The sequence below is a fragment of the Phyllobates terribilis genome, unplaced genomic scaffold (assembly GCF_046119375.1).
Source record: "Phyllobates terribilis strain yellow unplaced genomic scaffold, ASM4611937v1 Scaffold_2__4_contigs__length_985480577, whole genome shotgun sequence".
In the NCBI taxonomy this organism is placed as follows: domain Eukaryota; kingdom Metazoa; phylum Chordata; class Amphibia; order Anura; family Dendrobatidae; genus Phyllobates; species Phyllobates terribilis.
Window position 1 is genome coordinate 759850994 of NW_027362762.1, and position 72089 is coordinate 759923082.

At 44.0% G+C, this 72089-nt stretch overlaps 1 protein-coding gene across 2 annotated transcripts; it reads right to left on the bottom strand.

The window, feature by feature from the left end:
* Nucleotides 1–9504: 9504 nt before the first annotated feature.
* On the bottom strand, nt 9505–51513 carry CLDN34 (claudin 34). 2 transcript variants are annotated; one of them, XM_073670725.1, is made up of 4 exons: nt 51192–51513; nt 30915–30971; nt 11140–11313; nt 9505–11065 (listed from the first exon to the last, which is right to left on the bottom strand). In XM_073670725.1, the coding sequence occupies exon 4, from the start codon at nt 10997–10999 to the stop codon at nt 10193–10195; it is 807 nt and encodes a 268-aa protein (XP_073526826.1). In that variant the 5' UTR covers nt 11000–11065; nt 11140–11313; nt 30915–30971; nt 51192–51513; the 3' UTR covers nt 9505–10192. The 2 variants fall into 2 exon arrangements, with proteins under 2 accessions (XP_073526826.1, XP_073526827.1); XM_073670726.1 differs by lacking the exons at nt 11140–11313; nt 30915–30971; nt 51192–51513 and adding an exon at nt 30994–31065.
* Between the last annotated feature and the right edge of the window lie 20576 nt (nt 51514–72089).

Below are 72089 nucleotides of genomic sequence, written 5' to 3' on the forward strand. Positions count from 1 at the left end.
CAGATATATTTGTGTCTGAAAAATCAGGGAGACACTATTATTATTTTTATACAGCAAAAAATGCCAAAAACAGGATAATAGAGATGTTTTACCGTGGAACATCAAAACCACAGTAATAATTTACTGGTGTATACCAGGCTTTTTAAAATATATATATATTTGCGGCTGAACAGTGAGCGACACACTCAAACTGTTTTTTTTACATACAAATGGCCCAAAAGTGGATAATACAGAGGTTTGTACCGTGGAACTACAAAACCACACTTGTATTTCTCGGGCCTACACCAGACTATTTTCAACAGATATATTTGTGTCTGAAAAATCAGGGAGACACTATTTTTTTTTTTTTACAGCAAAAAATGCAAAAAGCAGGATAATAGAGATTTTTTACCGTGGAACAGCAAAAGCACACTTCTGTCTCTCTGGCCTACACCAGACTATTTTCAACAGATATATTTGTGTCTGAAAAATCAGGGAGACACTATTTTTTTATTTTTTTTACAGCAAAAAATGCAAAAAGCAGGATAATAGAGATTTTTTACCGTGGAACAGCAAAAGCACACTTCTGTCTCTCTGGCCTACACCAGACTATTTTCAACAGATATATTTGTGTCTGAAAAATCAGGGAGACACTATTATTATTTTTATACAGCAAAAAATGCCAAAAACAGGATAACAGAGATGTTTTACCGTGGAACATCAAAACCACAGTAATAATTTACTGGTGTATACCAGGCTTTTTAAAATATATATATATTTGCGGCTGAACAGTGAGCGACACACTCAAACTGTTTTTTTTACATACAAATGGCCCAAAAGTGGATAATACAGAGGTTTGTACCGTGGAACTGCAAAACCACACTTGTATTTCTCGGGCCTACACCAGACTATTTTCAACAGATATATTTGTGTCTGAAAAATCAGGGAGACACTATTTTTTTTTTTTACAGCAAAAAATGCAAAAAGCAGGATAATAGAGATTTTTTACCGTGAAACAGCAAAAGCACACTTCTGTCTCTCTGGCCTACACCAGACTATTTTCAACAGATATATTTGTGTCTGAAAAATCAGGGAGACACTATTATTATTTTTATACAGCAAAAAATGCCAAAAACAGGATAATAGAGATGTTTTACCGTGGAACATCAAAACCACAGTAATAATTTACTGGTGTATACCAGGCTTTTTAAAATATATATATATTTGCGGCTGAACAGTGAGTGACACACTCAAACTGTTTTTTTAGATACAAATGGCCCAAAAGTGGATAATACAGAGGTTTGTACCGTGGAACTGCAAAACCACACTTGTATTTCTCGGGCCTACACCAGACTATTTTCAACAGATATATTTGTGTCTGAAAAATCAGGGAGACACTATATATATTTTTTTTTTTACAGCAAAAAATGCAAAAAGCAGGATAATAGAGATTTTTTACCATGGAACAGCAAAAGCACACTTCTGTCTCTCTGGCCTACACCAGACTATTTTCAACAGATATATTTGTGTCTGAAAAATCAGGGAGACACTATTATTATTTTTATACAGCAAAAAATGCCAAAAGCAGGATAATAGAGATGTTTTACCGTGGAACATCAAAACCACAGTAATAATTTACTGGTGTATACCAGGCTTTTTAAAATATATATATATTTGCGGCTGAACAGTGAGCGACACACTCAAACTGTTTTTTTTACATACAAATGGCCCAAAAGTGGATAATACAGAGGTTTGTACCGTGGAACTGCAAAACCACACTTGTATTTCTCGGGCCTACACCAGACTATTTTCAACAGATATATTTGTGTCTGAAAAATCAGGGAGACACTATATATTTTTTTTTTTACAGCAAAAAATGCAAAAAGCAGGATAATAGAGATTTTTTACCATGGAACAGCAAAAGCACACTTCTGTCTCTCTGGCCTACACCAGACTATTTTCAACAGATATATTTGTGTCTGAAAAATCAGGGAGACACTATTATTATTTTTATACAGCAAAAAATGCCAAAAGCAGGATAATAGAGATGTTTTACCGTGGAACATCAAAACCACAGTAATAATTTACTGGTGTATACCAGGCTTTTTAAAATATATATATATTTGCGGCTGAACAGTGAGCGACACACTCAAACTGTTTTTTTTACATACAAATGGCCCAAAAGTGGATAATACAGAGGTTTGTACCGTGGAACTGCAAAACCACACTTGTATTTCTCGGGCCTACACCAGACTATTTTCAACAGATATATTTGTGTCTGAAAAATCAGAGGCACACTTTTTTTTTTGGGGGGGGGGGGGGGGCACCAAAAGGTTAATAAGATGGGTATTTGTACATTGTGAAGGAGAAAAAAAAAAAGAGGATTTAGATAAAAAAAAAAGGATTTTTCGTGGCCCCCGGGACCTGGAGCTAAGTCCAGCAATTTCAGCAACAGGAGCAGCACACAGGACTGTAATGCAGCGTTTGCTGGTATAACCACTGCGTCTCCTATACAGCCTGCCTGCCTGCCTGCCTGATATACCTGGGATGGATATTAGTCCTGAGAAGGACTGTTTGTTTGATCTGGCAGCCTTTACAGACCCTACACAAACTATTTTGCAGGATATATCTCTCCCTAAATCAGCAGCGCTGTCCCTACACTGTCTGATCCGGAGCGACTGTGTCCAAGATGGCGGCGCCCGGTTTTAAATACTCGAGGTGACGCTGTGCGGCCAGCCAATCACTGTAATGCCCACAAACAACATGGCTGCGGCATTACAGTGACTGGCTGGCAATCCCTGCATGTTCATTGGCTCTGTAAAGAGCGCCAAACATGCAGGGCGGAGACCCGAGCTCCTGCCCAAGTAACCCGGAAATGCTCGGTGCTCGCCGAACATCCCGAGTAGCGTGATGCTCGGGCGAGTACCGAGCAGTGTCGAGCATGTTCGCTCAACACTAATCCTTACCCCAAGATGAAGCACCAGACCGTGGAAGAATGACAGTCATCTTTTGTTTCTTCCATTTTCTAAGGTCTAAGGGGTAACCCTTCTCCTTGTGGAGAGTGACATACCAGCTCTGGCATGTCAAGGTATGCAGGCTTATTCGCCGTGCAATGCTCCTCTCGGACATTTAATATGCAAATTTCCTCTTCAGAGAAAAAGAGGACTTGAACTCTATAATGCCACCTATTGGAAGCAGCAATCCTACAAGTCACAATCAACTCTTTAACGAGTCGTGCAATATGACTTAGGATAAAAGCCAAATCAAAATGTCAATTTGCAGACACGGTGTTTCGGGCTGTTGGCCCTCATCAGTGCAAAGTATGAGAACTGATTTGGCTAGAAACACCATGTCTGGAAATTGAGATTTTGGATTGGCTTTTATCCTAAGTCATATTGCACGACTCCTTAAAGAGTTGATTGTGACTTGTAGAATTGCTGCTTCCAATAAGTGGCTGTAGCATCGGCGTCTCTGCCCCCTACCAGGCAGAGACGCCGTCCTTCTCACCTCCCCACGTGGCGTCCTCCTGTGCTCCTCTTCCTGCTGCTGCTGGTGCGCGCAGCTTCCGGGGCACCGTGCTTAGGGCGCGCGCGTGCTCCCTCTCTCTTAAAGGGGCCGCGCGCGCCGTCCTAAGGAGTCCCCGGCCAATGGCCAAGGGTCCTACCATATATAAGGCACCTCCTCCAAAATGGAGGTGCCCAAGCAAAATTTGTTGCACAGTATACTTACCTCTGCTTCAGCCCTCAGGTCCAGTTGCCAGCCTGACTACTGTTCCAGTCCGCCAGTCTGACTACTCTCCAGCCCGGCAGTCTGCCTTCTGTTCTACCTGCCAGTCTGTCTACGGGCAAGTCCGCCTGCTTACCAGGAAGCACCTGCCAGTTACCTGCCAGCTACCTGCCGTGCCTGCTAGCCCACTCACCTGGGAGCACTCGCCTGTTACCTGCCTGTTCCTGCCCATTACCTGCCTGCTACCTGCCGTGCCTGCTAGCCCGCTCACCTGGGAGCACTCGCCTGTTACCTGCCTGTTACCTGATAGCCTACCTGGAGGCTCCTGCTTTCACTTGCCGTGACCACCCGCCTGCTAACCTAGAGACTTCGGCCTGCTTGGCCGTCGCTTGCTGTAGCCTACCAGGAGGCTCCTGCCGTCACGTGCCGTGATCACCCGTCAACTATCCAGAGACTTCTGCCTGCCTGTCGTGTCCATCCGCTATACCGGTCAGTCCCAGTCTGCTGACCCGTGGGAGCCACCTGCTCTCTTACAAGGTCGTCCCCAGAGTAGCACCTGGTCCCTCTGCTCGGTCCCTCCCTGGTCACGGAGTCGTTAGCCGCCGTACGACCAGGGTCGGTCTGAGTTGATACTTAGTCACGCCCCTCTGGGTCCCTCCTTGCACCGTGGCACAGAGGTTCCACCACCCGGATCCGTAACAGTGGCACTATAGAGTTCAAGTCCTCTTTTTTTCTGAAGAGGCAATTTGCATATTACATTTCCCAGAGGAGCATTGCACAGGTAAAGGGGTTAATGGCTAGTGTGAACATTCTCCTATATTTTGCATGCATAGCAACTTATACTCAGCTATTTTTTTGGGCTAAGTTTCAGGTTTCTGTATTCAGTGCAGGTAAGGGTGTGCCCTACCTTTTTTTGAGCTGGACATTACGTTTATATAGCTTCCCATTGCTGGATATTCATTTTCTGGACCCGTTTCTGCTCAGCCCTTATTCACATTGTAGTCACTTTGACACATGGTAAGGTTTTAATACTAGAAGTTAGGACCATCCCGATTCTTGTACACCTTGACTCTGGTGGAATGGATTTTACGCTTTTTTTTATCAAATATGGTGTTTACTAAGTATTGTATGTTATTTATATGCACTATTGCCTTTACTTTTCTACTTGCAATGTATGTTTCTTTTGTTTCTCTCTTAGGTTTTGTCTGTTTAATGGCTTGTGTGAACATGCTTCTATATTTTGCATGCATACCAACTTATACTCCAGTTCATTTTTTTCGGTTAAGTTTCATGTTTCTGCACTCAGTGCAGGTAAGGGTGTGACCTCCCTTTCTTTGAGTTGGACATTACGTTTATATAACTTTCCATTGCTGGGTATCCATATTTAGGACCTGGTCCTGCTCGGCTCGGTTTTTATACTAGCGGTTAGGACCATCCTGATTTGGGTACACCTTGACGCTGGTGGAATGTCTTTTGTGCTTTTGTTTTAAATCAAAAGCGGTGTTTACTAAGTAACCTATATTATTTATATGCACTATTGCTTTTACTTATTTACTTACAGCAGGGTATATGTTCATTTTGTTTCTGTCTTAGGTTTGTCTGTTTAATGGCCAGTGTGAACATGCTCCTATGTTTTGCATGCATACCAACTTATACTCCAGTTAATTTTTTTCTGTGAAATATCTTTCAAATATATCACTTATATACATGTTTTTTATGCAGATCTCAAACTAGATATTACAACAGTGTAATATCATGGCCAAATACATGAAAATGCAGTCAAATATTTCAAACTGTAATGTGTGAACATGGCCTATCACATATCCACCCATCATGTTCTTGTGGTTTTAGGTGTCAAATCCCATGATATGGTAAGGCATTCTTATTCTTCTAAGTAGTACAAAACACAAGACTCGGGAACAAACTGTCAGTAAAAGATGAATGCCATCACAGATTACGGTATTTACTGATGTTTCCAGGATACAAAGACCTCCTGCAAGAACAATACTAAAATAATTAAGATTAAAACATCCCTTGTAAACATATCTGCCTTCAGTATTTTGTGCAATCTTTAGGGTACACAGTCCACGTTAAGTACTTGGTGCAGTAATTTCTGCACCATTTCTGTATCTCTTGCCATGAAAAATGCAGCTTAAAATACACTAATTTTTTACTCGTCTTTACATGCATTTTTAGCGCATATTTTTCCCCACTCATTAGTATGAGTAAAAGCTACAGGAAAAAACACTGAAAGAATGGACATGCTGCAGGTTGAAATCTGCTCCAAATTTACAAGTCAAAAATAAGCAACGTGTGCATGACACGTCAGGATTCTCATTCACTTTGCTGGCATCAGGCAACCATTCAGGTTTTGTGACAAAACTGCGCAGAAAAAAAAAAAGAAGAGAGATAGAGAGATAGAGAGAGAGAGAGAGATATGGGATACATAGATAGATAATCTAAGAAAATGGAGGCCGCACACCATTTCAAAAAGTGAAAAAAATATCTTTTAATGGCTCATTAGATAGATAGACAGATGGACAGATAGATAGATAGATAGATAGATAGATAGATAGATAGATAGATAGATAGATAGATAGATAGATAAACAGATACTGTAGATAGATATGGGGTACATAAATGGATGGATGGATAAATAGATGATATAGATTTATGCTCAAACTGATGACTATTCAGATGAATAGGGGATGATCTGCAGTAACGGGAGCAGCCATTAAACAGTATGATGGTGCGCTGGTGTTCTGCTCCATACAGTTTTTCCATTCAGCCACTCCTGGAGCTGTTGACAGTTGATCGCTGGAAGTGGGGGACCCCCACCATTCTGATATGTATGATCTATCCTACTGATGAGTCCTCAAAATCATTGTGCTTGTAAATTCCTTCCATTTTGGTAATAACCCAAATGGACCACAAAAGTAGATTTATCCAGTAAAATATGACTAAAAAGTGAATAGATATAAGTGTAATGGAAATCTGAACGTAAAAGAGGACATGCCACCTCTCTTCACATGTCTTTTTAGTACATTCTTGTTTTTTCTTTGAAACAACAATGCTATTCTTGATAACACTGCGGTGTGCCCTTCCTCTGTTATTTCCCTGCTGAAATGTAGGAATAAATTGACAGCTGGATGTTACCATTCTTCTAACACAAGCTGCACTGTCAGCACTGAAGGAACAATGTCATAGTGTGTACAGACCCACCATCTACTAGTCACACAATGTTAATTTCTTAGAAAAAAAATCCACCAGATAGAAAAATAGACCTGTCAGGAGAGCAACCAGGATCTTTTTAACTTCAATGATAATGTCCATCTTTTAACATTGTGTCAGTGCTTAGTCCAACATTCCTTGAGACAGTGTATAATTACAGTAGAGCGTGTTAGGGGGAATCTATCACCAGGTTATTGTTTCCTAATTTGAAGGCAGAATAATGTATATATGTATGATACTCTGATTCCAGCAATCTGTAGTCTTTATAAAGTAGTCCAACCCCTCCCCCACCACTGATTGGCAGCTTTCTGTGTATACTGTGCATAGGCAGAAAACTGCCAGTCAGTGGTGTGGGCGGGTTTAAACACAGCTCAGCATTCAGAGAACTGGTAGATCTACAGCAGAGAAAACAGTTTTTAATCAGAATTCCAGCAAACAGACCATAAAAGTAAGAGATACATTTCTGGAATCAGGGTCTCTGCCCCTACATCATGCTGCTCTCAGATGGTGCAGCAAAAACCTAGTGACAGATTCCATTTATTAAAATGGGCCAAATTTGTGGCTGATGCTCCTTTGATAAATTTTACGCATTTTTAGTCACTCAAGTCTAAGTTTATACTACTGTACTAATTAGTTGGATTATTCTGTGCCAAAAAATTGTGCAAAAAGTTTTCCACCTAATGTCATATCTAGCTGCTCCTACTTTCCTAGAAAGCCATGCCCTTTTTCCACTAAGCCACACTCCTCTTGTTGAATAAGAAAAAATGTCGAAAACACATAATAGAGGTGGTGCAAGGTATACAGGACAGTGTTGTGCTAATTATTTTGGAATATTACATGTAGCAAATGTAGCCCCAATGATCGCACAGTATGCACTAAGTTCCTAAGCATCACTTACAGGTGGTAAAATTGTAACATTTTATTCCAAGGTCTTGCTAGAGGTTCCAGCTCTATATGGAAAATCAGAGCTCCTTGTACTGTAAAGATAAAAAAAAATCAAAATGGTTGTCAAATACCGTTATAAATATTTACTGTATATTCTCCCTTTTTCTGTCATTTTTTTTCTTTACTTTCTGTGACGTTTTGTTTGACGGAAGTCTCAAATGTAACGTCACAGGAGGATGGCCCTGCAATCATTTTCCTGCTGCTTCTATCACCCCGTGCCTATAACTTGAAATAAGACATCATCAAGGTGAGTCGCTGGGGTCACTTACCTGATGACGTCATGTTTCAGGGAGGAGGTCAAGGAGTAGTGGCGGAAAGTTCAGTGGCTACCACTTGCATCTTCAGTGGCGGCTGCCACTTTTCTGTCCCCGCATATTAAATAGTCAGCACCACGGTCCCCGCTTCTAATGTTAGATGTCATCAGGGGAAGCGATAGAGGTAGAGGGAGTGATAGGAGCACCGCCCCACAGCTTCTAGCACCTTCTATCCATCAAATGAATCGTCATCAGGGTGCGGTGCTTTCATCACTCAACTTTTCCGGGAAAAACATTTGAGGGCAGTCACAGAAGCTGTGGGGCCTCGCTACTGTCATTCACCCTGTTTTGTTCACCATACCCTGATGACGTCTCATTCCAGGTAAATAGATGGCAGTAACAGAAAAAGGAACTATGGCCATGGTGACCAAAGATACGTGGGACCGAAGAAGTGTGGAGGCAGCTTGTGAAGCTGCTGTTACTTCTCCATTACCCCACCCTGAAAGAGAACATCATCATGGAACAGCTGGGACAAAGCTGTGATAAGTGACCACAGCGTCACCCAATGGTGACCACCTGTTCTAGGTGGGTGTTAGAAGCAGGCAGGAAGTGACTACAAGGCCATCCTCCTGTGATGTCCCATCTGAGACTGACCTCAAACGAAACATCATAGGAAGAAAAGAAAAAAAGCACATAAAAAGATGAGCAGGATAGGGAGAATGGTAGGGAATTTTATAATGAAGCAAATTATAAAATTGGTTAGGGGTTAAAGACAGATAATTATAAAGGGCATTATATGTATGGGACAACCCTTAAATTATTCATCTGATTCACCAAATAATAAAAGTAGCCGAGATACTTCAAGGACTTAGGATGAGTAGACTGGAATAATCGTCAAAAATCTGGAGGTATCCATATGGGATAATTGATCACCCAGGTACAGTATGTCTGTAATAATGTAATCAGGAAAAACATGTCATGGATTATATTTACAGCCCATAGGTCTATATCTGTTTGTACATAATATAAAATATCGACATAAAAATAGTAAAATAGTCACGTGTCCAGGATTTGGTTACTTTATCAGTACATTCTCTTTGAAATGATGCAATGAAATTCACAGCTATTATTGTTAAAATAGTGGGATTTAGCCATGCATTTAACCTTATACAGTGTTATATTGAAAAAGTACCCAGCATTGAAAAAAATATACACATATATATAATTTATTGTATATATTATATTAATTCATATTATATAATATATAAAACATTTTTCAAATTATAGGAACACTTTAAGATTAAAAAGAGATTTGGAGGAAAAAAATGAATGCCAAGAGGGAGCGGAGGAGTTCACCAATCTTTCATTTTTCTGATCTCTTATAGAATAAAACTATTGATCTCATTGGTTAGTATTTGTAACTTGTCCACATTTTCTTAGCACTAGGTTTGGTTAGATTTTCCCTGAGTCATGTATAAATACTTATACAAATGAAAAATATCAGTGGTGTTCATAACAATCAATTGGATTCCAAATTTCCTTTTTCTAAGGAAAAAGTAACATCAATTGCCTGATTGATTCCTATAGGTAACTATTCCATTCATTACCTGAAAACTACTATTATACAGTGTCAGACTGTGGTGCCAAGAGCTCACTGGTAACATTGACTCTGGGGGTCTACTGTTCAGCTACATTTACATATTACCTTACTCTCATTCACAAATTTACCTCTCTTCTTTATACTATTTAACCTGGTAGTTTTTAAACAAGCGATCTTTGTCTTTACATAGTGAATCAAGTGTATTGTGCCAACTACTCCTCATAAAGGAGGTGGACTGCATGCTCTTGCACAGGGGCCCACTGGAGGATTCTCCAGTTGCCCAGTTGGCCAATCCGAAGCTGCTCTTGAAACAGTCTTACATGTAGAAAAAATAGTGGAAATAAAAACATCAATATTTCCCATAGCAATAAGACTGCACTGGGAAAATAACATTAGTCAATTTATTTGGTTGCTATTTTTTTATGCTACAGTAATCTACCATCATATGTATGTACATTCATAGCTTGTCATCTAACTCCCAGACAAAGGTCTCATTCCTAATTCCATCACAGTGTATTGTTCCATTTGAATAATGTTTAGATGAAATAAAGCTTCTGGATTTTCCAGTTAGTCCTGAGCCTATGCTTGCTCTGTCAGAGAATATAGAATCCTCGTCACTTATAGGACATACTCTATTACCAAATTCTCTTGGTAACCTATAACATAGGAAAAAGATCCCGCTTGTAAAAAGTAAAATAGCGGAGACAACTCCCACCGAAATTGCAGCTCCTACTTCCTGCTTCTCAGGGCTGGATGGCATCCCAAATGTACTTGGAAAGGGTATGCTGAAATTATTGACAACTGAGTGCATGTTCCAAGCCACAGAAATAATAATGGAAATGCTGGACAATAGGATTAAGATCCCGCCTGTTGTAAACCAATGAGGAATCCTTGGTACATGACTTACACCTTGAAGAACATTTTTTAGTCCGAAGACACATACAGCTTTCCCAGCTGCCCCAAGAATGATAGCCACTAACATAAGTCCTTGTGCCAGAAATATTTCCCGTGGTATGAAGGAGTCCTTCACACTAAAATGCTGACAGTACATCGTTTCCAGGTTAGGTGATACTAAAACATGACTGAAGAAGCAAGTCCTCCATATTCCTATCCAAGCAATTCCAGAGGTTATGAGGGTGGTGTTAGCTACGTGCCATACTCTCCACTGCACAAGTCCTGTAGAAATGGAACCCAAAATCCAGCCCACAGTCGAAATAGCAAATCCGGCAATTTGAAGATTAGCTGTGTGGGCCAGGTAGGGCATGACCTGAAGATCTGTAGCAGCTTCTCCGTTCCACAGTCACTTATCACAGTCATGCATATCCAGTCACTGAGGAAAAAATATAAAAAGGTTAGGTTTTAGTAACTATGGTCTAGGGATTTAACATGAATGAGCCATGATACCTGGAAAGGTGAAAAACCTATTCATATTGGCCTTGGCTTGATTTCCTCCTCACCGCAATACTTCTGTCCTCAGACTTGTCTTCGCATAAAATAGTCACGACTGTTAGGACGGCTAATAACGAAGGTTGCCAGGGAACAGGAAACAAGTCTATAGAATACGGTCAGCTTTACACCCTAAAGTGTTTAGATACAGGATTAGCAATGTCGTCAACAGCACGGCAACTGTTCTTGTTACATCTCATTTGTCACATTATGTGGTTTCCCCAGTTTAGATGTCAGCCTAGTGATATCTCTGAATCTGAGATCTGAGTTAGTTTTGGCATACTAACATATATTGTCATTTTATTAAATATGCTAAAATTGTTTTTGGATTGGTGTTAATGTTATTATGTAGAGATAATAGCTCATGTATCCAGTTACTGACTTTACTTATTATGTTCATATATTTATATGTTGCAGTTCATAAAACATAAAGTTTGAGCAATCAATTCCATTCTGCATGCATATAAGGGCGAATGAACTTGAAGTGCTTTAGATCTGTGGGGTCTTGACCCTAAAACCCCCACCAATCATTTATAAAACATAGCTTCTGCATGAGCCGTGTGCACTGCTGAGTATGGACTCAAAATTATTTTATTTTGAGCCCGGACTCAACTGTGTGCTTGATTATGGCCATGTTCACATGTTCAGTATTTGGTCAGTATTTTACATCAGTATTTCTAAGCCAAAACCAGGAGTGGAACAAATCAGAGGGAAAGTATAATAGAAACACGTCACCACTTCTGTATTTATCACCCACTCCTGATTTTAGCTTATAAATACTGATGTAAAAACTGACCAAATACTGAACTTGTGAACGTGGCCTAATGGAGAAGCTGAGCACCTCCGCATGGAGTTTTGAGCAACTGGTGGGTACTCAGGACCCAGACCCCCATTGATCTAAAGCACTTTTGAAATAAAAAAAATATGATAGATACTCTGTAAATCAGCTGTTCAGACCATTATTTGTACTAGTGAGTCTAAAAAAATTAATACACAGCTACTAATTCTCCATTGTTAATTTCTGTAGCTACCAGTGACCATCACCTGTCTCCTTGCTTCGCTTGTGGCAGGGAATGGTGCTTGACTGCTGTAGTCAATCAGTGGCATAGTAAGAAATGGGTTTGAGCCTCCATAGCAATACTACAATGGAATTAATTAAGATTCAGTGAGGCCTGTCTGCCATCTGTAGAATCCATTTTATGTTGGGCAGCACGGTGGCTCAGGGGTTAGCACTGTTGCTTTGCAACTTTGGGGTCCTGGGTTCAAATCCCACTTAGAAAAACATCTGCAAGGCGTTTGTATGTTCTCCCTGTGTTTGCGTGGGTTTCCTCTGGTTTCCCCAAAGACATACTGATAGAGAATCTAGATTGTGAGCCCCAATGGGGACAGCAACAGTAATGAATGTAAAGCATTGCAGAATATGATGATTCTATAATAGCAAAGCATAATAAATAATACTTGGATCCACCAGAAGCCACAGTGTAGATGATAACATAACCTATCAGTGTGATTTCATATAAACTTTTTCTATGTAATGTTGCCCACTATGCAGTCATGTTATAATGATCATAGACTCGGGCTTCATTCTGTCTGCACATGTAATAATTTTGTTCATAGAGCTCATGCAAGTGGAGACACAAACTTAGAGCTCAAAGAATCATATTACCATTCAATGAGTTACCCCATATGGATGAGGCTAACCAGCAACCACACTGTTTCTCCTGTATGTGGTTGCAATTAATATTCAGCATGACCTAAATCAGTAATTGTATTGCATTATAACAGCTGACCCCTTTAAAATGATTCTCCGAGAATAGAAAAAGAGAAATAACTGGAGGAATGTAATTTTAATTAGATTCCTAAATACTTTTAATTAGCAATTGGTTTGTGTAGGGAGGTAATCACTGTAATACATTAAATGGCTGCCACTTTGTTACATTAACAGAAACATGTCTTAAAACAGGTGGCTGTAAGCATGTGCAGTACGAAGCTCCATTGCTGTGGTATGGAAATAACTACAGTGACAACCAAAAGTTGCATTTTTTTAAAAGTGTGATTACTTCTGTCCGGTCATTTAATTAAAGAAAACTGACTGCCAAAAGTTTTGCATATACTATTTATTGACTACAACATAGAGAGTAATTCATTGTTTACAATTTCATAACTTAGTATTTTGTAGCATAACCTCTTGTTTTAATCATTGCACTACACTACACTACATTACTACCACTAGGGTATTCAAGACATCTTGAGGGATCTTGCTCCATTCCATTTGCAAATCTGCAAACAATTAATCTTATTGCTATGGGTACAGGCCCCAAATCGTCGCTCTAACTCATCCCAAAGGTGCTCTATAGCAGGGTTCCCCAACTCCAGTCCTCAAGGCCCACCAACAGGTCATGTTTTCAGGATTTCCTTAGTATTGCACAGGTGATAATTCCATCATCAGCACAGGCAATAGTTACATCACCTGTGCAATACTAAGGAAATCCTGAAAACATGACCTGTTGGTGGGCCTTGAGGACTGGAGTTGGGGAACCCTGCTCTATAGGATGTAAATCAGGTGATTGGCTTGGCCATTGCAACAGGCGAACATTTTTCTTTGCTAACCAATTATTTTACTTAATTAGATGTGTGGTTAGGATCATTGTCTTGCTGGAATTTCCATCCCCTGCCTACTTTGGTTTTACCATGTAGCAGCATGACAGTATATCCTTGTACATGGTAGCATTAATATTTCCATCAATTCTATGTAGAGGGCCAAAGGCAGATGCAGAAAAGCAGCCCAAGACCATGACATTGCCAACATCATGCTTCACTGTAGGTGTTTGGTACCTTACATCATTACGTTTTCCAATTGGGTGGTGCATATAGTGCTTGCCATTACTACCAAACAAATTGAACTTGGATTCATCCGACCACAACAGCTTAGACCAATCTCTTTCCATTGGCCGTGTTCTTTAGCAAACTCAAGTTAGACCTTCCGATTCTTTGCAGAGATAAAAGACTTCTTGACTGGAACTCGGGCATTCAATCATCCTGCTCTTAGCCATCGCACCACAGTTTGGCGACTCCCTTTGACCCCATATTCATCATTCTTTTCGTGCGAAATCTGTACAGCACTTTTATGGACATCAGATACTGACTTTTTCTTATTAATATGATCAACTCTGGAGGAAGTTTTCCGTGGTCATCCACTTCTAGGTTTGTCAGCTCCTCCTAACCTCCTTTTTCTTTCTTTAATGTACAGTGCTTACAAGTAGTATTCAACCCCCTGCAGATTTAGCTGGTTTGATAAGATGCAAATAAGTTAGAGCCTTCAAACTGCAAACGAGAGTAGGTTTTATGAACAGAAGCATAAATCTTACAAACCAAAAAGTTATGTTGCTCAGTTGAATTTTATTAAATTTTAAACATAAAAGTGTGGGTCAATTATTATACAACCCCTATGTTTAATATTTTGTGGAATAACCCTTGTTTGCAATTACAGCTAATAATCGTCTTTTATAAAACCTGATCAGGCCGGCACAGGTCTGTGGAGTTATCTTGGCCCACTCCTCTATGCAGATCTTCTCCAAGTTATCTAGGTTCTTTGGGTGTCTCATGTGGACTTTATTCTTGAGCTCCTTCCGCAAGTTTTCAATTGGGTTAAGGTCAGGAGACTGACTAGGCCACTCCAACACCTTGACTTTTTCCCTCTTGAACCAGGCCTTGGTTTTCTTGGCTGTGTGCTTTGGGTCGTTGTCTTGTTGGAAGATAAAATTACGACCCATCTTAAGATCCTTGATGGAGGAGCGGAGATTCTTGGCCAAAATCTCCAGGTAGGCCGTGCTATCCATCTTCCCATGGATGCGGACCAGATGGCCAGGCCCCTTGGCTGAGAAACAGCCCCACAGCATGATGCTGCCACCACCATGCTTGACTGTAGGGATGGCATTCTTGGGGTCGTATGCAGTGCCATCCAGTCTCCAAACGTCACGTGTGTGGTTGGCACCAAAGATCTCGATCTTGGTCTCATCAGACCATAGAAACTTGAACCAGTCTGTCTCAGAGTCCTCCAAGTGATCATGAGCAAACTGTAGATGAGCCTTGACATGACGCTTTGAAAGTAAAGGTACCATACAGGCTCGTCTGGAATGGAGACCATTGCGGTGGAGTACGTTACTTATGGTATTGACTGAAACCAATGTCCCCACTGCCATGAGATCTTCCCGGAGCTCCTTCCTTGTTGTCCTTGGGTTAGCCTTGACTCTTCGGACAAGCCTGGCCTCGGCACGGGAGGACACTTTCAAAGGCTGTCCAGGCCGTGGAAGGCTAACAGTAGTTCCATAAGCCTTCCACTTACGGATGATGCTCCCAACAGTGGAGACAGGTAGGCCCAACTCCTTGGAAAGGGTTTTGTACCCCTTGCCAGCCTTGTGACCCTCCACGATCTTGTCTCTGATGGCCTTGGAATGCTCCTTTGTCTTTCCCATGTTGACCATGTCTGAGTGCTGTTCACAAGTTTGGGGAGGGTCTTAAATAGTCAGAAAAGGCTGGCAAAAGAGATCTTTAATCCACACATGTGAAGCTCATTATTCTTGGTGCCTGAACTACTTCTTAATACTTTAGGGGGACCAAACAGAATTCTTGTGGTTTGAGGGGTTGAATAATAAATGACACTCTGAATTAACTTTTAACGTTTTTTAAAAAAAAAAAAAGAAAAAAATTGCTGCAGTGCATTTCCCACTTCCAGGCTGATCTACAGTACAAATGTCACAATGCCAAGTTAATTCCGCATGTGTCAACCAGCTAAATCTGCAGGGGGTTGAATACTACTTGTAGGCACTGTACGTGACACTTGACTCTGAGAACAGTTGAATTCCATAGCTACCTCTTTTTGGCATTTGCCTGACGTTACTCTCAGAATAATAAGCTTCCTGACATCTTGTGATTAATTTGGCTTTGTCTTTGCCATGTTTTAACCTAAAAACACACACATAAAAAAAAAATTTTAGCCAAAATTCGACTACCCATGATAAAATATGCAAAACATTTGGCCCAGCAAATGTTGAAAACTAACACACAAAGGGATAAAACAATGTCAAACACAATTTTTGCCTTATAGCTGACAACCATTTGCTTCCAGTTTACTAAAATCACCAGGAAAATGGCATCATAACAACCAGACAGAAGTAATCACAATTTTAAAAAATATGCAAAACTTTTGGTCACCACTGTATATTATGTGTTGTCATTCAGGAAGACAGGATGGACAGCAGTGTGAGCAGCCTCTTCTCTTCTTACCTCAGCACCCCTGGAATCTCCAGTATTAAATCAGGAAGACAGGGTGCATGGCAGTGTGAGTGGCTTCTTTTCACCCTAGTATCACCAGTATTAGATCAGAAAGACAGGGTGGACAGCAGTGTGAGCAGCCTTTTTTTTACTTCAGCACCAATGGTATCTCCAGTATTAGATCAGTAAGACAGGGAGTGAGCAGCCTCACCTTTCCTCAGCACCATTGGTATCTCCTGTATTAGATCAGTAAGACAGGGTAAACAGCAGTGTGAGCTGTCTTTGTTTGCCTCAGCATTCACTCCTGGAATCTTCAGTAATAGATCAGATAGATATGGTGTACAGAACTGTGAACAGTCTCTTCTTATCTCACTTCTCTGGTATCTCCAGTATTAGATCAGTAAGACAGGGTGGACAGCAGTATGAGTGGCTTTTTGCTTACCTCAGCAGTCACCCTGATATCTCCAGTATTGGATCAGTAAGACAGGGTGGACAGCAGTGTGAGCAGCCTCTTCTTACCTCAGCTTCCTAGTATTACATTCCAAACTGCAATCACATTTTGCAAAAACATGAAGAAAGGGTTGTAGCTTCTACTGCACATGCTCGCTGACATCTGTCCTATAAACATTTTAGTACATTTTTCTCTCAGTGTAACTAGTTATCAGTCATTTTAAAACTATAGTGATTGCCTTCCAAGACAAAGTGATTGAGATCTTCTATTTGAAAGTATTTAGGAATTTATTTCTAAAGACATTTCCTTTTGTTATTTTTCGAACCCTGGAAATCACCTTTATGTGATTAAAAAGTGGAGGACAGACAGGAGAAACAGTATGGTTGTAATATTTGTATTCACTTAAGTTCAAATGGCTCTAAAATGTGCAGAAGAGCAATTAAAATATTTATCTGTCATAAAAAACACAATAAAAATCATAAAAAAGAAATGAATAAACCTTATACCATTAAATAAACTTATACCAAAGTCGGAAAATAGTATCTATCGATTAAGGTCATCAAATATTAAGGGGTTAATCTGAGTACACACTGATATATTGTTATTTATGGCTTATTCTTGGCAGCGAGACAATCTTGAAATGTATTTACTTATCAAAGAAAATTAAGATTAGAGAGTGAAACAGCAACCTTACTCTAGACTGGATGTCTGAACTTGACCATGGATTTGATGGTATCTGGGTACTGACAAGAATTGATAATTAAGCCCTACATATATGTCATGTTCGGTTAGGGGTTCCTGACTGATGCCGTATAGGTATGTCATGACTATATTGTGCAGCACAGGAGCTGTGCTAGCATGATTGCCACGGGAGCTCGGCTTAAGTAATAGTCAAACCCCGACTCTTACAGTTAGGAGTGGTGCCCGTACCGCCCCCGGCTGTTTCACCCCCTAAATGCCGTGATTGATATCGATTGCAACACTTAGGATGCTAGGAGAGGGAGGGTGCTCCCTCTCCCTTTTGATGGGCGCCCTGCTACATCAGTGTAATACTGAAATGCTGGTGCATTGCAATGCATTATACCAGATATCAGAGTTGTGAGCATTAAAGTCCCATAGAGGGACTAAGGAAAAAAAAGAGAAAAAAAAGCAAATATTTAAAAAAATATGAGAAAATAATAGATAATTGAAAAAAATATTATACCCATGAATACGTATACTTATGTAAAACAAATAAAAAAGTATACATCTTTGATATCACTGCGTCCTACATGACCTGATCTATAGAACCGTCCCACTAGTTTGTACTTTCAACTTTTTCATCATATTGCTAAACAAAAAGTGGAATCAAATGAGATCAAAAAGTCAAATGTAAATAAAAATGGTGTAGCTGATAACACCATCTTGTCCTGCAAAAAATAAGCCGCCATACAGCTCCAGCAGCGGAGAATACAGCAATGCAAAATCAATTATTTTTTCTATAAAATAGTTTTTATCGTGTAAAAGAAGCAAAACATTAAAAATTATATCAATCTGATATTGCTGTAATTATACTGACCTGAAGAGCAGGGCCGGCGTCAGCACCCGGCGCACCCGGGCAAATGCCGGGGCCCTGAGCAGGCAGAGGGGCCCACTGGCGGTCGCGCACCCCGCTGGGCTATGGGCGGAGGAGAGCGGTGTCAGCGCCCGCCCTTCTCCGCCGCTTGCTCAGGGCCCCGGCAGCCCGATACTTACCTCTCCCCGTGCCTCCGCAGATCAGCTGTCTTCCTGCTCTGCGCTCCCTGTGACGTCTCAGGTCAGAGGGCGCGGTGACGTCTTTACACCGCGCCCTCCCCTGAGCCATCACAGGGAGCTCTGAGCGGGAAGACGCCGACAACGCTGGAGTTCGGAGCCGAGCGGCGGGCAGCAGGCAGCGGGCAGCAGGTAGCAGGTGAGGAGAAGGGAGGTGAGTATTTGATTTTTTTTTTTTTTTAATGTATGGAGGCATGGGGCATTATAAAGAGGGGAGGGGGGGGCATCCTGCATGGGGCATTATAAGGTGGGGAACAGCCTGCATGGGGCATTATAAAGAGGGGGGGATTCCTGCTTGGGGCATTATAATGAGGAGGGGTGACAGCCTGCATGGGGCATTATAAGGTGGGGACCAGCCTGCATGGGGCATTATAAGGTGGGGAACAGCCTGCACGGGGCATTATAAAGAGAGGGGGGGCATCCTGCATGGGGCATTATAAAGAGGAGGGGTGACAGCCTGCATGGGGCATTATAAGGTGGGGAACAGCCTGCATGGGGCATTATAAAGAGGGGGGGATTCCTGCTTGGGGCATTATAATGAAGAGGGGTGACAGCCTGCATGGGGCATTATAAGGTGGGGACCAGCCTGCATGGGGCATTATAATGAAGAGGGGTGACAGCCTGCATGGGGCATTATAAGGTGGGGACCAGCCTGCATGGGGCATTATAAGGTGGGGAACAGCCTGCACGGGGCATTATAAAGAGAGGGGGGGACATCCTGCATGGGGCATTATAAAGAGGAGGGGTGACAGCCTGCATGGGGCAGTATAAAGAGGAGGGGTGACAGCCTGCATGGGGCATTATAAAGAGGAGGGGTGACAGCCTGCATGGGGCATTATAAAGAGGAGGGGTGACAGCCTGCATGGGGCATTATAAGGTGGGGAACAGCCTGCATGGGGCATTATAAAGAGGGGGGGATTCCTGCTTGGGGCATTATAATGAGGAGGGGTGACAGCCTGCATGGGGCATTATAAGGTGGGGACCAGCCTGCATGGGGCATTATAAGGTGGGGAACAGCCTGCACGGGGCATTATAAAGAGAGGGGGGGACATCCTGCATGGGGCATTATAAAGAGGAGGGGTGACAGCCTGCATGGGGCAGTATAAAGAGGAGGGGTGACAGCCTGCATGGGGCATTATAAAGAGGAGGGGTGACAGCCTGCATGGGGCAGTATAAAGAGGAGGGGTGACAGCCTGCATGGGGCATTATAAGGTGGGGAACAGCCTGCATGGGGCATTATAAGGTGGGGAACAGCCTGCACGGGGCATTATAAAGAGAGGGGGGGACATCCTGCATGGGGCATTATAAAGAGGAGGGGTGACAGCCTGTATGGGGCAGTATAAAGAGGAGGGGTGACAGCCTGCATGGAGCATTATAAAGAGGAGGGGTGACAGCCTGCATGGGGCATTATAAAGAGGGGGGGCAGCCTGTATGGGGCATTATGTGGGGGGTAACAGCCTGCATGGAGCATTAAAAGGGGGGGGCCTGTATGGGGCATTATGTGGGGGGGAACAGCCTGCATGGAGCATTATAAGGGGGGTAACAGCCTGCATGGAGCATTATAAGGGGGGGGGCAGCCTGTATGGGGCATTATGTGGGGGGTAACAGCCTGCATGGAGCATTAAAAGGGAGGGACCTGTATGGGGCATTATGTGGGGGGTAACAGCCTGCATGGAGCATTATAAGGGGGGGGCAGCCTGTATGGGGCATTATGTGGGGGGTAACAGCCTGCATGGAGCATTATAAGGGGGGGGCAGCCTGTATGGGGCATTATGTCGGGGGTAACAGCCTGCATGGAGCATTAAAAGGGGGGGGCCTGTATGGGGCATTATGTGGGGGGGAACAGCCTGCATGGAGCATTATAAGGGGGGGGGGCAGCCTGTATGGGGCATTATGTGGGGGGTAACAGCCTGCATGGAGCATTATAAGGGGGGGGCAGCCTGTATGGGGCATTATGTGGGGGGTAACAGCCTGCATGGAGCATTAAAAGGGAGGGACCTGTATGGGGCATTATGTGGGGGGTAACAGCCTGCATGGAGCATTATAAGGGGGGGACAGCCTGTATGGGGCATTATGTGGGGGGTAACAGCCTGCATGCAGCATTATATGGGGACCGGTATCCTGTATGGAGCGTTATATGGGGGCCAGTATCCTGTATGGAGCGTTATATGGGGGCCAGTATTCTGTATGGAGCCTTATATGGGGGCCAGTATTCCGTATGGAGCCTTATATGGAAGCCAGTATTCCGTATGGAGCCTTATATGGGGGCCAGTATTCCATATGGGGGCCAGTATTCCGTATGGAGCCTTATATGGGGGCCAGTATTCCGTATGGAGCCTTATATGGGGGCCAGTATTCCGTATGGAGCCTTATATGGGGGCCAGTATTCCATATGGAGCCTTATATAGGGGCCAGTATTCCATATGGGGCCTTATATGGGGGCCAGTATTCCGTATGGAGCCTTATATGGGGGCCAGTATTCCGCATGGAGCCTTATATGGGGGTCAGTATTCCGCATGGAGCCTTATATGGGGGTCAGTATTCCGCATGGAGCCTTATATGGGGGTCAGTATTCCGCATGGAGCCTTATATGGGGGTCAGTATTCCGCATGGAGCCTTATATGGGGGTCAGTATTCCGTATGGGGCCTTATATGGGGGCCAGTATTCTGTATGGGGTCTTATATGGGGGCCAGTATTCCGTATGGGGTCTTATATGGGGGCCAGTATTCCGTATGGGGTCTTATATGGGGGCCAGTATTCCGTATGGGGCCTTATATGGGGGCCAGTATTCCGTATGGGGCCTTATATGGGGGCCAGTATTCCGTATGGGGTCTTATATGGGGGCCAGTATTCCGTATGGGGTCTTATATGGGGGCCAGTATTCCGTATGGGGCCTTATATGGGGGCAAGTATTCCGTATGGGGCCTTATATGGGGGCCAGTATTCCGTATGAAGCGTTATATGGGGGCCAGTATTCCGTATGGGCGTTATATGGGGACCAGTATTCCGTATGGAGCCTTATATGGGGGCCACTATTCTGTGTGGAGCGATTCACCGGTTTCTGAGCTATTGTGGAATTTACAATAGATATCACTCATGAAGTGAAATCTTTGCATTGTACTATATATATATATTTCTCCGCCGTATCTCTGCATCATGAATCGTGGTATGTGTTAAAGGGGCCCACTGAGACTCTTTCGCCCGGGGCCCAGAAAAACCTGGAGCCGGCCCTGCTGAAGAGTAAAGCTGCCTTAACAATTTTACCATACGGTGAACTGCATGAAAAAAAAAATACTGAATTGCTCGGCTTTGTTCATTCTGACTCCCAAAAATTGGAATAGAAAGCGTTCAAAAAATGTTATGTGCCTAAAAAATGGTACCAACAAAAACATCAACTCGACCCACAAAAAACAAGCCCTCACATGACTTTGTATATACAATTTTGTGATACACCTCCTATGGTGTCAATATGATCACTGCACCCTTAGATTAATTCATTTAGAGGTGTAGTTTGTAAAATTGGGTCACTTATGGGGGGGTTCTGCTGTTCTGGCACCTCAGGGACTCTTCCAGTGGGCTATGGCACCTGCAAATAAATAACAGCAAAATCTGCACTATAAAATGGCATTCCTTCCTTTCTGAGTTTTCCACTGTGCGTGAAAAGTAGTTCCGGATTACATACAGGGTATTGGTGCGCTCAGCAACAAACTGTGGGGTCCATTTTTCCTATTAGCCCTTATAAAAATTAAAAATTTGGAGCTAAAACAACCTTTTAGTTGTAAAAATGTAATTACTCTTTCTTCATTGCCCAATGGTATAAATTCTGTGAGGCACATGTGGTGTCAACATGCTCACTGCACCCCTAGATGGATTCATTGGGGGGCGGTTTGTAAGATTGGATCACATATGAGGGGGTTCCGCTGTTCTGGCATCTAAGGGGCTCTGCCAATGTGACATGATGACACCTGCAAACCATTCTAGTAAAATCTGAACTTCAATATTCTTCCCTTCTTAACTTTGCACTGTGTCTCAAAAGTAGTTTTTGACCACATATGGGGTGTTGGCATACTCAGGAGAAAGTGTGCGACAAATTGTACAGTTCATTTTCTCCTATTATACCTTTTGAAAATTAAAAACTTGGGGTCAAAGCAGCATTTTAGGGGAAAATTTTACATTGACTCAGCCCAATGTTATACAATTCTGTGAATCGCCTGAAGGTTAAAAATGCTCACTACACCCCTAGATGATTTCCTCAAGAGGTATAGTTTTCAAACTGGGGTCACTTGTAGGGGTTTCTGCTGTTTTGGCATGCCATGGGCTCTGCAAATACAACATGGCGTCCTCTATATATTCCAGCCAATTTTGCATTCCAAAAGTCAAATGGGGCTCCATCCTTTCCAAGCCCTGCCGTGTGCCCAAACAGTAGTTTTCCACCATGTACGGGGTATCAATGTACTCAGGAAAAATTTCACAACAAATCCTGGGGTCCATTTTCTCCTGTTATCTTTGTGAAAATGCAAAATTTGGGGCTAAAGCAACATTTTTGTGGAAAAAATCAGATTTTTTTTTCATTTTCTCAGCACTACGTTATAAAATTCTGTGAAGCACCTGTGAGTTCAACGTGCTCACCAGACATCTAGATAAGTTCTTTGAGTAGTGTAAAATGGGGGTCACTTGTGGGGGGATTTGCACTGTTTAGGCACATCAGGGGCTCTGCAAGTGCAACATGGCGTCCGCAGTCTATTCCAGACAATTTTCCCTTGCAGAAAACAAATGGTGGTCCTTCCCTTTCAAGCCCTGCCGTGTGCCCTAACAGTGGTTTTCTCTCACATATGGCAAATGTACTCAGGAGAAATTGCACAACAAATTGTATGGTCAATTTTCTCCTGTTACCCTTGTGAAAATGCTAATTTTGGGGCTAATGCAACAAATTTTGTATTAAAAATAATTGATTATATAATTAAGAATTATTAATACAAAATTAAAAATCATGGTACCTTCTCTTTAAGGGCGTAAAAAGTAAAAGTGTGAAAAATTGCAATTTTCAAAACTTTCAGCAAAATTCCGATATTTTAACAAATAAACGCAAAAAATATTGACCTAAATTTACCATTAACATGATAATACAATGTGTTTCGAAACCACAATATCGGAATCACTGGGATATATTGAAGCGTTTCTAATAAAGAGACACTGGTCAGAATTGTCAGGGAGGTGAAAACAGGCTCGGGAGTGAAGGGGTTAAACTGTTCTGTTGGCAGTAAAATAAGCCATACATTTTTTTCTTTTTTTGTTTCTCTTTTGATGTCTGAAGTTTACTATATTTTCACCCAAATCTCTCTCTCTCGTTCTCACATCTCTCTTTCTTTTATCTCTCTCTCTCTCCTCAGTGGCTCTGCCAATGTAGACAGCTTGAGCTGCTGAGCTCAATGATTGTCTGCAGCGGTGATGTGAATTGTTGTTGTTTATTGGCAGCTTCAGTCAATGCACACAGACCGTAGTAGCTGCAGTGAAGGCCAAACACTTAAAAATCACTATAAAAATGCCAAAATACTTACACTAGAATTTATGACCATTTATTCTGCTCTCGACTCTTATAAATCGCCACAGGTTTTTATGGAATTTTTAAGTACTATAGACAAGCCTACAAGAAGAGCACCAAATAACGCGCCATACGCAGATTTTCTAAAAAATTAAGTATGTGAAACCAGCCCAGATGGTGTTCACACATTTTAGTCATTTTTTTGACACTATTTTTGGTAATTGCAGCATAATATTTTTGTGGGTGTTTTTCACTGCATTTTAGGTCAAAACATTCTAAAACAGGATGTTACGGTAAAGTCTATAGCAAATTAATAAAAAGTCTGCATACACCCCTTTTTGGTATGCAGTATTTTTCCCATAGGATGCTTTAAAACTACATTTTGGCACCCGTTCATTGGTCCCGTCAGGGCTTATGTCCGAATCCCTGCAAAACGGGATTCGGGCATATGTGCCGATGGGGCCATAGGCGATAATGGTGCCGACAATGTGAACGTGTGCTCTGTCATGTATCATTTTTGGGTATATACTCCTACAGGAGAAGGACACCCAGACGCAGTCTACTACTGTAGGTCTGAGTATCCACCCCCAGTAGGCATACATGAAAATGATGCATGACAGAACACACATTCACTCTGTCGGCACCATTACAGTCTATGGCCCCGTCAGTGCTTAAGTCCAAATCCTGTTTTGTGGGGGGTTCGGATGTAAGCCCCAACGGGACCAACAAACAAGTGCCAAAACATAGTGTGAAAGCACCCATAGGCTTCTCTAAAATGTTGTAAAAAATGCATGTCACAAACACATGGCCATCGCTTGTAGAACAAGGTAGTAATTGTTTTTTTACAACAGTTTAAAATATTGATAAAATAGTGATGGAAAGAATGCCTTTACCCCTTAAAATATATTTCATTGTGCACAGTTCACAGACAATACCCCCAGCATACTCACAAATTGCAGGTGATGATTAGTAAGTGGAATCTGCTCTTCAAGCAGTATACATAAGTTGAGTTACTTGATCACCTGGTTAGGGCAGGTAACAGTATACCTGGTATACTACTAGTTCTCTAGGTGTGGTTTTACAAGCAACAGTGGCTATGGTTATAAAGGAAGACATTACTACAGTGTGACAATGATATCTTATATGTGAGGAACATACAGTGCTGTGAAAAAGTGCTTGCCTCCTTCCTGATTTCTTATTCTTTTGCATGCTTGTCACACTTAAATGTTTCAGATCACAAAAAAATGTAAATATTAGACAGAGATAACACAAGTAAATACAAAATGCACTTTTTAAATGAAGGTCCTTATTATTAAGGAAAAAATAAATCCAAACCTACAGGGCCCTGTGTGAAAAAGTGATTGCTCCCCCCCTTAAAACATAAATGAACTGTGGTTTATCACATCTTTGGAAAGCTGAGTTCAAATTCCCTAGCCACACACAGGCCTGATTACTGCCACACCTGTTCTCAATCAAGAAAGCACTTAAATAGGATCTGCCTGACAAAGTGAAGTAGACCAAAACATCCTCAAAAGCTAGACATGCTGCGATCCAAAGAAATTCGGGAACAAATGAGAAACAAAGTAATTGAGATCTATCAGTCTGGAAAAGGTTATTGAGCCGTTTATAGATCTTTAGGACTCCAACGAACCACAGTGAGAGCCATTATCTACAAATTACGAAAACATGCAACAGTGGTGAACCTTCCGAGGAGTGGTCGGCTGGCTAAAATTACCCCACGTAACAAATGAAGTAGTACTCTGCAATGCTAAGTATGCGAACATGAAATATATGAAATTTGAATAGCATTACTGCTCTAGAAAATAGAAATAAAATTAGCCCAAGAGCGCAGTGATGACTCATCCAATTGGTCATAAAAGACCCCAAAACAACATCCAAAGAACTGCAGGCCTCTCTTGCCTCAGTAAAGGTCAGTGTTCATGACTCCACCATAAGAAAGAGACTAGGCAAAAATGGCATGCAAGGCAGAGTTCCAAGACACAAACCACTGCTGAGCAAAAAGAACATAAAGGCTCATCTCAGTTTTGCCAGAAAACATCTTGATGATCACCAATGCTTTTGGGAGAATACTCTATGGACTGACAAGACAAAAGTTGAACTTATTGGAAGGTGTATGTCCAATTACATTTGGCGTATAATTAACACAGCATTTCAGAAAAGAAACATCATACCAACAGTAAAATATGGTGGTGGTAGTGTGATAGTCTGAGGCTGTTTAGCTGCTTCAGGACCTGGAAGACTTGCTGTGATAAATGCAACCATAAATTCTACTGTTTATCAAAAAATCCTGAAGGAGAATGTCCAGCCATCTGTTCGTGACCACAAGCTGAAGCTCACTTGGGTTATGCAGCAGTACAATGATCCAAAACACACCAACAAATCCACCTCTGAATGGATTAAGAATTAAGACTTTGGTAGCCTAGTTAAAGTCCTGACCTTAGTTTGATTGAGATGCTGTAGCATGACCTTAAAAAGGTGGTTCATGCTCGGAAACCCTCCAATGTGGCTGAATTACAACAATTTTGCAAAGATGAGTGGGCCCAAATTCCTCCAGAGCATTGTAAAAGACTCATTGCCAGTTATTGCAAACACTTGATTGCAGATGTTGCTGCTAAGGATGGCCCAACCAGTTATTAGGTTTAGGGGGCAATCACTTTTTCTCACAGGGCCATGTAGGTTTGGATTTCTTTTTCCCTTAATAATAAAGACTTTCATTTAAAAACTGCATTTTGTAATTACTTATGTTATCTTTGTCTAATATTTAAATTTGTTTTGTGATCTGAAACATTTATGTTACGGATCCGGGTGGTGGAACCTCTGTGTTGTGATACAAGGAGGGACCAGAGGGTCGTAACTAAGGGCCTACCCAGACAGACCCTGGTCACATGGCGGTTTAGTCGACTCCATGAACCAAGGAGGGACCGGGAAGGTGAACCAGGTGCTACTCTGGGACCGACTTTGTGTGAGACCAGGTGACTCCCACGGGACTGATGGCCGAGGCAGGCAGGCACAGCGGATGAGCATGGCTGGTAGACAGGAAGGTGATGTGGGTAGACAGGCACGGCCGATAGGCAGGCTGGTGGGTATGGCAGATAGGCAGGTGGGCACGGCTGATAGGCAGGCGAGTACGGCTGATAGACAGACTGGCGGGCACGGCTGATAAACAGGCTGGTGGGCACCGCTGATAGACAGGCAGGCGGGCACGGCTAATAGACAAACAGGCGGGCACGGCTGATAGACAGGCTGGCTGGCATGGCTGATAGACAGGCTGGTGTGTACTGGAACCTGAGGACTGAGGAGAATGTTAGCACACAAACAACAATCTTGCACAGGCACCTCCATATAGGGGAAGTCCTCCGGCCATTGGCCGGGGACTCTTTAGGACGGCGCGCGCGGCGCGCGCGGCCCCTTTAAGAGGGAGCGCGCGTGCCCTAAGCGCAGTGCCCGGGGATGCAGAAGGGGAGCCGGAGGATGCCGAACCAGGACTGCGGTGGTGAGGGGATCGGTGTCTCTGCCCGGCAGGAGGCAGAGATGCCGACGCTACAATTTAAGTGTGACAAACATGCAAAGTACCAGCAAAGTCTATGAGACTCCAGAATTCTTAGTTCACACATCATTGTTTTTTTTTTGTTCAGGATTTTGTGCCTTGCATATTTTTTCGGAAAATAGAGCATGTCACTTCTTTCAGCGTTTTTTCAGCATTTTTTCAGTGTTTTTTCACCCATAGGAAGTAATGGGTGGTGAAAAAAACGCTGAAAAAACACACCCAAAACGCAGATAACTTTCTTTCAGCGTTTTTGATGCCAAAATAGAATGTATTTTTTTTTCACTGAACTTTATGTACATGCATAAAAGGAGACAGAAGGATAGTGAAAAAAAACGCTGAAAAAACAAACCAAAAAATCACTAAAACTGCAAGAAAAATCCTGAACAAACCTCCCTTGAGAGATCAGGTTTTACTGCAGAAAATTGATGCGAAAAAAAAACATGATGTGTGAACATAGCTTTAGAGTCCTGCATCGATGCTGCCGTGTTTTACCGTTCTGCCTCGTGAATTCAGTTTCTCATCTTTTCTCATGTATCCTGCCAGGGCCATACTGGGGCTAAAAAGCTGCCCTGGCACACAGCAAAGGAGGTGAAAAGTGCATAGTTCATAGTTTTGCTTTACTTGCTCTTACCCTTGTCACTTACGCCTATTCACACTCAAAGGAACATAAAAGAAGAGGCTAGAAACACATCACGCACACGTCATTCAGACATTAGACACATGATGTCCACATGTCACTCACACATTAAATACATGATAATCACATCAATTCAATATTATATATAAGTCACGCATCACTCACACATTACATACATGCAGTACACACTATACACATATCACTCACACTACACTGCAATTGTATCTACAATACATGGCTTTTTTTGCAAGTAAAACAATGGTATCCCCACTGAGATGACCAGTAGCCCCACAGCATGATGTTTCCACATTCAAACTTCACTGTTGGTATGGTGTTTTGGGGTGATATGCAGTGCCTTTTGGCCTCCAAATATGGTGTGTATCATGGCATCCAAAGAGTTAAATTTTGGTCTCATCTGACCAGACTATATTCTCCCAGTATTTCACAGGCTTGTCTAAATGTTTTGAGCAAACTTTAAACACACTTGAACATGCTTTTTGTTGAGCAATGGAGTCTTGCATGGTGAGCATACATACCGCCCATGAAGGTTGAGTGCATTACTTTTTGTTTTCTTTGAAACAATTGTACCTCTTGATTCCTGGTCTTTCTGTAGCTCTCCACAGGTGGTTCTTGGCATTTGGATAACTGTTCTGATAATTATTTTCACTTCTCTGGAGCATAGCATTGCGGCTTAAAAGTCTCCTGAACTTGGCATGTCAGGCTTCACATGTCACTCTCAGCAAGGAGAAACGTTACCCCTTGGATCCCGGTCAGACGCCTCTCACCCAGCCAAACCAGATCTCACACTTTGCACTGATGAGGGGTAGTGCCCGAAACACAGTGTCTGCAAATTGGGATTTTTGGCTATTATCCTAAGTCATATGACAAGGCTCATTACAGAGTAGATATTGACTTTTAGGATTGCTACTTCCTATAGGTGGCTCTAGAGTTCTTGTTCTCTTTCTCTCTGAGGAGACAATTTGCTCTCCTTTGTCTGAAATCCTGACGGGAGCACCTGGTTGTGGCCGGTTTATGATGAAATGATGCTCTTTTCACTTCTGGATTATGGCCCCAACAGTGCTGTCTGAAAACTTCAGTAGTTTAGAAATTCTTCTGTAACCAATGCCATCAGTATGTTTTGCAACAATAAAGTTGTGAAGATCTTGAGGCAGCTCATTGGTTTTACTCATCATGAGATGTTTCTTGTGTAATGAGACACCTTTTATAGTCTATGAGTTGAACCAGCTGATATTATTTGTCACTAAGTGGCAGGATTGCTTTCCAATTACTGATAGATTTTAGCTGGTGTCAGGACTTTTCATGGCTTTTTACATCTCTCTTTCTTCATGTGTTCAATACTTAATTTATGGATATCTATGGTTTGATTTCTTTGTCTGAGTGGATTGGATGGGTTGTTACCAACATATAGTGCAAATTTCATGTTAATAGCACCTTTAGAAATATATTTACTTGGAACATTTTGTCATGTTCAATACTTCTTTCACCCGATGTATTAAGGTTATTGCATTCAGATCGCGAGACCCTTGGATAGTCCTTGCATTGATTTTTACGGATGTCTGCATGAACCCTTAGTTGGTTGTTACTGCTGATATAAATAATGTTTTTTTTAATAATTGTAAGCTTGGTTAAAATAGTTTTAGTAAAAATTGTATTACTCTCGAATAGCTTATATGTAGGGCGCATAAATCTAATCTAGAAAATATTTCTTATCTATTTTGCCCAGTTCATGGTCTGTGTGTGTGTGTGGGGGAGGACGGGGTTGTAGTCAGAACTTATGGAAAATTATGATTCCTGAAGCTTTATTCAGTCGTCCATTTTCATTTGCTTACAAGGAAAAACTTTTTCCCATGCGTCCAATTTTATGCATCAATGTAGCATCGGTTTATCTCCTATGCAAAATAAATAAATATATTTTCCAAACATCTGCTACCCATTAAGTAAAAAAATGGACAGCACTTGGATGACACATGAATGGTAAATCCATAAATTCTCTAAGTTTTCATGTGGACAATTGGTCCACAAAAAGAAAAAAATTGCGATGTGAACATGCCATAGACTATAATGGGTACAGATACAGTAGAACATAACTGCTGACGTGTGAATGTGGTCTTAGAAACAGGTTTAAATAGGTTAAGCTGAAAATACATGACTATGTTATGTGTGCCTTTTCATTTACATTTCATCCATTCTTTAGCATTATTGATCAATCTTTATAATGAATATTTTTATGGTAAAATGTCACAGCAGAATCAAAAATACATACATTTTAACACCTAAAAAAATATGTCATATAAATCTGGATAATTATTTAAAATAAAATGATATAAAATGATGTAAAATGAAATAGCATCTTACCAGGATTTTGTATGAAGTAAAATTATACGAAAATAATCTTAAATATAAAATTAAAACCAAACCAAGTGTTCTGTAATCTCATTGAAATCTTACTCTTTTTTCATATCTAAATCTTCACCCGAAACATCAAATAGGGAAGCTTAAAAAAACCTGTGAATAGAAATACACTTACATTACTGTGTGTAACATGCACTTGACATGTTATTCCGTGTACTTCCAATACAGCAAATGACAGAAATGTGAATAGTAGAGGATGGAGACATGACGTACGCACCGCTCCTTCACACTCCCCCACTAGATCAATATAGATGACATAAAGTTTAATAATTAACAAGAGATAGTTATACCATTTTTTATTTCAGGAAATCACCCGTTAGAGGGAAATTTTAACAGTAAAATCCACTAAGCTAGAAACTAGAAAAAGACATCTTTAGCAAGACTTGAATGATATCTGAAAGCTGATCTTAAGGATTATAGTTGGCCAATATATGCAGATTAGAGACGAGCAAATCTTTTGAAATTCAAATTGGTGAGATTTGATGAATTTTTCCCCAAAACTTTGATTTGCGTTCAATTGCCCAGAAAAGACGTATGTAAAACTCTGAGGTCACCTACGATTCTACTGAACAGTTTTCAAGCTCTTTAACACAAACAAAACTTTAGTAATGTCAGAGTGGCTTCACTATACATGCCTATGGGTAAACAGATGGTAACCAAGTTTAAGCCCTTATTGACTTATGACGCACTATGTCCGCCATAAGTCGTCTCCCTGCTTTTAATGTGGGTTGGCACGCCGAGCTCACATCTTTCCCGGGAGATGATGGCTAGGTTTTTCAGCCATCATCTGCCTCTAATAGTCGTGGGTGAAGTGGAGCTGTTAACCTGTTAAATGCCGCTGTCAAACTCTCACCGTCATTTAACATGGGGCACGCTGTTCTAACCCCTCGTGGGAACATCTATGACGCGACCGCAGGACGCCGATGGGTTGCCATGAAAGACAGGGGTCTGCTGAAAACTCCTGTATTTGTCATCACAGTAGTCATGTGAATACCCACCTGTGGTTGGTGTTCATAGGAGATCGTGATTTCTGCTATATACAGCTGTCAATAGCGACAGCGGCACCTATCTGCTTATTAGAGGGAGGGGGCTCCCTCTTTGCTCTGATCAGCGCATAGCGATTGTAATTGCGGCCTTCCTGACGCGCCCCCTGGGCCAGTGCTGTTAGGGATACCCGGAGCCGGATCAGATGGGGGTTGTAGTCTCCGAGTGGTTGTGACCCGGTCCGTGCCCAGGGTGTCAAACTCAGTGTGTGGCAGTCCTACAGATGTTATTAGAGTTCTTTGTGTCGACTACGCCACCCGTTGATTTGCGGTCAAAAGGCCGCCGCTGCAGCAGGGTCCGCTGAGGCTGTTGGTATGTGTGCAGCTTTGGTAGTATAACCCCCAACGGGAGGGGTATAGCCTCAGGGGGTCAGCCGTGGAGGATGGTGATTGTGAAGGTGCAGCAAGGAGACTCAGAGGCATAAAATGCAGTTCCAGGGTTTTACTTACTGGTGTTGCTCGGGTCACTGTGTACAGCAGTGACCACCCAAGCCGTGCTGCGTCCACCAGGTCCTGGACTCGGCCAACTCCCGGGCAACCCCCGAGTATGGTCCTGAGCTCCTTTCTGACTCTCCCTTCTTCTGGCCGTTCCCACCAGGGATCCACTTTTGGCCGGCTCCCTCGGGTCTCTTGGTGGTCAAGCCTCCTCTGGGCTCCCTGACCCTATGCTTGGTATGCCTTTCTAGTGGATTTGGTGAGGGTCGTGGCAGATCCTGCCCACGACCTCCGGTTCCTGGCTAAGGTGTGCTGTAGCCTCTGCCAGCTTGGGATCCGGTACCCTTTTGCCGACCCTTCACCCTTTTGTGCTTATTCTGGGATCTTGGGGTCCCCTCTGCGCCTCTGGGTCTCTCTTCCTTCTCCTCTGCTCTGCTTCTCAGGCTCTCAGACAGACTGTCTGACTGGCTGACTGACAACTGACTGACTGACCCTGATCTAAGATGGTGCCCACCTTATATACTCCCTCTATGTGTGAGCTCAGGTGACCAGCACCCAATGAGCTCCTAGCTTTACCCAGGCTGCTCCCCCTATCTGCCCCTACACTACTGGGATGTTCCACCCCCCTCCCACTCCAGCCAGGAACAGACACTGTCGTACCTGCACATTTCTCTAGTGGGAGTACCATCGGTCTGTTCCCCGGAAATGGGATGTGTGTAGTGCATGCAGCTAACTGAGCTCAGTTCCACACTCCATCCTTACCCGGGAGTGGAATACCACACCTCTGGCTTGAGGCGTAATACCCCTGTAGCAGCCGAGTCCTCAGGGTGCTACATTCCCATAGTGATCCATGGCCAAATAATGGCCACGGGTTCACCCAGCTACGGTGGCCTGTAAGGTCTTGCCATGAGCCCGCCCTGAAACGCCTCCTGTCAGTGTGAGACTGACAGGTCTAACACCCTAAAAGCAATGCAGTGTATTAGACCAGCGATTAGAGCAGTGAAAGCTGATATCCCATTCTGGGTCTAAGTAAAAAAAAGTCAAATAAAGTTTGTAAAAAGTAAAATGGAAAGTACGAGAAAAGAATGTAAAAATGTTTTCAAGTAAAAATGCTGTTTTCTGTAAAATCAGAAGAAAACAAAAGAAAATACACATAATTAATATTGCTGCATCCGGAACAAACCAATCTCTAAACTGTTATATTATTTATTCCATTCGTTCCTTAAAAAAATAAACAAAAAATATGACAAAAATAAAGTTTTTTCACCATACTGACAAACAAAACATAGAGTAAAAAGTGCTAAAAAAATCATATACAAAAAAAGTATTAATTAAAACATCATTTCATCCCACAAAAAACAAGCTCTTACATAGCTGTCGGCAAAAATAAATGAAAAGTTACAGCTATCAGAATATAATGATGAAAAAAACAAATTATTGTTTATAAAAAACTGATTTCAGTATACTAAAGAAAAATACATAGAAAAAACCTATATAAAAGTGGTACCACTACGATCGCACTGACCTGAAGAATAAAGTTTTCTAATCAGTTCTACAGCACGGTGAAAGGCAAAAATATTATGCTGTCCAGAATGGTACGAATAAAAACATCAACTCATCCCGCAGAAAACAAGGTCTCACACAACTCTTTCAGCAGAAAAATAAAAAAGTTATAACTCTCAAACCTGTACTGTAATGTCACCATAGGCGACCATTCACCAGATGCAGGCATCATAGAGTGTTCCTTCAGCCACCGTCTGGTCAGCATGCACTTATGTATTTTATGTTACTATAGGAAAGACAGCACTTTACTATACAGTGGTAAACTGCAAATGGATGTAGACCATGCGGTATACGCCTCATTATAGTGGGTCCTTATGATGGACAGATGATTCGATATCCTTCCTGATGGTTCACACTGATGGACACATATTTGTGGACCTAACCTTAATTTGAGCCGCTGCATGAGCAGTTTCAGCTGATTCGTGAGAGTGTCGGACCCCCACCAATCTCATTTTGAGATGAACCGTCAATTCTTAGGTCCTGAACAACCCTTTAAACCTTTTAAACATCTCCTCCTGGACTGGTCGTTCATTCTCAAATTGTCAATTCAGGGGTACATTACTTACATAGGAGATGGCAGCTGCTACTGATGAGATTCTATTGCGAGGGGACAGGGGAGAAAAAGGGAGCTCTGCCTCTAGCTTATCCCTCCTCTTTCCCCTCCCTTCCATATAGAATTTCATCAGTAGTAACTGTCATCTCCTTTCTCAGTAATGTAAAAATATGTCTTCACTCAAGACAGATTTTAACCCAGAATTGAGAATTTAGAAAATGAAATATTAGTCCAGGAGAAGAAAGAATCAAATTTCACTGATAAGATATATCCCAAAGTTTCTTATTTTCATGTGTACTATTGATTTCTGAAATAAAAAGTTAAACAATGGTTAAGTTTGTACAACATCTCTACAAGCAGGTATTATTATTATTTATTATTATAGCGCCATTTATTCCATGGCGCTTTACATGGGAAAAAGGGGTATAATACAAGAACAATTACAATAATCTTGAACACAATGTGACAGCGACTGGTACAGGAGGAGCGAGGACCCTGCCCGCGAGGGCTCACAATCTACAAGGGATGGGTGAGGATACAGTAGGTGAGGGTAGAGCTGGTCGTGCAGCGGTATGGTGGAGCGGTGGTTACTGCAGGTTGTAGGCTTGTCGGAAGAGGTGGGTCTTCAGGTTCCTTTTGAAGGTTTCCACGGTAGGCGAGAGTCTGATGCTGTACGTTGGGGTAGAGAGTTCCAGAGTAGGGGGGAAGCACGGGAGAAATCTTGTATGCGATTGTGGGAGGAGGAGATAAGAGGGGAGTAGAGAAGGAGATCTTGTGAGGATCGGAGGTTGCGTGCGGGTATGTAACGGGAGACTAGGTCAGAGATATATGGAGGAGACAGGTTGTGAATGGCTTTGTATGTCATGGTTAGGGTTTTGAACTGGAGTCTCTGAGCAATGGGGAGCCAGTGAAGAGATTGACAGAGAGGAGAGGCCGGGGAATAGCGGGGGGACAGGTTGATTAGTCGAGCAGCAGAGTTTAGGATAGATTGGAGGGGTGCGAGAGTGTTAGAGAGGAGGCCACAGAGCAGGAGGTTGCAGTAGTCAAGGCGGGAGATGATGAGGGCATGCACTAGTGTTTTTGCAGATTCATGGTTGAGGAATGTGCGGATCCGGGAGATATTTTTGAGTTGGAGTCGGCAGGAAGTGGAAAAGGCTTGGATATGTGGTTTGAAGGAGAGTTCCGAGTCCAGGGTTACCCCAAGGCAGTGAGCCTGAGGGACTGGGGAGAGTGGGCAGCCATTGACGTTGATAGATAGGTCAGTTGGGGGGGTTGAATGAGATGGCGGAAAGATGATGAATTCTGTTTTGTCCATGTTAAGTTTTAGAAATCTGGCAGAGAAGAAGGATGAAATAGCAGACAGACATTGTAGGATTTTGGTTAGTAAGGAGGTGATATCGGGTCCAGAGAGGTAGATCTGTGTGTCATCAGCATAGAGGTGATAATGAAAGCCATGAGACTCTATGAGCTGTCCCAGGCCGAAGGTGTAGATGGAGAAGAGCAGGGGTCCTAGAACTGAACCTTGGGGGACACCGACAGATAGGGGGCGAGATGAGGAGGTGGTGTGTGAGTGGGAGACACTGAATGTCTGGTCTGTTAGGTATGAGGAGATCCAGGATAGGGCCAAGTCTGTGATGCCGAGAGATGAGAGAGTCTGGAGTAATAGGGAATGGTCCACTGTGTCAAAGGCAGATGACAGGTCTAGGAGGAGGAGGACAGAGTAGTGTCGCTTAGATTTGGTGGTTAGTAGGTCGCTGGTGACTTTAGTCAGTGCAGTTTCAGTAGAATGGTGCGGTCGGAAACCAGATTGTAGGCGGTCAAAGAGGGAGCAGGAGGAGAGGTGGGAGGACAGTTCAGAATGGACATGTTCCAGTAGTTTTGAGGCATAGGGGAGAAGTGATATGGGGCGATAGCTAGACACAGAGGATGGGTCAAGGGAGGGCTTTTTGAGGATGGGTGTGATTGAGGCATGTTTGAAGCATAAGGGGAAGACACCAGTTGTTAGTGACAGGTTGAAGAGGTGGGCTAGGGCTGAGATGAAGATAGTGGTAAGGTTTGGGATGAGGTGGGACGGGATTGGGTCAAGTTTGCATGGTGATGAGGTGTGATTTGGAGAGTAAAGAGGAAAGTTGATCTTCAGAAATGGTGGAGAAGGTGGTTTTGGAGGAAGAGGGTTGAGTAGGTGTGGGGAGGGGCTGTGGGGGCTTTAGGCAAAAGCTTTGTCTGATGGTGTCAATCTTCTGCTTGAAGAATAAGGCAAAGTCTTCGGCTGAAATAAGAGGAGAGGGAGGAGGCACTGGGGGACGAAGGAGAAAATTGAAGGTGTTGAATAGTTGTTTGGGGTTGTGAGACAGAGAGGATATGAGAGATGTGAAGTATGTTTGTTTTGCTGCAGTGAGTGTGGACTTGAAGGTAGTGAGGGACTGTTTGAATGCGATGAAGTGCTCATGGGAGTGGGACCTTTTCCATGTACGCTCAGCAACCCTGGAGTCCCGTACCAGTTTTCCAAATATATCTATTATGTAATTGTGCACTGCATATCCGAAAGCAGGTTAAATCAGTTTATCAATACATTTCTGCTATTTATGTGTGTACTTCATCTCAGCAATTAAGTTAGTAATTTGGCAATACCTCACTGCTATCCTGCAGCTAACTATATCTCTGCTAGTTCCGGATTACATATGTCCCTGCTATTAACCATATCCCTGCTGCAAGTCCCTGATTGCATACATCTCTGCTATTAACCATATCCCTACTACAACTTCCAAATTGCATACTTCTCTGCTTCAAGTTCCTAATTGCATACATGTCCACTATTAACCACATCTCTGCATCTCTGCTACAACTTCCTGATTGCATACTTCCCTGTTATTAACCATATCCCTATTAGAACTTTTTAATTGTATGCTTCTCTGCTACAAGTTCATGATTGCATACATGTCCACTATTAACCATATCCCTGCAACAATTTACTAATGGCATACTTCTCTGCTATTAAACATATCCCTGATGCAAGTTCAAGATAACCATTAACTGATCCTGGTTGTATCCCCACTCCAGCCTCTCCTTCATCTGGTGCTTTTTGCTCCACTTGTCTACCTGCCATCCTGCATTCACTGCTGTCGTGGTCCTCCGTGATTCACATGTTGGCCATCAAGAACTGCTCCTCCTTTCAATGCTGTTTACATGACCTATGGCTTAGAGAATTCACTTCACCAGATGAGCCGATAACACACATGCTTTAGTATAGCTCTCAGACAAGGCTCTGCTGAGCCCCATTCTCAGAATCGGTGGGGATCACAGTGATTGGACCCCAGGCAACACGGTAAGGTATCCCCTATTCTATGAATACTCCCTTAGGAAAATCCCTTTTATTTTCTGACTCTGTGAGTATCCGGACCCCTTTTTGGTCATCTCTATTAATCCAAAACTTAGTCCAGTGTCGTTCTCTAGAATCTTTCCTGATGCACTAATAAATCCATTTGGCTTACAAATAGTGATGTAAAAAACTCACCAAATACTGAACGTGTCCACGTGGGCCTAACATGGATAATATAAGACACAAAAAGGTGTTTTAAATGTAGCAATTGTGTGGCATGTGTCCATTTGTGAACAGGCGACCAATTCAGGGGAAACGTCACTGGGAAGGAGTATAGAATTAATCATTTTATTAACTGTTACACCCAAGGGGTGATTTATAAGGCAACATACATTTGTGGAATGGAGTATGTTGGAAAGAAGAAACGCAAATTCAGACAGAGAGTTGGTGACCACATTGGGGACATTGAATACAATAGTGACACCCCTCTGGCCAGACATGTCAATACTTACATGGTGAAAAAGTTACATCTTTAAAGTTCATGGGCATTGTTAGTTTGGCCAAATCACCCAGAGGATGTAATTAGGTAATTAGGAACAATTGATCCTACAACAGGAAACAAAGTGGATTTTTTTACCTTACTACAATGACACCCTTTGGACTGAATAACCAATTTGATTATAACTGCTTTCCATGAGCAATTCTGAAATATGTAGATGTATAGGGGTTTTCCTGTACACTTGTATACATCTATAGCTGTGAATATTTTACATACTTACCTTTTCCTACATGATTGATTATTGGCAATGACGACTAATATCAAGATATGCCATTTATCTATGAAATGTAGACCATGCTTTGCTTCATGCTGTGCCTCCCATTGATGCATACAGGGGAGGCTATCCATGTAAAGTAACTTTACATAACCAGTTAAAGCCAGGACTGGATAAGTTCTTGCTTTTCACTTGGGTCAGTGAGCATTGTGTGATCACATTCATGATGATGCGTTTTGCATTTTACGCGAACCAGAAATGACATAGCTATGTGTTGCAGCGTGACCAAAAATGACAGCGGGCATCATGTGCCACACTGATGATAACGCGTTTTGCATGTCACTTGTACTGTAAATTGTATTGTTATGCGTTCCAGCGCGACCAGATATGACGCGAGATTAGCGTCCCAGGTGACCGGAACAATGTGCGCTAGTAATTTGGCTATAAAAAAACACAACACGCTGTTTGTAAGTTTTTTCTTCTCACCTTTCTATAATTTTTGTTAATACATACCGATTAATGATGTGATATATACTTGAGCCTGAGTTGATGTATTTATTACTATGAGGGCAGTATGGCTAGGTGATCTTCCTTTTAACCTATAGACTGTAGCATCGGCATCCCTGCCCTCTGCTAGGCAGGGACGCCGTCCCTCTCACCTCCGCGCTCCTCACGTGGGCCCCTCTAGCGCTCCTGTCTCTGTCGGCGCAGCGGCGTCCCTGCCCCATGTCAGACAGGGACACCGTCTCTCTCGCCCCCCGGCTCCTGGCACGGCTTCTCCCTGCGCTCCGTTCCCCGCTGTGGCCGGCGCGCGTTCTTCCTCCTGCTGAGTGCTTAGGGCGCGCGCGCGCACTCCCCCCCCTCTTAAAGGGACAGCGCGCGTCTTCCTAAAGAGTCCCCGGCCAATGGCCAGAGGACTTCCCACATTTAAGGCACCTCCTCCAAAATGGAGGTGCCCGAGCAAAGTTGTTTGCACTGTGTCTGATCTGTGCTTCAGCCCTCAGGTCCCGCTGCTAGCCTGACTTCTCGTCCTGCCTGCCAGCCTGTTATCTGCCCGTTACCTGCCGAGCCTGCCAGCCTGCTCACCTGGTGCGCTCACCTGTTACCTGCCTGTTACCTGCCTCGTCTGTCTGCCTGCTCACCTGGGAGCGTCCACCAGTTACCTGCCTGTTACCTGCTGTGTCCGTCAGTCTGCTCACCTGGGAGCGCCCACCAGTTACCTGTCAGTTACCCGCCTCGTCTGTGTGCCCGCTCACCTGGGAGCACCTGCCTGTTTCCTGTCAGCCTGCCTGGAGACCCTGCCGTCACTTGCTGTGACCACTTTCCTGGTAAACCTAAAGACTGCTACTTGCCCTGCTTTCTCGAACTGTGACCACCTGTCGGCTACCAGAGACTTCCGCCTGCTTGCCGTGTCCATCTGCCATTCCGGTCAGTCCCAGCAATCTGACCCGTGGGAGCCACCTGCTCTCTTACAAGGTCGCCCCCAGAGTAGCACCTGGTCCCTCAGCCCGGATCCTCCCTGGTCACGGTGTCGTTAGCTGCCGTACGACCAGGGTCGGTTCGGGTGGATATTTAGTCACGCCCCTCTGGGTCCCTCCTTGCTCCTTGGTACAGAGGTTCCACCACCCGGACCCGTAACAGTTTGCTCGGGCCATAGAACCCGGTGGCACCCAAGCTCCCTCACTCTCAGACCTATGCCATGAACTATCCCGTCAGAGGTCCCAAAAGGAGTCCATCCTGAGCCACCTGCGTAATGTTAACTCACGCCTGGACACACTGACTGCTTCATCGGGACCTGCTTCCAGTCACACGACTCCTACCCCGGCAGCGTCGCTGCCCATCAATACCATGGCATCCCTTCCCAGTCCCCGCCTATCCGCCCCGCCTCGTTTTGGTGGAGATCCCGGTCTGGCACGAGGCTTCATTAACCAGTGCACCCTGCACTTTGAACTTTTGGCACACCAATTCACCTCCAACCGGGCCAAAGTGGCCTTCATCATGTCCCATCTCACTGGGGAGGCACTGACTTGGCTAAATCCCCTGTGGGAGAGAGGAGACCCCCTGGTGTCCAACCTGCCAGCCTTTCTCACGGCTTTCCGGAAAGTCTTCGACGAACCAGGATGAAAGACCTCATCCTCCTCCTCTCTGCTACGCCTCCGCCAGGGGAGTCTCACCGTGGGCCAATATGCCATACGGTTCCGTACCCTTGCTTCCAAGCTTGCCTGGGATAACGAGGCCCTAGTGTCCGTCTTCTGGGAAGGCCTATCCGGCCGGATTAAAGATGAACTCGCCGGTCGGGACATTCCAACCTCCCTGGATGACTTAGTAACACTTGCCACCCGGATTGACATCCGGTTCCAGGAGCGTACCAAAGAGGTCAACCGTGAGAAGAGGTTTCCCCGCCTTGCTCCCACTTTCCAGAGACCCGTCTCTTCCTCTGTAACTCCCCGGGCGCACTCGCCAGAGCCCATGCAGCTCGACCAGACCATGATGGTCAAAACCCGTCAAGAGTCACGCCGTGCCGAGGGGAGCTGTTTCTACTGTGGCAGTAAGGAGCACCGGATCCGTTCCTGCCCGGAGAGGCCGGGAAACGCCAGTGTCTAGGATCGCTCGGAGAGGTCGTCCTAGACAAAAGTAAACCCCCTCCATCTCTAATGCTGTCGGTCTCTATCATCTGCGGGGAGAACCGCTACTTTGAACTAGCTCAACTCGATTCTGGAGCTGCCGGAAACCTCATTTCCCAGTCCGTGGTAGAGAAATACCGCATTCCCACTAAACCTTTGGCTGAACCCTTATCTGTCGTCTCCGTGGATGGGGGGCTCTTACCACTAACCATCCAACTCATCACCGAACCCATGACTCTGCAGGTGGGAATGCTGCACTCTGAGAGGATCCTCTTCCATGTTCTACCTGGACTCTCTGACGCCCTTTTGTTAGGCCTTCCTTGGCTCCAGAGACATGCACCCGTGCTGAATTGGCAGACCGGAGAGGTCCTTCGCTGGGGGCAGGACAGTCATAAGACTTGTTTAGTTCCCGTTCGTCCTGCTCATCCTTCTCCTACTCCAGCCAATCTACCCGGTCTACCGGCTCCTTATTGGTCTTATGCTGATGTTTTCAACAAGAAAGAAGCAGAGACATTACCCCCCCATAGACCATACGATTGCCCAATCGACCTGGTACCCGGCGCTACTCCACCCCGTGAGCGTATTTACCCGTTGTCCGCTGCCGAGACCCGGGCCATGTCTGAATATATCGAGGAAAATCTGGCCCGTGGATTTATCCGGAAATCTACCTCCCCGGCGGGAGCAGGCTTCTTCTTCGTCAAAAAGAAGGACGGCTCACTCCGTCCCTGTATAGACTATAGAGGCCTTAACCAGATCACGGTGAAGAATAAATACCCCCTTCCGCTCATTCCTGAATTATTTGACCGTCTGAGGGGTGCCAGAATCTTCACCAAGCTGGATCTCCGTGGGGCGTATAACTTGGTCCGTATCCGCCAGGGGGATGAATGGAAGACGGCATTCAACACCCGGGATGGCCACTATGAATATCTCGTAATGTCCTTCGGCCTCTGTAATGCTCCCGCCGTCTTTCAAGAGTTGGTCAATGACATCTTCCGTGACCTTCTCTACTCCTGCGTGGTGGTGTACCTGGACGACATCTTGATCTTCTCTCCGGATCTTCCCACACACCGGAGGGACGTTCGTCAGGTCCTGCTCAGGCTCAGGCAGAACCACCTCTACGCAAAATTTGAGAAATGCCTCTTTGAGCAGTCCTCACTTCCATTTTTGGGCTACGTCATCTCCCAGATCGGCCTACGAATGGATCCTGAGAAACTTTCTGCCATCCTGAAGTGGCCCCGACCGGAGGGGTTGAAGGCTATTCAGCGGTTCTTGGGCTTCACCAATTACTACCGCCTCTTCATTCCGCACTTCTCTTCCCGGATTGCCCCTATCTCTGCGCTCACCCGTAAGGGCGCTAGTCCCAAAGAATGGCCGCCCGAGGCTGAAGAGGCCTTCCTTTCTTTGAAACAAGCTTTCGCCTCTGCATCTGTGCTGCACCGTCCGGACTGCAACAAACAATTCTTCTTAGAAGTAGATGCTTCCTCCTCCGGAGCCGGAGCGGTGCTCACCAAAAAGTCGCCATCCGGGAGAATGGTAACCTGCGGCTTCTTCTCCAAACTCTTCTCCTCGTCTGAGCGCAATTATTCTATAGGAGACTGAGAATTGTTAGCCGTTAAATTGGCACTGGAGGAGTGGCGTTACCTGCTCGAGGGGGCTCTTCACCCGGAAATAATTTATACGGACCACAAAAACTTGGCTTACCTCCAGAGTGCCCAAAGACTTAACCCGCGCCAGGCCCGGAGGTCCTTGTTCTTCGCCCGCTTTGATTTCATTCTTCATTTCCGCCTGGCAGACAAAAATATCAAAGCCAATGCCTTGTCCCGATCCTTTCTGTTCTCCGATCTAGAGGAGGAGCCTAAGCACATCACCGACCCCGCCAAGGTAATGCAAGTGGCTCCCTTGGATCTGAATCGTCTTCCACCTGGTAAGAGGTTCGTGACAGTACCTGATCGAGAGAAGGTTCTGCACTGGGGACATTCGTCTAAGCTAGCCGGCCATGCTGGCCAAAAGAAGACCCTCCAGCTTATTGCCCGGCATTACTGGTGGACTACCCTGTGCAAGGAGCTAATAAACTTTGTCTCGACCTGTGCGTCCTGCGCCCGCAACAAGGTTCCTAGACATCTGCCAGCCGGCTGCCTTCTGCCTCTTCCCGTACCTGCTGCCCCGTGGCAACACAGCGCTATGGACTTTATAACGGATCTCCCTGTCTCTGCTGGTTGTACGGTCATTTGGGTGGTCGCTGGTCGCTTCTCTAAAATGGCCCACTTCATTCCCCTGCCGGGTCTTCCGTCTGCATCTGAGTTGGCTAAGGACTTTATTCATCATATTTTCCGTCTCCATGGTCTTCCTCTCCACATCGTGTCCGATCGAAGGGTTCAGTTCACCTCTCGCTTCTGGAGAGCCACGTGTAAACTGCTGGGGGTCACCTTGGACTTCTCTTCTGCTTATCACCCACAGTCCAATGGTCAAGTAGAGCGGATCAACCAAATCTTAACTAGTTACTTCCGGCACTTTGTTAATGCCCACCATTCCGATTGGGTGGATCTTTTACCGTGGGCCCAATTCTCCTACAATAATCATGAGAGCGAATCCTCTTCCAAATCCCCATTTTTTACAGTCTACGGCCAACATCCCCGGATCCCGTTTCCCGCCTCCGCCTCGGTGGACAATCTGGCCGCGGAATCTCTTGTTAGCAAATTCTCCACCATTTGGGAGAGTACCAGATCCGCACTTCTTCTGTCCTCCGAGCGGATGAAGAGACAGGCTGACAAGAGACGTCTGGATCCTCCCCAATTCCGTCCTGGAGATAAGATCTGGCTCTCGCCCAAATTTGTCCGGCTCAAGATTCCTTCCTACAAGTTAGGGCCCCGGTTCATTGGCCCACTGGAAGTTATCAAGCAAATCAACCCGGTGGCCTATAAATTGAAACTCCCGGCCAACTTGCGGATCCCCAACTCCTTCCATGTATCTCTCCTCAAACCCGTGGTACTTAACTCTTTTTCCAAGTCTTCAGGTACGCCTCCTGCTCTGGTTTCCATTGAAAACGAGTTTGAAGTAGAGAGCATTCTGGCCACCAAGAGGGTAAGAGGAAAGACCTTTTTTCTAGTGGATTGGAAGGGGTTTGGTCCTGAGGAGAGAACGTGGGAGCCTCGGGAGAACATCCATGCCCCGCTCATCCTTGATAAATTTCTTTCTGGCCTAAAGAGGAGGGGGCGTAAGGGGGGGGGGGTACTGTAGCATCGGCGTCCCTGCCCTCTGCTAGGCAGGGACGCCGTCCCTCTCACCTCTGCGCTCCTCACGTGGGCCCCTCTAGCGCTCCTGTCTCTGTCGGCGCAGCGGCGTCCCTGCCCCATGTCAGACAGGGACACCGTCTCTCTCGCCCCCCGGCTCCTGGCGCAGCTTCTCCCTGCGCTCCGTTCCCTGCTGTGGCCGGTGCGCGTTCTTCCTCCTGCAGAGTGCTTAGTTCGCGCGCGTGCGCACTCCCCCCCCTCTTAAAGGGACAGCGCGCGTCTTCCTAAAGAGTCCCCGGCCAATGGCCAGAGGACTTCCCACATTTAAGGCACCTCCTCCAAAATGGAGGTGCCCGAGCAAAGTTGTTTGCACTGTGTCTGATCTGTGCTTCAGCCATCAGGTCCCGCTGCTAGCCTGACTTCTAGTCCTGCCTGCCAGCCTGTTATCTGCCCGTTACCTGCCGAGCCTGCCAGCCTGCTCACCTGGTGCGCTCACCTGTTACCTGCCTCGTCTGTCTGCCTGCTCACCTGGGAGCGTCCACCAGTTACCTGCCTGTTACCTGCTGTGTCCGTCAGTCCGCTCACCTGGGAGCGCCCACCAGTTACCTGTCAGTTACCCGCCTCGTCTGTCTGCCCGCTCACCTGGGAGCCACCTGCTGTCTTACAAGGTCGTCCCCAGAGTAGCACCTGGTCCCTCAGCCCGGATCCTCCCTGGTCACGGTGTCGTTAGCTGCCGTATGACCAGGGTCGGTTCGGGTGGATACTTAGTCACGCCCCTCTGGGTCCCTCCTTGCTCCTTGGCACAGAGGTTCCACCACCCGGACCCGTAACATAGACATTGTGCTGCATTCTCCTCAAGAGGAGATAACGTGCTGGAAGCTCATAGGAAGAGCATAGAGCCTCCTATATACAGGGTCAGCTGTGGATTGCGCTTAAGAGGCCGGGAGTCAATGGTGATCTTAGGACAATGACGGCATCTATAGGGACATACAGGGCCTGATTGTATCTTGGAGGACTGGAATATTGTTGAGATTCCCTGTACCCTAACACCTGGACATCTGAATGAGTGAGACTGACTATAGTGTGTGACTAAGGACACCATCTGTACTGATGATAGATGTCCACTGTCTATATCAGATTCATGATGTCATGTGCATTTATTGGTTTACATATATACAAATGGTTCTGACCACTGTCAGTTTTGGCATTTTAATACTATTTGTTTCTATCACTATGTTGTATTGTTTGTAGAGCCATCATTTCACTAGGAAGGGATCCACCGGTTCAGTTACAAACATATGGGATCTCTTTTTCTGATTGAGATATGTACCGTATATATTTTAAACATAAAAGTAAAAGTTATGTTTTAACCTTTCACCTTGCGCTGTTTATTACTGACATATTATTCTATTGTGGTGGACGACATTCTCTAGAATATTTTCCCATATTAACTGATAACTGATATGTGGGAGTCGGACCATCCAAACCTTATAAGTCTTGGACTATACATCATGCTTTAAACCTATAACTTGTGTATGCTCGATGACGTTTTGTATGCTAGATTTACCCTAATAACATCTTGAATTCATTACATAGGAAATAGTGCATACCTTTGTGACTCATGGTGCCAATATTTTTAGATGCAATTGTGGCACCCCAGGGGTCTGGTTTCCACAGTAATGCAATGTTATGTCTGAGAGCAGGTGGGAGGTCTCTTGGTCAGGAATCCTATGCATGCCACACCTCCTGCCCAGTCCTGGGAGGGGAAGGACTTCCCCTATATAAACCTGGGGCTGAGGCAGGGTTAGAGAGTTCAGAGGGAGAGTTCAGCCAGGAGGGCTGACAGGGAGCTGTGGCTCCGGCTGGGCCCAGCTCCTGGGCCATGCCAGAAGTAGAGACAGAGAAGAGAAGCAGCTATGGGAAGAAACAACAGGAGCTCTGTGGGAGCAGTGTTACAAGGAGTCAGGGGCTGGCAGCTGCAGAGCTCGCCCTGACTGAGAAGATTTCTTACCGGACCCGGAGTCCGAGGCTGTGGGGACTAACTCCTACCCAGCAGCAGAATCCGTCAGGCAGGGGATTTCAGGTCCTCTGGCCAAGAAACCCGAAGGCACGGTCACACGCATGGGACCAGCACCGCCGTCGGGGAGCGGAAGCTACTAGAAGGCCCCGAGTCACCGGCCATACGGGTGAGCACCACACGGTACACTCAGGGACGTGGGCTACTTATACCCGCCTCTAGCAAGGTAGCCAGAAGAGTACAGTCAGTTTGGGAGGCCTACAACTCCGCCTGGCCAGGAGAGATCCCATCTGCTCAAGGACTGACCAGGCCCCAATCGCTAGCCAGTACTCCGGGAGGGTCTATCGTTGTCACCAGTAAAGACCCTGAACTACACCGTACCGTCTCTGAGTGGTTCCTGCTACCCCCATCATCCACGTCGGCTGCCCTGAGGCCATACCCCTCCCGTTGGGGGTTATACTATCACGCTGCACAATCCTACCACCGGCCTCAGCGGTCTGCCCTGCAGCAGCAGCTCCTTAGCTGTACTCAACGGGTGGCGTAGTCGTCCAACATCTACCGCTAATACAGCGCCACTTAGTCTGACTCCCTGGGCACGGACCGGGTCACCGCCACGAGACTACAACCCTCAACAGATCCGGCTCCGGGTAAGCTCCCGCGTGCGCAACCCTGCGCGACACAGGCCCAGGGGTGCGTCACAATCATATATTTCTGAAGTTACTTCATGGTCATTACTACTATTGCCCTCATACTGAATGTAGAAATATCCATTACATGTGGACTTCGCTCGAGCTATAAAACATAATGGAACCTAGGGGTCTGATGAACTGAATTAATCTGCTCTATATATCATTTGTGTACACAGATAAGAGAAGTCTCTGGAGGTAACTGAACCACAGAACAAAAGAAATTGCCGCACCATATACAGTACAGACCAAAAGTTTGGACACGCCTTCTCATTTAAAGATTTTTCTGCATTTTCACGACTATGAAAATTGTACATTCACACTGAAGGCATCAAAACTATGAATTAACACATGTGGAATTATATACTTAACAAAAAAGTGTGAAACAACTGAAAATATGTCTTATATTCTAGGTTCTTCAAAGTAGCCACCTTTTGCTTTGATGACTGCTTTGCACACTCTTGGCATTCTCTTGATGAGCTTCCAGAGGTAGTCACCGGAAATGGTTTTCACTTCACAGCTGTGCCCTGTCAGGTTTAATAAGTGGGATTTCTTGCCTTATAAATGGGGTTGGGACCATCAGTTGTGTTGTGCAGAAGTCTGGTGGATACACAGCTGATAGTCCTACTGAATAGACTGTTAGAATTTGTATTATGTTCCAGATGAAAGTATTCTTAAAGAGGTTTTCTTGACTTCTGCTAAAAAGTCTGCTGTCACTCTATGTGACTGTAGACTCCTGAATGCATAAGTCCTTACAGTGTGCGATTTTCATAAATGCGGCCTCAAGCCTACTAGACATGCGCTTCCTCGCTCAATACAAGTGAATTGAGCAAGGCCAAGTAGGCCTAGTCGGAATGTGGCTGGAAGTATGCAAATTGCATAGTTGAGGTCACATGACTACCCGCTGTTGAATTCTGACGTGTGGTTTGAGTGCTGTATGGATTCAGAAGCCTGCTGTCATATAGACTGAATGCAGAATTTTATTAGAAGATCAGACAACCCCTTTAAGATAACTCAAAATGATGGTTATATGATGGTTAAAAGAGCAGAGCATTGTTAATGCTTCAATTAGTGTGTCCTTAAAGTGAATCTGTCAGTAAGATCAACCTTACAAAGCCATCTATATGGCTATGTAGCACATAGGAAGTTGAATAAAATGATAGTTTGATATCTGTGATCTGATGTCTTATTCCAGAGAAATACACGTGTTTTTCTTATATGTGAATGAGCTGTAAAGGGCTATGAACCAGACACTGATTAGCTTGAGATTCTGCCTCCAGAGATTATTTTACATGAAGGGGGAGTTACCAGTGTGATATGTAATGGCCACTCTCTGCTCTCATGAGAGCTGTGTGTGATTATACCTGACACATCTGCAGGTTCCTCTCAGCTTCCATCTCCCAGGCAGACAGAGCTGCAATATTGCTGCAATACAGCAGAGCTCAGAGAGCTGCAGCTGTAAAGTGTTTGTAAGAAGACAAAGTTCAGTTCTACTGTTCTGTGTTAGTGACATGTTTCACTCTGGTAACTCCTTTTATTTATAACTACCTGTACCCCGCCACGCTTTGCTGTGGCTCAGTCTGGTTAAATGGAAAAGAAAGAAAAGAGAAAGTGCACATTTCTAAAATATTTAATTTCACAATGCTTGTGGGTATACAATCATTTTTGTTGGGGTATAGCGTGTGTTGCTTTTACGTCCAACAGCTGGTATATAAAAACATAGTAGGTATATAAAAACATGTGTGTATTCGAATGCAACGTTCATTTTTATTTATATAGATTATATATATATATATATATAGTCACTGGTGTGACATACGAGGAGAGGTATGTGTCACTCAGGTTGCTCTCCTGTGTGAACTGAAACCTACTAAATTTCTGCCAGCATGTTATATGCTGGGGGTTAACTCTCTTAAAGGGTGTGGTTTTATGGGAATGGCAAAGCGGGTGGGAGGCCATTCCCCTACTTCCCCTCAGGGTGTGGCTGAGCAAGCTTAAAAGCTCAGTCACTATTTTTTTTTCTGTTGTTGTGGTTTGGAGAGACAAGGTCTCCAGACTGGGAAAGCTTCAGCTCAGGACTGAGCTGAAGGCTGGGACTACAACCTGTGTGGGCCAATCCCATACGCATATGGACTGTACTATCATTTATCTTTTGTTTTGTCATTTTGCCAGTAAGGCCATGTTTATTTTGCTGGAGTTGCAGGAACCCGAGAACACCCGGGTTCCTGAGTTTACTTCCGGAAGCGGCCAAGCGAGTCGTCTTGCCACAATATATACAGTGTGGGCCATTTATATGGATACACCTAAATTAAATGGGAATGGTTGGTGATATCAGCTTCCTGTTTGTGGCACATTAGTATATGGGAGGGGGAAAACTTTTCCAGATGGGTGGTGACCATGGCGGCCATTTTAAGGTCGGCCATTTAGGTGTATCCATATAAATGGCCCACCCTGTAGTTACATTTTTAGATATAGATATATCTACAGTATATCAGATGGGGAAATGCTGGTGCTGTTGATAGTTGTGCCCATCAGGCAGGCATGGTGGCAGCCTGTACCCTGTGACCCCTGCAGGCCTGTACTTTGCACAGGTCATTACAGAGGTCGGTATTTGCTGTCAGGTGTCACAATGGAGCCGGTCATGTCAGGGATTGCTAGTTATGCAATTCCCTAGTACAGAGGGAATGTGACAGGAGGGGGCGCAGAGATGAAGGCAGGCGGCAGAGGAGGAGGGGATGATCCGCTTGTCATGTCCCGGGCCGGTATCGGCCAGATCACAGCGCTGCTCCCATCAGTGGCACAGTGGTATTTGCAGTCACTCGCTATCCGCCCACTGCTGCAAGGCTCGGGCCCAGCTCAGCACCCAGACTGAAGGCCGTGGCATGCGCCTCTCCGTGCAGCCTCTCTCTCCCGCTTGTTGTTGCGCAGTCGGAAATAAGACTTACCTGCCGGAGAAGAAGCCGCAACAGCGGTGCCGGAGAGCAGAGGCGGTGATGAGCAGCAGCGTCTTTCAGCCTCGAACAGACGATCTCGTCATTCTCCTTCCCACAGGGGACATGAAAGGAGCAGAGCACAGGCAGTGGCTGAGGCGAATGAAGGAGAGGGAGAAGGGTTTATGAATGAGATGTCACTAAGGGGGGGAGAATCTGGGTGGCTGGGGAGAGTCAGCCTGGGACTGAGCTTGTAACACCCCCCTCTCGCTATTGCTTTTACGTCCAACAGCTGGTATATAAAAACATAGTAGGTATATAAAAACATGCGTGTATTCGAATGCAACGTTGTGTCAAAATTTCAAAGCAATCAGTTAAGAACTTTTGAAGATTTAAGATTTTGAACAAACGAACATTTACATTTATATTTATATAGCTAAGCTCTGGAGTAAGATTCTGATGCTGATCCGTGTCCGGACCATTGCCTAGAACAGCTCATTTACTCTACATATGAGAAAACCATGGCTTTCTCTGGAATAAGACATCACATTGCTGACATCAAAGTATCATTTATTCAATTTCCTATGACCTTCATGCTCATATAGACGGCTTAGCAGGGTTGATTCTACTGACAGATTCCCTTTAAACACTTAAGGGATCAGTCTGTTTAGCAGTGATCACATGAGCACGACCGAGCCTCTGTGATCACCATGACATACAGGTATGTTTTAGATTGCAATTAGTTAAGGCATCGTCGCTTACCTGTATATCACAGTAATTGTATGAGCTCATAAGCAGTAATCATGCGATCACTTGATTGACTGCTGGATTCCCATTGTAAGGCCACTATCATATTTGGGCTGTATTCGGTCTGTATTTTTTCCAAGGAGTGGGTGATTAATGCAGAATTGGTGACTTGTTTCTATTATACCTTTTCTCTGATTGTTCCTCACCTGGTTTTGGCTCCCACTCCTGAGAAAAAATACTGACCGAATACTGACCAAATACTGATAGTGGGGCTGTGGCCTAACAGTCTAAATCAGAGAAGCTTCTGATTCTAGCCAATAAAAAACTCCTTAGATGCCGTGGTCAATAGCGACCAGTGCATCTACGTAGACTGTAAGGATCTGAACCATATACCTGTTCTGCCTGGTTTTGCCGTTATCCAAGATGGAGTTGACAGCTTCACGGGGGCCATCTTATTTCCTGTCTGACATTTCCTGCTTCTTGTTTGCTGGATATATAAAGGGACTCCGTCCACTATACCTTTGCTTGTGCATCTCGTGCTTCACCTGTTGCCAAGCTTGGAGGATTTGTATTGTACTTGCCTCTTCTCATCATCGGGGTTCCCCGTCTGCTACTTATCTACCGTTCGTCTGAAGATTCAACTCGTTCTGATCTGCCCTGCATCTATCTCCATTGCGGCTTGCTCCCCGCAAGGAGCCCAGTCCGAGCTCCGTATCTTTGGACTTTGCATTTCTGGACCTTGAATACTTATCTGTTCGTACAAGACATCAGATCTGTTTCTAGAGACTGTGTTTGCCTAACATTAATTACTAAATCCTGATTGCTACAATATACTTATTGAGACGTGATATATTGTGTTTGTTTTCACTCTGACCCATGCCATCGGTCTCCATAGCCTCAAGGAGTATACACTTGACATAGACGAAGCTCCCACTGTCACCACAATGACCCCATGCAACATGATCAGGGGTGGCAATGTATTGTTATGTCTGAGCCCCAAGAATGGCCTCCTGGTCTGCCAATTACTGAAGCTTATGAGTCTAGTAGAATTCTGGCTGGCAGGTATATTTATACATTAGTACTGCAGTGTATTGTATAAGAGATGAAATGATGTATGTTAAAGCCACCAGGCAGGTATAATAAATATTGTACAAAATTTTATAAAGTATTTAAAAATATAATAAAATAAAAAGGGTTAAAAGGTATCAAAAATCACTTTTTTACTCCCCAAAAATTTTCATTGTAAAAAACAAAGCCTCTTAAAAATAAAAAAAATAATTGGTATTGCTGCATCGATAATGACATGAACTATACAATGAAAAGGGAATTTCAGCATCAGAATCTTCAATAAAAACAACATTTATTGTAAAAATACTGTATTTTTTGGAGTATGACGCACCTAGGTTTTAGAGGAGGAAAATAGAAAAAAAATGTAAGCAAAATATGTGGTCTTGATGCACTGTTAAGGGGGAGGGGGTCTGCTGCTGACTCTGTATAGGGGTAATGTGCTCCAATTCTGTTAATATCCCCCATCCTGGTATATATGCCCCCTCCTTCCTGTTATACGTGGCCCCCATCCTGGTATGCATGGCACCCCTCATCCTCTTCCTGCTATGCATGGCACCCCTCATCCCCATCCTGGTATGCATGGCACCCCAACAATCCAACATCATGGTATGCATGGCACCCCAATTTCCCATCCTGGTATTCATGGTACTTCATTCCTATCCTGGTATGCATGGTACCCCATCCCTCATGCTGGTATGCATGGCACCCCCTGATCCCCATCCTGGTAGGCATGGCACCCCTCATCCTGGAATGTATGGCCCCCTCATCCTGGTATTCATGGCACCCCTCATCCTAGTATGCATGGCACCCCTTTTCCTGGTATGTATGGAACCCCTTATCCCTCTTCCTGGTATGCAAGGCTCCCCTCATCCCTTTTCCTAGTATGCATGGCCCCCTCCTCCTGGTATGCATGGCCCCCTCATCCCTCTTCCTGGTATGCATGGCACCCCTCATCCCTCATCCTGGTATGCTTGGCACCCCTCATCCTTCTTACTGGTATGTATGGCACCCCTCATCCCTCTTCCTGGTATACATGGCACCCCTCATCCCTCTTCCTGGAATGCTTGGCACCCCTCATCCCTCTTCCTGGTATGTATGGCCTACCTCATCCCTCTTCCTGGTATGCATGGCACCGTTCATCCCTCTTCCTGGTATGCATGGCACAGCAATCCCCAATCATGGTATGCTTGGAACCGCCATGTGCCCTCACACTGTGAGATGCTGTGCCTGAATAGTCACTGCTCCCCACGCTGAGACTGTGTGCTTGGAGAGCAGTGACCATTCATTTTCCCTAATAGCGCGCACACTGTACCCACAGCGCGGCTCCTGCAGCGGCCGGGAGTGTGCCCACTATTAAAGTGCATGAATATTCACCCCTCTCCACTCCGATGGTCATGGGGAGCAGTGAATATTCATTTTCTTTAGTAGTGGGCACAGTGTGGGCTGCAGCAGGCGGCTCCTGCCTCCTGTGCCCCGCTCCTCCGCCACTGCTGCCCCCCCACAACCCCACCACCCACAGCCATTCAGACTAGAAGAAGCACCCCCCACTTTACTCCAAAATTTTGGAGGAAAAAAGTGCGTCTTATAGTCCGAAAAATACGGTAGTTAAAAAGTCATCATTCAAAAGCCGACTGAAGCTAACAAAAACTTTTCAGACAGCTCTGACTAAAGACAATGACTAAAGACACCTGCCTAAGACGCGTTTGCTAGCTACAATCGGCTTTAGAATTGCGGCTTTTTAACTATTTTTCCAATAAAGAGCGTTTTTATTGAAGATTTTGATGCTGGAATTCCCGTCCTTTTTTATTTGAGTTTCCTATGGCACTGAAAGTTTTCCTGCATTGACTCTTCATATCTGGATGAGCTGATCTTTTTCTTCTATATCATACAATCCATAATGACTTGAACTAAACATGAACAAAATTGTTGTTACTCTTTTATTTTATTAAGAAAAACCCACAATGGTCAGTGAAATAACTTGAAGTTTTCAAGTTAAATTTATTGAAAATTAACAGATGAAAATCAGATATTTCTTTTAAAATGTGGTTCAACAAAAAAAAAACAAATGAAAATGGCCTGGACAAAATGATGGTTCCCCTAGAAAAGATTGAATATAATTTGACCATAGGGACATGTTAAACTAAGGTGTATCCTGTAATTAGCATAATAAGTGTCTAAAAACATGTAATCAGTCAGTCTGCCTATTTAAATGGTTAAAAGTAGTCATTGTGCTGTTTGGCATCATGGTGGTGACCACACTGAACATGGACATCAGAAATCTAAGGAGAAAGCTATCTCAGAAGATTATAGACAACCATGTTAAAGGTAAAGGACATAAGACCATCTCCAAACAGCTTGATGATCCTGTTACTACAGGTGCACATATTATTCAGAAATTTAAAGTCTATGGGACTGTAGTCAACGTCCCTGGGAGTGGCCGCAAGAGGAAAATGAAAATTGATGAAGAGGCCGACACTACGAATGGCAACCAAGGAGCCCAGAGCAACTTTCAAAGAGATTAGAGGTGAACTTTAAGGTCAAAGTACATCAGTGTCAGATCGCACCATCCATCGCTGGTTTGGACCAAAGTGGACTTCAAAACGACAGAGGAGGAAACCACTGTTGAAAGCAAATCATAAAAAAGCGAGACTGCGATTTACCAAAATGCATATCGATAAGACACAAAGCTTCCAGGACAATGTCCTTTAGACAGATGAGACAAAACTAGTCACATCAGCTGTTCACAGACACAAAAGTGAAGTATAAAAGCATTTTTTTTCTGTTGAACTACAATTCAAAAGCAAAGTCTGATTCTCATTAGTTGATATATAGTAAATTGAATTTGAAATTTACATTTGTCAGTTTCAAGTAATTTCAGTGCCTATTGTTTTTTTTTTACTTTAACAGAAGGGTACCAATAATTTTGTCCATACCATTATTCCAGTTTTTATCCCACGTGGTAAACGGCTTAAAAAAATGAAAAACTATGCCAAAATTTCAGGGGGGTTTTTTGAGAAAAAAAAATTCTTCCCAGTAAAATAAAAAGTCTTGTTTCCTAATATTGTACCCATGAAAAATATGAAAGTCTATGAGGATGGCTTCCAGCTAGCTGCGCATCCTCACTTTGCTTTGTGGAGGCTCGGAGATCAGGGTTCTGGTTATCTCTATACGAGTGGATGGAATAGAAAGTGTAGCCTCTGCTGCTGACACCTAGTGGTCAATTTGAAAAACGCAACATTTCATCATTTTCAAAATAAATAGTGATAAAATAACAAAAATAAAATCATTTTTTTGCAAACACATCTTTATAAACTTGCTCATAATATTCTAATGATGGTGTGCTTTTACTTGGTCTGTTTTTGTGATTGTCGTGTTTACCAATGATATCCAATATGTGGGTTGCAAAGTATTCTGATGATGGTGAAATATTTTTGCTTGTAATATGCGATTAGGCAAATATTCAAATATAAGATAACCCCCAGTTTTCTTTCTACTATTAATCATTCTTTGAAAATTGAAAGACATAAATGTTAAAATTAAAAATATAATAACCAACATGGGGATTATTGGTCCTCCATATCCTGCCAGCCCCCCAGGGCTGTTTAATAACAATGCTTAATAGGACCTTAATTTTTATTTGTTATTATATTATAGATGCAAAATCATTTTCAAATGAAACCTCCCCTAATAGAAGGAAAAATTGCACACAAATATAGGATGATTAATGAAAAAAAATAGTTAATGCATTTTTATTAAAGCAAATAAACAGTTAAACCTATACATGACGTTCCCCCTGGGGCCGTGGGGTACTCAGTATTTTATACAGTTATACACAGTCTTTGTGGCACACAGGACCCGTTGCAACGGGTCGGTTCATCCTGTTCGTGACGCCAAGTTGACGCGCCCCCTGGGGCCGTGGGGTACTCGGTAGCCAGGCCGGTCGGTGCTGGGGATGTCACGGTGGCAGTGACCCGGTCCGTTGCCCTTAGCGGTCAACTAATTAAAGGATAGGGGAATAAAGTTTTTAGAGATAATGTTTGTGACGCCACCTGTGGTATGTGGCTATATGGGGCCGCCGCTGCGGTGCAGATCCACTGGAGCTGATGGTGACGCAGCAGAGTTGGTTCAGCTCTCCACAGGCAGAGCTAAGCTCCAGGGCAGTATATGAAGAATTGTGGAGGTAGATGTTGTTGGTGAGGTGTAATGCAGGTGATGGCGCAGCAATTATTCACGGACACAGTGGGGTGCAGTCTTCAGGTTTTACTCACAGTTGTTAAGTTCCTCAGGTTACAGTCACAGGTGTGCAACCGCCCATGTCATCCTGTGTCCTCCAGGGTAGTGATCCAGCAAACTCTCAGGCATTTTAGGAGCACTTGGACGGGACCCCGTTCTATGTACCATTCCTGGTCGTCTCACTGCGCTGGCTCTCACCCTCCTGCCCTGCGCCTCACAATCAGTGTCCCAAGCCAGTGGCCTCGGGCCTTGTCGGGTGACCTGCAGTCCCCTGGACCCAATGTGGCCACCTTTTCAGCGATGTAATTGTGGGTTTTGGCTGCAACACCTTGAAAATGCTGCAGCCTCCGGTTGGCTATCTGAGCCTGGTTGTTCTCCACTAGTGTGGGGCCTGTCCCCTTCTGCGGACTGATCCCTCCACATCAGTGTGAATTTGGGGGCACGGGTGACATCCGCACTCACCGTGCCCCTGGGATCCCCTCTGTCTCTGGAGCCTTTCCCTCTGCTCCCGTCCTCTCTCACTCTCTCCTCCTGGGCCTCTCTCTCCACTGAACTCCTGCTCCAAGCACTGGAGTCAGGAGCATGGACCCTTCTGCAATGCTCTCCTGAGCAGAACTGACCTCCTGCTCCTAACACTGGAACAGGAGACTGGCTTGTTCTAGAACCGTCTACCTTTCTTATATACCCCTACCCTCTGTGCTCCACTAAACTTCTTCCTCCACCCACCTCCTCTACCTAGTTCCACCCTCCAGCTAGAGACCAGGGACTGTGCTCTCCCTTAGGAGCAATCTCGCCCTTCCCTACTGAAGTGGAGTGTGTTAGATGTGGGTGTGTGGGTTGTACTCCCTCCTTACCTGAGAGTGGGGTACAGTACCTCTGTGGCAACTGGACCCGCAGGGGCGCCACATACACATTTGGTTTTCCTTTGTGATTTTGCAGACATGACATTAGCAGAAAAAATGGAATGTAAAGAATGATGTATTTCTACAGAATCAGAATAGAAAATAAAAAAAACTGTACAGTCAAAGGGGTTGTTTCCTTTCGGTAAAAGTTAATCCCCGACTGCAGCCTATTATAGAGACAAAGCGCGCTATACTCAACCTCCCGCCGCGGCCCCCTTATCTGGCTTCGGCTGTGGCACTAACATTACATCGACCGCTCGGCAGCCAATCAATGAGCTCAGCTGCTCCCTCTTATGGAAAAGACCCGCTCAGAACATACTTTTTGGATGTGCTGAGCCATACTAGACTAGCAGGAATGTCACTGATCTACAGGCAGAGGTATTTACAAGGATATTTACAATTTACAACACCGAAAATTGAAATAAAATAAAAATAAAACATGAATTTAGTTCAGCCATATTCGTACTGACCCGCAGAACAAAGTAAGCACTTTATTTTTTGCAGCAAATGAAAAGCGTAAAACTTAAAAATAACAAAAATCAACTGCAGAATTGGGATTTTTTTCCAACTTGTTTCCATAAATAAAGAGTTAATATAAGCTAGGTATTAGGTCGTATGTACTCCCCAATGAGAAATACAACTGTTGCACACAAAAAAAAACAAAAACCCTCAAACAGCTACCTGTAGAAAAACTATATGGCTCCTGAATTGTAACAATGAAAAATATGTGGGAACATTGAGGCCAAATTGATTAGACATTTCTTCCACCAATTTATTTTAAAAAATACAATGTAAGTGAAGTTATAATAACCAACACATCATGGAATAAAACAAAAGACTGTACTTGTATCACATAATTATTCCCCTTCTCTTGTCACCATAGAAGAGTATCTTGCTGGTAAGATAGGTGTTATGAGTGTTACTTACAGAGATAAGGTGCGGATTGAGCGCAAACATTGACCTGGCAGAACATAACAAAAACAATAAAACCACTACGATTACATAATGAGAGATTATGTTCCGGAATTATTCCTATGCTATCATTTATGACAGTTCAATGGCTTCTCTAATACTGTCAATCATAGTTGAATGCTAGCATGTAGACTTGATTCACATAAACAGTTTTTCATGTTGTATGAATATTTTTCTAGGAAACAAACTTTCACAATTTATTAAATCCCTCTCACAAAGTTTTTTTTTTACTAAAACTGTGTATTTGTGAATGTAATGTAGTGTAAGTGTGTAACATCCTTCACTACCGCTGCCTTCTCAAGTATCCAGCACCGTTCTTCGCGTCTTCTCAGTGATGCTCTTCAGACTAGCAGGCTCACTCTATGATTTATGCGTGAGCCTGAAGTATTTTTTACAATGTAAGCCTATGGAGACTTGCTCTGATACTCCATAGGGTTACACTGTAAAAGTCACTTCTGGGTCACACAAAGTGCAGCATGACCCATAGAGTCTACAGAGTGGTGACATCTCTGAGAAGAGGAGAAGAACAGCGCTGGATACCGAAGGAGGCTGCGGTAGGTGAGTATAATACACATACACTATACTACATATTAGGTCCCCGTCACACGTTCGTGTTTCGGATACGTGTGGCACCCATTTTCACACGTACTGGAGACATGTACACTCGTACACCCATAATAATCTGCGAGGTTGCACACATGTCCATGTGAACCACGCGTGTGTCCGTGTGACCAACAAGTAGACTTTTCCGGTAGCACGGATGATAAGTGCGACACACGTGCACATGGCTGATATAAAGTGTGTCATCCGTGTGCCATCCGTGTGACACGTACAGGAATAGAATGCAGAATAGAAATTACAGATGTGTTAAAGCTGTGCAAAGATAGAGATAGATATCCGTGAGATATCTAATTTGTGCCTTGCATGTGTAGTTTACTGTATATGTGTTAAGCTAATAAATAAATAAATGAAAAAAATGATGTTCCCCGAATCCGACCCGGTGACTGTGAATAGTAGTAACGCTATTCAGTCGCTGGGTCTCGCTGAGCGCAGTGTGAGCCGGCAAGTCTGATGAGCGGTGATGTCAGTACCCGGCGACTGTGAAGAGTGGTGATGTCAGTAACATTACTGCTATTCACAGTCACCGAGACCGGAATCGGGGAATGTCGCGGCAGTTTCTGGATTACATCGGACCTGCGTGGGAACTTTTTTTTTTAATAAATTGGTGAATGAGGGACAGTGTTTTGTTTTTCTTTCTTTCTTTTTATGTTTTTCAGGTTTCCATTTCTTGACTACTTCTGATTTCCTGGAGTATGTCGAGCCTGCAAATTATTTAACATACTGGGTTTTACATACAGTAATCATATGGACAGATGTATAAAATCCAGCCCATAGTCAAGCAGTCTGCCTTTACACACATTTGTGAAAGCATGGGGTGTTCTAAAAAGTTTACTGAATTCAAGCGTGGTACTGTACTAGGCTGCCAGTATGCCATCGTTGTAACAAATCAGTTTGAACTATGAATAAGAAAGTTTACTTCCGAAACGCGTCAGATGTTTGATGACCTGTGTTCAGTGGATTTAGCATGTATGGAGTAAAGTTACAATAAACATGGAGTTTTCAACTGTCATGGCGTCACTGCGCATGATAGTCTGGCAGCTCTTAATGGGGTTGCCATAGACAGACTTAGTACTAGACACTTTGTCTATCAGATCCTAGAGGTTGCCCTGGCCTTCACCGTTTAACCACTGTACAGGGATTTTGACTTAGACAGGGGCCCCTGAAATGCATCCACAGAGTAGCTGCTGGTCAGTGGAGCAGGCTGACATGGACTTAGAGTGGGATACGATAAAAGATCTGGTAGATATAATGTATAGGTGTCTCAATACAGTGTATCACAACTGTTTAAAGAGCCCTGTCCTTATTGCCCAGAGTAAGCAGAGATCAGCTTTCATTTTTGCGCAGCTGATTTAACAAAAGCTGTGCTGTCACCTGTTGCTATGAGCTGTAAACACAATTTTTCTTATAGACAGTTTTTTTTATATCTTCCTCTTTGTGATCAGTGAAACTATAAGGTGTTTCCTACCATAAACATTTTACCTCCATGACCTTCACTTACTGGTGGTAAGAGACCTCCTAAAGTTCCACCAGATAAGGTGCCACAAGTTACAGAAAAAAAGCATGCCAAGCCTCATCAGCTGCATCAGTAGCTCACAGGCTTAAAATAAGGCCTCTTTCACACATCCTATTTCCGGTACTGGAAAAACCATAGATATCCTTGTCCATGTTTACCTGGATGGCATACGTGTGGCAACGGTGTGCCGCATCAAAATCACACGTACTGGTGCCTGGGAATCAGCGGCACAGTTGGCGCTGTTCCCAAGCGCCAGGTGCTGGAGGCAAGTCTCATCATTGTCCCCTGCTTGCGCTGCGATCAGCCCGGGCAGGGGACAATGTTGAGAGTAGTATTCTGCCCCTGCTGTCTCCAACAAGTGTAAAAATAAGAATAAAATAAAAAACACATTATACTCACCTTTACACCTAATTCACTGAAGCCACTGTCCCCTGTAAACAAACCAAAAATAAAAAAGAACAATATCCCTCACCTGTCTGAAGATGAAATAATCCAGTGTCCCACGCTGTAATCCATCTGACAAACATTTCTTCATTAGTGTGAGTTTATGGGTTTTTAATCATCACCTAGGCAGGTTAACGATGCAACAATATTTTATTCCTTGCATCCAAGGTAATACAGCAATTACAGGTAAATATCCAAATTACAATTGTCTCAGTCCACAATCCTCCATATGACAGATAAAACGATGGAAGCACAGGTATCCAGTAGCACAGTCCTTTAAGAAAGTTTAAATCCCAATGACATATCTCCCAACTGTAGAATGTTTATCCATCCCAGCCGGTACTGATCACCATATACCATCGATCCATCCATGGTCCAAGTCCTCAGTCTCGATCCCATTCCTTCAATGTCCTTCCACACAACTCCCCACTAAACAAGTGGCTTCTTTTTTCCTTCACTGGGATCAGCCCCCTGAATGGGCAGAACTGCTCTCACCCTGTGTATTAGTGGAGGTATTTTTCTCAGGTCGGACACAGAACCTGGGTCTGCATGTGAGACTCCCTGTGGTGACGGCTACACCGCATCTACATTCAACACTCACACAATGGGCCTAGTCGCTGTTTGAACAATGGTTTAAGGCCCCTGAGATATTAGCGAGATTAACAGAATTTACATTTACCTTTGGCAATCTCTTGTCAGGCCTTATGTATACATAAGTTCCAGCCAGCATGTCTTCCTCTGCTTACTGTCACTGAATGGAAACATTGATTCTTGAAGCTGAACACTTTACAAGTAAAATTAGTGTACATAAACTGACGAGCAAGCAGAACATTAATTAATTAATAATTCCTATTTTGCATCTGTTTTCTCTCAGAAAGAAAATGTAACATCAACTGATCTTCACTGTCCTTTTAAAGGAATAGAAGAATCCAAGTTATCTGTAAACAGAAAGATTGTGAGGGAATATTTAGCTAACATAAATGAGTTCAAGTCTCCAGGTCCAGATGAATTACACCCCAGAGTACTGAAGGAGATCGTAGAAGAAATTTTAGAACCACTCTCCATAATCTTTGAAAATTCTTGGAGAACAGGAGAAGTCCCAGAAGACTGGAGAAGAGCAAATGTTGTTCCTATCTTCAAAAAGGGGAAGAAGGTGGACCCAGGGAACTATAGGCCGGTGAGTCTGACTTCTATACCAGGAAAGATCTTTGAACAAATTATTAAACAACATGTATGTAAGTACATGGATAAGAATGAAGTGATTAACCAGAGTCAGCATGGGTTTGTAACTAACAAGTCATGTCAGACTAACTTAATTTCCTTCTATGACAGAATCACTGACTGGGTGGATCAGGGAAATGCTGTAGATATAGTATATCTTGACTTCAGCAAAGCATTTGACAAAGTATCTCACACCATCCTTATTGAAAAAATGACCAAGTATGCAATGGACCAGGCAACTGTTAGGTGGATTCATAACTGGCTTAGTGATAGGACTCAAAGGGTGGTTGTAAATGGCTTCACATCCAGCTGGATGAATGTCTCAAGTGGGGTACCACAGGGCTCCGTCCTGGGACCTGTATTGTTCAACATCTTTATCAATGATTTAGATGAAGGAATTGAGGGTAAACTGATTAAATTTGCTGATGACACAAAGCTAGGAGGGATAGCTAATACTAGAGAAGAGAGAGAGAGGATTCAAAAAGACCTAAATAAACTGGAGCAGTGGGCAGCAACCAACAGAATGGTTTTTAACAGGGAAAAATGCAAAGCACTACATCTGGGCAATAAAAATGAAAAAAGCATATACAGAATGGGAGGAATAGAGCTAAGCAACAGTACATGTGAAAAAGACTTAGGTATACTAATAGATCATAGACTGAACATGAGTCAACAGTGTGATGCAGCAGCAAAAAAGGCAAATACAATTCTGGGATGTATTAACAGAAGCATACAGTCTAGATCACGTGAAGTCATTATCGGTCTTTACTCCTCTTTGGTCAGACCTCATCTGGAATACTGTGTACAGTTTTGGGCACCACATTTTAAAAAAGACATAGACAAACTGGAGCAAGTTCAGAGAAGAGCGACCAGAATGGTGACTGGTCTGCAAACCATGTCCTATGAGGAACGGTTGCAGGATTTGGGAATGTTTAGCTTGCAAAAAAGAAGACTGAGAGGAGACTTAATAGCTATCTACAAATATCTCAAGGGCTGTCACATTGTAGAAGGATCATCTTTATTCTCATTTGCACAAGGAAACACTAGAAGCAATGGGATGAAACTAAATGGGAGGAGACACAGATTAGATATTAGAAAAAACTTTTTGACAGTTAGGGTGATTAATGAGTGGAACAGGCTGCCACGAGAGGTGGTGAGTTCCCCTTCAATGGACGTCTTCAAACAGAGGCTGGACAGACATCTGTCTGAGATGATTTAGTGAATCCTGCTTTGAGCAGGGGGTTGGACCAGATGACCCAGGAGGTCCCTTCCAACTCTACCATTCTATGATTCTATGATAATAAAACACAGAAAGCAAATCTCTAATAAAACACAATAATAATATTAACGGAAACTGAGCTTCGTGATGGAAAAGTCTCATAGACTTTAGTAAGTGGGCCGCTCCTCACAATCAGCATCTGTGGTGGCTTGAGGCGACCGCACATGCTGAAAAGCAGGGGAGAATGATTCGCTGCAGTGAGCAGGCCAATGAACTGCTCTGAGCTCAGTGAGCAGTGTCCTGTCACTCAGTGAGCTCAGCGCAGTTCAGGGGCCAGCTCGCAGCATCGAGTCATTCTCCCCTGCTCCTCAGCGTGTGCAGTCGCCTCAAGTCACCACTCACGCTGATGAAGGAATGTCGCACAGATGGATTATGGCGTGGAACACTGGATTATTTAAACTTCGGACAGGTGAGGGATATTGTTCTTTTTTATTTTTGGTTTGTTTACAGGGGACAGTGGCTTCAGGGAATTAGGTGTAATGGTGAGTATAATGTGTTTTTTATTTTATTCCTATTTTTACACTTGTTGGCGACAACGGGGGCAGAATACTACTCTCAACATTGCCCCCTGCTCGGGCTGATCGCAGCACAAGCAAGGTACAATGATGAGATTCCTTAAGCACCCAGCGCTTGGAAACAGCTCCGGTACGTGTCATCAGTGTGCACGTGTGTGGAAGGTTTTGTGGCCAGTGTGGCGTGCAAAAAACAGACATGTCAGCGCGCTTTGCCCACGGACACTCGGTCCGTGGAAACACACTGACATGTGCACAGACATTTGAATGGATCTAGGTGTGTGTGTGCCTCCAGTACGTGTGAAAACTGGCACCACACTTAATGGAAACACTGATGTGTGAAAGAGGCCTAAGAGTTGCACATATGCACATCCACAGCTCTCTTTCCAAAATCCATCTGCAAGTTCAAGCTGCTTCACTGAGAAGATAGAGGCCTCTATTCATTAAAGTGGGGGGACTGTCTCCTATCTGACATTTATCACTTATGATTATCTGGAAAAACTCGTGCGGGTGTACATATCTCCGGTACATGTGGCGTCCATTTTCACACATACCGGAGACATGTGAAGCACAGACGTGTGAATGGGGCCTAAGGCGGCGGTCAGACGGTTATATGTTCTCTCATATGAAAGAATCGGATTGATCATCCTAATGACACTCGGCTCTGTCAGAGATTGAGCAGAGTGTGAGTTTACTGTGATCTGATTCTCCGGCATGAGAGAATCATTTCACAGGTGCAGAGAAGACTGAGAACTTAATTTCTACACCTTCTCCATTGTATCTGCGTAATTCGGACTGCACTTGGATGACATCCGAGTGCAGTCCGATGTTTCACACGGACCCATAGACTTGTATGCAATTGTATACCATTGTGTACATGGTCCGATTATTGGAGGCACTAGCAACATGCCGCATTTTTTTTCTCATGCCAATTCAGCATGAGAAAAAAAGCACAGATCGGCGCTGCCGCATTCTATAGCATTGGGCTGAGTGCCATTCGATAAAACATCCGAAGGCTATTGGCCGTGTTATACGCTTGTGTAAGCGATCCTTAGCACAGAGGCTATAGAAGGTGAATGGTGCAAAATTTTTAATGAAAACCATTTGCAAACAATTTTTAGCATGCATTTAATTAAAAAAAAAAGGTTCCCAAAAGGTGAAGAACCCCTTTAACACTATTGTGGAAAGTTACCAGAGTAATGGATAGTGCACCATCAGGTTCTGATTAATTAGCATTTTCTATAAATTTAAATGGAACTTCATTACATGTATGAGGGAATGGATTCCTATAAAGAGAATTGGGATGGATTTTCTTACCTCCATCTGCTGGGATCCAATCCTATCACAAACCTGAGTGACTTTCAGTAGATAAGCCGCCTTACTGAACCCTTTTGGTATTTTCACTCCATTATTTGTGATCTATTGTTTCATATAATACTGATCCAGATAATAAAATAAATCATTCCTTGTGAGCAGTAATTTCAGACATTTACAAATGATGAAACAATCAATCAAGCAAATTATTAAATGGAGATGCACTTTGACCTGTTGTAAGTATAAGGCAAAAAGTATAAGTATGAACCTCATGGAAACACAGCAGGTACTGAACAAAGGTAAAGAATCATTTCCTTTAGCAAGAGTCACATTTAGAGTGGGTGGGGAGGCAAAGCTCTGTACAGTTGGATCATTATAATTTAGGGGGAAATGGAGGAATACTTGAATTTAGCAATGGTCAGAGCGCTCTCGTTTGGATATTTTTTGCTCTCTAGTATATTAGTAATGAGGCTTAAGGCCCCCATACCCATTAGATTAAAGCCAACTGAACCCACCAATATTGACGAGTTCAGCCATTGGTAAATATGGTTGCTGGCCGACTGATGGTTGGGAGAAATGTTGATCACACATGTGCGATTTCAGACTGCTGATCGCCTTGTTCTCATGTTAGTCGGTGGCTTTCTCATAGAGAACACAGGAGTGCTCGGCCGAACAAGGGCTCCTGTGTATAGGAGTGTCGGATGAGCGATCGGCTGAAGCATCATTTAACAGACAGCCATCTATTGTGTATGGCCAGCCTTAGGGAATGTACACCATGGGAGGTGATGTCAGCGTAGAGGATTGGGTTGTTGGAATTTCAACACCTGAACCTTTTCAGTGGAAATAAGAGGATGCCAGTGATATCCGGCAGTGATTTTCCCTCTCCCCCAACCAAATACACATGAACGCTGGGCTAATTTTCACTTATATGTATGGGAGAGTCGGGAACGATGGCTGTCGACCAACAACCTATTAGGGCCTCTTCACTGACAGGATCAGGTTAGATACAGTTGCTGAAATTTTCCCAGGTGGTCTTAATGCAATCGGCTTATTGTCAAGCAATACTTCAAACTGCCCAAAGTGGAGAACCCATTTAAATAATTATGTAAGTGCTGTATGCTTAGGGTGTTTTCACATTGCGTTCCGGCACCAGTTTGGTGGCCTCGTCCGGGCTGACATCCGAACCCTTTGCAAAATGGGACTCCGACATATGTGCAGACAGGGCCATCTATAATATAATCAGGGATGTGTCCTTCTGTCCAAAGCCTCTATAGACTGTATATATAACAGGGTAAGAGACCAGGGTGAGTGAGCATATACCAGGATGGGGGAGCATATACCAGGATGGGGGATCATATACCAGGATAGGGAACCAGGATGAGGGACCATATACCAATAAAAATGCTGGCCACCCAGGTGTAGAACGGGGCCACGGAACAGGTGCCAGAATGCAATGTGAAAGCACCCTAAGCGTTTTGCATGATAAAAGAAAAAAAAGGCTTTATGTCAAAGCATGAATGAATGGATGATTTGGGGAGTATAACAAAGCATTATGTAATTATTGATTTCTGTTATACATATAACCAATTTTCATAAGACTATTAGGTTATGTTCACATGTGATGGAACAAATCTGTGTCGATTCTGACATGGATCTGCAACAAAATCCAAAAGTATTTGACGCATATGGTGTTGTGTATTTTGGGCAGATTTTACCCAATGCCATTGTGAAAAGTGAAATCTACAGTGAAAATACCCGCAAAGAATTGACATGCTGCAGATATAAAGGTTTACAGTGCAAGTCAGTATTCGCATTGAAGTTGTCCGCAGCAAATCTGCAATGTGTGAGGAAGCTAAAATGATGCAGAACCATGTGGCATAGGCACACTAATAACAATGGTTTCTAATGTGCTGGTCAGAAGAAGCACTTGGATTCAATGTACCGTTTTCTTGAATGGTACTCGGCTGCGTGACCTCAGTATTTGGCCTCGGAAGCCAAAGAGTCTAGACATGGGGTGGTAGAAGAAATTGTTCTCTGCACTTGCAAAAGGAGCAGCATTGTTTTCTTGGAGAAGAAAGAAGATAAATAGGAGACTATGTACAAAGTGTGAACCTTCACCAGGTTATGATACAAAGATCTCTTCTTTTGCGGTAGAGTCGATTGAGAAATTGTCCTGGTACCAAAAGGTAGAAACAGCCGGGCTCAAGAGGAAGAGTTAAGTCTGTTGTGTGCTCATTCTTCATTGCCAACTTTTCACAAAGATCTCATTGACTTATAATGAGTCCTTTATTAATGGATGAAAAATAACGGGAAGAGGATAGAGCAGAACTTAATAGTCCTTTTTTCAGCTTAGGCCACGGCCCCACTATCAGTATTTGATCAGTATTCGGTCAGTATTTTTTCTCAGGAGTGGGAGCCAAAACCAGGTGAGGAACAATCAGAGAAAAGGTATAATAGAAACAAGTCACCAATTCTGCATTTATCACCCACTCCTGGTTTTGGCTCCCACTCCTGAGAAAAAATACTGACCGAATACTGATAGTGGGGCCGTGGCCTTATAGACAGACTATGGCTTTACACCTCCTGCTTGGACTTCAGCTTTACCCTGGAGCACTATTATGTCTGTATGTGCGCTGTGACAATCTATCCAAGTACTGCTTATTCATAACATCATTAGACATGCTGAACCTAGTATTGAACAATCACATCTGCGCTTTATTGCTTTCTGCTTATATGTGCCTCTTTTATAAATGTATTGCATGTACATAATGTACATAAGGCTATGTGGACTCATGTCAAAGTGAGGTATAGTTTACCATCTATTTTCCTGATCACTTCTTGAAAATAAGACAAGAGGCAATTCATACCCAAGATCCAACAATAAAATAGGAGAAAAACTTGTGCAAAACAAAGTATCTATCCCATAACATTCTATTATTTTTTTAAATTATGCACAAATTTGATAATCATGAAAACCTGTCAGTTCTGTCTAAAAATCTCGAACAATAGCAATCCATTGGACAGATTGTTTTTTTCAGGTAAGAATTCACATTCTGCTTTGGAGTGAACGGGGCTGAGCCGCAGTACTGAAACAGCTCATGGGCAAGAGTGGTGCCATTTCTGGAGCAAAAGCAAACCCTTCTTTGTCATGTTGTTCAACCCCTTCGTTTCCAGTAGTGGTCTGCATGAGTACTTAAAGGTGACCCATCAGAAAAACACAAAAAGTGACGAGTTGGAATAATAAGACTCCTCTCAAACACATCTCATCAGCAAATCAGTTTGTCAGTCTTAGGGCTTGTTCAGATGAGAATATACTTATTACGTGTGGACCCATTATAGCCAGTGCACATGACCAATTTACCATGCAAACTGAGGAGCTGTACATAAAAAAAAAATTGCAGCGTGCACTAGTTTGGTCAATTTTTCATTCAGAATAATGCATGTAATGGAAAGCATCTCCGGCACCCACCTGCAGCGCGGATGAGCACATGGAGCTGAACACAGACCCAGTCCCGTCTGCAATTTGCGGTCACGACTGACCCACGGTAAGAGGATCGCTGCTTGTATACAGCACCTGAGTGGTAAGAGAAGCATAGCGCTTATATCTGCAGGATTTAGGCCATGTTTCCATATTGTTTTCCGATCGTGGCAAAAACACATTATTTTGCTACAATTTTCCAAAATTGTGGAAAAAATTTTGGCGCTGCAGAAAATTGCACAACACAGCCGCAACATATGGACACAGCTTTAGGGCTGGGAGGGGGCGCATTAATTTTTCTGTTTTGTAAGGTTGCTACTCAACTGAATACAATGGGAGAATCGTTTAACCTAGTTTTCTCATGAATTCACCTAAATTGATTCACAAACCTGGCGAAGTGAATCAATGAAATGCAAATTGGCCAAAAATGTTCCTCCCCTTCATACAGGAGCCAGAATTTAATTTTCATAGTGAATATAGTTATATATTAGCCATGTAATAAATGTCCATGAGTATTCAGCAGACTAGCTAAAGGAAAAGGACGTAGCGGCTTACTGAGTCTCTTACTACACAATGTTTAAACCATATAGTAAAGTCTGTAGCATTTACCCATCCCCCTGCTCCCTATAAAGAGATCCATCTTACGTTGCAACATATAGAACTATATTCAAAATAAGGTATTAAATTCTCCTCTTGAGAAGCAAGAAGACTCACCCAGCTGTCAAAACGTGAGACAGTGGGAAGCCCGGACTTGAGCAGAATTCAACTGAACTGGAGTATAAGCTGGTATGCATGCAAAATAGGAGCATGTTCACACTGTGGCCATTAAACAAACAAAACCCAAGACAGAAACAAAATGAACATATACCCTGCTGTAAGTAAGTAAAAGCAATAGTGCATATAAATAACGTAGGGTACTTCGCAAACAGGGTAAAAGCCATCTCACCAGTGTCAAGGTGTACCCAGTCGGGACAGTCCTAACCTCTAGTATTAAAACCTTATGCGTCAAAATTACGCTTTTTTTTTAAATCAAAAAGATCCTAGTTACTTACCGGTAACGGGATTTTACAGAGCCCATGACAGCACCACCTGAGAGAGGGTATCCGCCCACCAAGGACAGGAACCTACTGAATAAAAAGGCGGTACCTCTCCTCCGCATCAATTTTTTGTTTCAGAGCATGAGAGGGCCTCCGAAGACAGGTTAATACATAACCACCACCTCAACATATGTACTAAACACCTTAAAAAAAGTGCACACCACAGTGATAAAGGGGAGGGAATTAATAGGGTGCTGTCATGGGCTCTGTAAAATCCCGTTACCGGTAAGTAACTAGGATCTTTTCCCCTTCTCCCATGACAGCACCACCTGAGAGATTTATAGAGATTAAATACCAGAGGGAGGGATCACCGCTTGCAACACCCTTCTACCAAAGGACAGATCAGTAGAAGAGGAAAGGTCAAGACGGTAATGTTTGTAAAATGTAGCAGGGGATGACCAAGTTGCCGCCTTACATATAATGTCGATGGGCACATCCGCCTTCTCAGCCCAGGAAGCAGCTACCGCTCTGGTGGAATGGGCCTTCAGGTTCTCAGGAACCGGCAGATTGCTAGAAGAGTAGGCTAAGGTAATAGTATCCCTGACCCATCTAGCTATGGTCCCCCTTGTAACCTTAAGTCCTTTCCTAGCCCCCTGAAAGGATATAAATAAAGCGTCACTCTTTCTCCAGGCTTTTGTCACTTCCAAATACTGGACTAACACCCTCCTAACATCTAAGGTGTGAAGCTTATATTCCTCAGAATCCCTAGGATTAGGATAGAAGGAAGGGAGAGTGATTACTTGCGTCCTATGGAACTTGGAGGCTACCTTTGGAAGATAGGCCGGGTCTGGTCTTAAGATTACTCTATCCATACATACTTGAGTGAATGGATGGTTAATGGATAGTGCGTGTAAATCACTGACTCTACGAGCTGATGTCAGGGCCACCAATAGCGCAGTCTTTAAAGTTAAGATTTTTTCTGAAACCTTCTCTAAGGGCTCGAAGGGAGGTTTGGTTAATGCTTCCAGAACTAAATTAAGGTCCCAAGGAGGCATTCTTGGAACAGGAATAGGTCTGGATCTATGACAGGCTTTAATAAATCTAATGATCCATCTATTTGCTGCCAAGTCATAATTATACAGTGCCCCCAGAGCAGATACCTGTACCTTAAGAGTACTGGTGGCTAGTCCCATGTTTAACCCCTTCTGGAGGAATTCTAGTATGGCCTCAATAGGAACCCTCCCTTTGGCAGACTGACCCGAGGTAGACAAGAACTTAGCCCAGGTTCTACCATAGATTCTAGTTGTTATCGGCTTTCTACTTGCTAGAAGGGTAGTAACAAGATCTGGAGAAAACCCCCTTTGCGTCAATAGCGACCTCTCAAAATCCAAGCCGTCAAATGCAGGCCCGCTCTTTGGGGATGACAGACTGGGCCCTGCCTGAGGAGATCCGGGATGTCCGGAAGAACCCATGGATCTGCTTGGGACATTCTCTTCATCCAAGTGAACCATGGTCTCTTGGGCCAGAACGGGGCGATCAATATAACCCTCGCCCGTTCCTCTCAGATCTTCCTCAGGATAGTAGGGATCAGTACTAAAGGGGGAAAGGCATAAGCTAGAGTGAATCCCACTGAATCTGCAGCGCGTCCACCGCAAACGCCCCCTCTTTTGGATTCAGGGAGCAAAAGGTTTCGGTCTTCCGATTGTGTCTGTTTGCAAACAGATCTATCTGGGGCTGTCCCCACCGATCCACAATCTGCTGAAAAACGGCTGGATTCAACTCCCACTCTCCTTGTTTCAAGATGTGACGACTCAAGAAATCGGCCTTTATGTTCTCTTCCCCTTTTATATGCAGTGCCGAGAGCGTAACCAGCCGACTCTCGGCAAACCTGAAGATCTGATCCGCTATTAACATCAGAGGGAGAGACCTGGTACCCCCCTGATGATTGATGTAGGCGACTGTTGATCTGTTGTCTGACATTATCCTGACGTGAGGACCCTGAAGAACAGAACTGAATTCTTTTAGCGCGTTTCTGGCTGTCAACAGCTCTTTCATGTTGGAAGAGAGGCTTGTCTCGCTGTCCGACCAGAGGCCTTGTACAGAACGATCCCTTAGGTGAGCTCCCCAACCTTCCGCACTTGCGTCTGTTGTAATTGTATCCGACACCTGGAAGGTCCAAGGAACCCCCAAAGATAGGTTGACCGGAGATGTCCACCAGTCCAGGGAGTTGATCACAACATCTGGAAGAGATATTTTCCCATTCAGGCGACCTTTGAGCCGCCTGTCCGCTGCCAGAATCTCCTGTTGAAGACATCTGGAATGGTGCTGGGCCCACTGAACCGCCGGAATGCAAGACGTCATTGTACCCAACAGAGACATTGCACTCCTCAGGGTGATGGTCGGATTGCTGACAATCTGAGATGTTAGGGATCTGATCTTCAGTTTCTTTTCCTCTGGCAGAAGACAGGTTTGGTTTTCCGAGTCCAGAATGAGACCCAGGAAAGACTGAACCCTCTTTGGTTCCAGCCTTGACTTCTCCAGATTTAACAGCCAACCTAGGCGTCTTAGACTGGCCATGACGTCCGCCAGGGCTAGAGCACAGAGTTGACTTGATCTGCCCACTACTAAGAAGTCGTCCAGATAAGGGATGACTAAAATCTCTTTCCCTCAAGTGCGCTGTGACCTCCAGAATGATTT

Coding starts and splice junctions, on each gene's coding strand:
- CLDN34 (XM_073670725.1), bottom strand. CDS start 10,999: ATGCCCTACCTGGCCCACACAGCTAATCTTCAAATTGCCGGATTTGCT.